Raw genomic sequence first — 72,089 nt, 5'->3', positions numbered from 1 at the left:
ATGAATGTTCATTATGTTATGATAATGAAGGGAACATTCATGATGAAAATGGAAAGAAAGCATGTATATCATTACTTTACTTTAATGCATGGCTGGTACCCGACTTCCAAGGTTGTCGTTAAAGAAATCCAGGTGACTAATACCAAGGTTTTGGGCCTAGTGAGACCACAGGTGACCATTTCCAAGGTGTTGGGCCTGGTAAGACCCCTTTTAGGCTGGTGGCTAGCTACCCCAGTGACTATTAGGGAGCGCGCTTAGGTACCAAGCCAGGGATCCCAAAGAATGATAATGATGATTATATTGATCTATTATGATTATACGTTTTAAAAAGGCATTACCAGCATTTGTATGTCATGATTGTAATGCTAAGGATGAAACTATATTCATATGTATGTATGCACGTTATGCCAATAAGAATGTTAAATGTTATGTTTATGAAAATGAAATGTTTATGTCCATACTATGCTTATGAAAATGACATGCTTATATGCTTTAAGGAACATTAATGTTTATGCATGTTCTGCGTTCAAATGTCTCCATGTTTATATGATTATATGTTTATATGACATGTGGATTTTGTGAGTAGGAAAGGAGCTTACTAAGCATACGTGCTTATAGTCTTACTTTCTTATGTTGCAGATCCATTTAGCAGTCACAGATTCGGAAGGAAGTAGCAGGAAAAGGCTAATGGTGATGTGTGTGATGGTGATTTGGCTGAGTCCCGGATAAATTATGAATTTTATATTTGTGTTCTAAATGTGTGAACTATCTTTATGTTGGATAATGTGATTAAGAGGTTTTATCAACTTAATAGCTAAACATTAGATGCATGCTATATGTTTAATTACCACATATGCAACCACTGCCATATTATGATTTATGTTTTTCCGCTGCGAAGTTTCGTGGTTTTCGTATGTGGTAAAAGTTTAAATGCTAAATGTTTAAGAGTAAACTGTAACGTCCGTCAAAGGCCTACGTAAGGGCGGGCGTTACATTTAAGAGAAAATGTCCTCACCTACTCCTTTCAGGAGATTTTACCTATTTCTCAAATATCTGATTCTCCAAACCTATTTGGACATCCTGCTCAACATCTGATCCTTTGACCCCAGGATTTTCCTTAGGCGTCTGATCCTAGTTGACCCATCAACTTGCTAGACATCCGGTCTATTGACCTGTCTAGACTCCCCGCCTAGTATCCTCAATTTTCCTTGTCTTCCTGTCCATTTCCATTGACCATGACTTCCTTTACCTAGCCTCTAACTAGGATTTGTCTTGCCTAGTCTCCAACTAGGACTTGCTTTACCTAGCCTTCAACTAGGACTTGTCTTGCCTAGCCATTAGCTAGGATTATACCTTGCCTAACCTTCAACTATGACATTTTTGGATCTACTACCTACACACTTTATCAAGCTCATTAGATCACAAACAAAATTTAATCTTAAATCTTTACTGACATCAAAATATAAGTTTAATTTTAGTGCACCCTACCCCCATAGATTAAAGATACAGTAGTCAAAAGACTAATTTAAAGTTTATCTAGATGAGTTGACTGAATCAAATTTTAATCAATTAGATATGAAATTGTCATTGTGGATAGGTTCCAAAAGTAACGTGTTAGTTGATTGATGAAGGAGGTTTTAGCTGACTAATTTTCCACAAATTGACTCTATAAATAGTGAGTGAGGGCACTTTGAACAACAAAAAAGATCACAACTATTACTCATTTTGCATATTTATTCGTATAGAACTATTATTTTAATGTGGTTAGCAACCTCAATCTTGTAAGAGAACTAATCTTTATGAGACTTCTCTATCTTTTTTGGAAAGGACAAAATTATTACAATTAACGGTGTTAGGGAGTTACTCACATAACGACTCATAAATCAAATAGTAAAAATTTATAGGTTCTAAACCATATTAAATATTTTTTTAGTGATGTCGGTCGTACCGCAAGTGTACGATGTTATCAAGTAATAAAATATCATCCACTGAGACTGTGTTATTGAGTACCAAAATACTCCTAAGTAGATTGTCTAGAAAATTGAGAAAAGTTATATTTGTGGTAAACAACCAAAAGTGTTTGAAAGAAAACAGTGAGGAAGCTAGTTTGGAAGGCAATTCTAGGGTTTTGATTTCACTATGATGAATGTTGACAAATGCAATTCCTCTTATCTCATATGATTATGAAGGGATTCATCCAAAGGTAATAAGATATATCTATGGAGTGAAGAAAAGTATGAAAATACCAATGTATTGATGTGCATAGGGTTCATATGCGTATTTATACTTTATTTGCACATCTTTCTGAGTTTATTGTTATATCTTGTGTGCATTGCATCCCTTATCCATGCATTTAGGCATATATCTTGCATTTCCTAGTTCGGAGATCTGCTCTTGTTTTTACTTGTTTCAAGATGGAATTTGGAGCAAAATCGGGCAAATCGGAGTTACCATTGAAGACAAGGCAAGACAGGGTCATGCCTCATAGGCACGGCTGTGCCAACATCCCCCATCAGCAGCAGAAGAGGCCGTGTCTACCAGACACAGTCGTGCTTCAAAACAGAAGCCAGCCGAGACGTGGCCGTGCCTCACAGGCACGACCGTGTTTCCAATCAGAGTGAAGCAACTGCTGTTGGCCGTGCCCATAAGGCACGACCGTGTGTCAAAATAGAGGAGCCCCTGCAGCTGGCCGTGCCTCAAAGACACGGCCGTATCCAGCAAAATGATAGGAGACAGGTTTGGGCCGTGCCTCAGAGGCACGGCCGTGCCTTCAAACAGAGTCACATCTCTCCTGGACCGTGCCTCAGAGGCACGGCCGTGCCCCTGAACAGAAGCCTGACTACAGTTGGCCGTGCCTGAGAGGCACGGCCGTGTCTCATCTAATGACTACGCCCACATTGGGCCGTGCCTCCAAAGCACGGCCGTGTGAGCGGGGGCGTGCTGACCACGGGGACTTCATATAAATAGGTCCTATTAGTGACCTAAAAAGGGGGGCTGAAGGTGCCTGAAATTTCGTCCTATTCAATTTCTGCCAGACAAAAATTTTACAGGGACGAAATCTTTCCAAGCAACTCATATGTTCAATCAGATATGTGCTTGATCGAAGTATAAGATCACTGGACTCTTGTGTTAGTATTCAGGATCCATACAAAGGAACACAAAAGAATAACTAACTACACAGTAGAATTAATAAATTAGTTACCTTGCTTCTTGAGATTGGATGAGAATTTGTACCTGAAAACCTCTTGATCTTCTGTTGTATTCCTTTCCTCTTCTTGGACGTCGTGTGGGCGACGATCTACCAAGATAATCACCACCCACCTTGCTTTCCTTTCTTCCTCTCTTCCTCTTCCTTTTCTCTCTTGCTTTCCTCTCCAAGCCGCCAGCTTCCTCTCTTCTTCTTCCTTCTTTGGGCACCGGCCCTAAGGGAGAATCAAGGAGGGGAAACTCTAGGTGGCGCCGGCCCTAGCAAGGAGAAGATCCTCTTGGGCACCGGCCCTAGCAAGGAGAAGATCCTCTTGGGCACCGGCCCTAGCAAGGATGAGAAAGGCTCAAGGTGGCACCGGCCCTAGCAAAGGAGGAGAAGCAATCAAGGTGGTGTCAGCCCTAGCAAAGGATAGGAGAATTATGTTATGCAATAACATTACCCCTTCTCCTCCTTTTATAGCCTTGCCGCCTTGCCTTAGGAAGTTTAGAAAAAAATTAACAGAATTAATAGAATTTTGTTGGATAACAAAATTAACAGAAATTCTGTTGGATAACAAAATTAATAAAATTTTAATGGATAACAAAATTAATAGAAATTCTGTTGGATGGATACGAGACTTTTTCTAGAGGCTACAACAGGGACCTAGAAGAGGAATTGATTTAGGCCTCCTGATGGGCTTGGGCTTCCTGTGTTTAACCTGAACACCTAACTCAAGTCCATCAATAATAACTCATACTACTAAAAAATTATTATTGAACTACCACACCAATCTCATATTACAATATGGGCTCCTTCTTATTATGAGTGCGCTAATCTCCCTGTGTTTAAGATATCGTATGTTCGTTAATTAAATGAGTTACTGATAACTCAATTAATTAACATCTAATTCCGAGAGTAGTACCACTCAACTTTATTATCATGCGGACTAAGTCCACCTGCAGGGTTTACATGATAATCCTTATGTGCTCCTCAAAAGAACATCATCAGCCTAAATAATTAGGACACAGATTCCTTCTATAATCAACAACACACCATATAATTAGGATGCGTGCACAAACGTGCCAAGGCGGAGGTAGATCGCCGGCAACCTGGTATTGGAGCTGTGGATCGTGGCGAGCTGAAAAGGAGTCATCCGCAGATTTGTGGCAGCTGCAATCGGCGTAAACTGAAGAGGGAAAGAAGAAGAAAGGTAAGTCTAATTGGAGCTTAGATTTCTTTGTTCTAGGGTTTAGAAGCCTAGATCTATGGTTTTCTGGATTTTCTAAACTTGGATTTGAAATAGGAGCTGCCTTTGGGTCTCGGTCTCAAGCAAGAAGAAGAGGGACTTCTGTTGATTTGCGGCAGCAAAGGAAGAAGGAGAAGTGAGCTTAGATCTAGAGGTAAGTTGATGTCGGTTAGGTCTTGTATGAGTTTGTTTCATTGGATTGCTGGTGAGAATGGGTTACTGTATTATTGATGTTTGTCCTGCTTTTGGAACAGAGTTGTGTGGGAAGCCATTGAAGTTCAGTCGTGAGCTAGGGCTTAATTTAGAACAGATCTGAGGTAAGTTTGTTGATCCGGTTAAGTATGACCCAATTAGCAATGGATTGTACTTGTTGGAGATATCTATATGATAATCTGATCTTGTTGGGTTGATTAGTTATATTGGAGAGGTTAATATGGAATGGATGTTGTTTTGGCTCATGTGAGGTTGAGCACAGGTATGATACCTTTGTTGGAGTGTTTGTTGGTTAGGTTTGACCTAGATTAGGAATTTATATTGGTTTGATCTAATGGGGTGTTAAATACGAATTGATTTGGTTATAAATGTTGGGTTAGGATTTATTATGTTGTAAATTTAATAGAATAATGTATTTAGTGTGGCAGTAAGTGTTGTATTGTCATTTATTGTAGGACCTTGATTTGATTGGTCCTATTACACGGAGTCTGGTTATTTTTCTGGGGTTTTATTGTCGACAATCGTCTAGATCAGGTGGGTACCCTGTACTTGGTCAATACAGGATTTCTTTTCCAGTGCATGAGTTGTTGTTGTTATTCTATTTATCCTGTTGATATCCATGATGTTTGAGTTAGTATCTAGTTGATACTTTTGAAAATCATTGCTTGATACCTGCTGTTGACCTTGTGATGATCTATTGATACCATGTGATACTCTTGTTATCTGTATCATTCATTCTGTTGATATTCGTATGAGTCGTTGCTTGATACATGTTGTATGATCTCTATCTGATCTATCCATGGTTAGAATAGTCTTAACTATGGTATCATTGACATATGTTGACCTCTGTTGATTCCTGTTGAGCATGCTAATTAATTTTAGCTATTACATGTTGGGATGATCTTCATTACATCCATATACTAGTTGTAGGGTTGATGACAGCATTGTTGGTTGTTCTTGTTGTTGGCTCTTGCCTGACACCGTGTTGAGGTGGCTCATGGGTGAGAGGTTGCACTATAGTTGGGTGCGACCAGGACTGGCTATATTGCCCTCCTGCTACACTGCCACTCCCCACTTATTATTAGTGGTCAGTTGTTGGAGTTTGTGCAGTATGTCCTGTTTGGCGCCTCAGTTCACTACCCTGGGGGGGTGACTGGGGGTGGCGAGTGCAGACAGTGACTTGCATTTGATTGCGTTGGTTGATGCATATTACATGCATTCGTTGGTAGGTTATTACATAGTTTACTTTATTCATATGGTTGTGACTGTTGCACTTGTTTGCTATGATTGTTGCACTGCGTGACATTACATACATGATTACATGCTATGATTCCTATACCTGTTGCACAGTATGGTTCTTCCTTTATTGTATCAGTTGATATACCATATTCTATTACCTTGATACATGATACCCTGTTGATACCTGCTACCATGTACATGTTATTTTCTTCTTCTATACATGTTTACTCTGGCTTGTACACTTTTGTTATTCCTGTTGATTACCTTTACATGCACTTCTTTCTGTACCCACTGAGTATCTAATGCTCACTACCCAGACCCTGGGGTTGCATTGTTTTCTCCCCAGGTAGCAGATAGGTTTACTTGGAGCTTGGAGATTCAGTCGGCTGGTTCCATCTCACATCGGAGGGTATTTGTATGTGTTGGTTTGTTTGGATTTTTATTTCGATATGGTTGTAGTGATTTTATCGTATTCGATATGGTTGTAGTTGTTAACTGATAAATTGTGTGTGAGTTTCGATGGTTTGGATTTTTGTTCGTGGTTGTATGTTTTAATTGGAGACGTTGCATTTTGTTTAATTTGGTTTTTGTGCATGTGATAGTAGTTGTCACGGCCGTGTAGGCCTTATTATCATCTGTATGCATTTGTGCTTGTGTTTATTGGACGTGTTGTCCATATTACGGCCGCATGTGGCTTGTATATCTGTATGTATTCAGGAAAGGTCATTGTTACAGGGGAGATGCTGTCGAAATTTTTCGGACGGCCTCCTGGGACGTAACATTCACGAAAATCAACTTCAGAATATATTTTTATGCTAGCCGATATGGGAGTTGTGTCTTGGAGAAGTGCAAAATAGACGTTGATTGCCACTTCCACTGTGGAGGCTAAGTTTGTATCTTATTTTGAGGTGACCTCGCATGGTGTTTGAATAAAGAGTTTCATTTCAGACTTACAATTGTGAATTCTATTTCTAGGTCATTGAAGCTATATTGTGATAATTCAACTGCTGTCTTTATGGCTAAAAACAATAAAAATGGAAGTTGAACTAAGTATATTGATATTAAGTATCTAGTCATAGAAGAACGTGTTAAAGATAAAATAGTGGTTATTGAATACACTAGTACTGAATTGATGATTGTTGATCATTTGACTAAACACATGCCACCGTTTAAATAAGGATTATATAGAAAGAATGTGACTTGGTTCCCTTATGTAATTTTGTTGTGAGAACAATTTGGTTATCAATGAAACTTAAAATATGATATTTTCTCATATTTATGTACACATCCATTCATTTAAGAAATATCACTAAAGTTTGACCTTCAATGAACATAAGGTTTATTCATTAAGATATATTAGTCGAGAAGCATAATACATTATGACATGAAAGTTAATACACGCATTTAGATGATTTATTGTCATGATTCATATATCTTGTTCACTAGTTTAGTAAATGATATGTGTCAAGTGAGAGAACATTAAAATATTTTATTTTATTATAAATCTTATCTTATTAAGTGCACATATTTGTTAAGATTTAATTATGTGTTGAAAAAAATTTTATTTTGATTACAAATTTTATTTTATTAAGTGATACATATTTGTTAAGATTTTAATTATGCATGATTTTTTATTTTAATTAAGTGATCATATATTATGAGATTTAAATATACATAATTAATCAAAATCTTACCTTAATATGTATTGAGTGCATGATTATCTTGTTATGATTTACCACTATCTTTGTATCATGACTCAATGATGATAATAAGACCCTCATAAATAGTGACTTCAGGGTCTCTAAATATACACATCTTCAATAATAATAACATTATCTAAAGATGTTTGAAGTGTTTAGAAGATTTTAAAGCATTAAGCAACTATAAAATGGTGTTCAAGGCGTTCTTCAAATATCAATGATTAGAAATAATAATCATTGATATTTACCTCCGGGACATATAGTTAAGTTGATTACAACGAAGCAAACTTGTTGAAGTAGACAAAGGTCGAATCTCAGCGAAGTCGAGGTAATGTCCTCCTCCGTCGTGGCTAACTACAACTTCTCGATTTATCTCCTCATAGACGGTCGTGGGGCCCACCGTGTGAGACTGCTGGAGTGACAGATTTCATCTTTTGTTGAAGATTTAAGTCATCCCTGATATCACGTATATACAATTTAATATCGCTGTATTGATCTCAATTCTCAATTAAGAGTTTTTCTTTGTTTGAAATAAAATAATTTGTGCGATAAACAAGAACAATACAGAGCTCCCTTTTCTTTGGGTTTACTTTTTTATTATATAAATTTAAATTTCGCTCTGAGGAACGCATGCTGGTGACTGGTAATGAACAACAGGATAGGAGTTTTATCACAGAAGACTCCTATGAGAGACTTAGCCAAGCAGGGCTAGAGTTCATTCACCTGGGAGTCCTCCAAGTACGATTTCAAATTCTACATAGACGCTTTACTGGTAATATGGCGCTATGTGTATTCAGGGATACCCGTTGATGAAGTTTTCACGACTTGTCCATATGAAATAGCTTTTTTTGCTGGAGGTAGATCAACCAAGTCCCACGTATCATTATCATCCAAGGCTTTCATTTCCTCTATCATTGCATCTCTCCAACCATGATGAGATAAGGCCTCACGGACAGTTTTAGGAATAGAAATAGAGTCAAGTGAAGCAATAAAAGAGCAGGAGGAGGATGACAAGCCATTATTAGAAACAAACGAAGAGATAGGATAAGTACACTGGCGTTTACCTTTTCGTAGTGCAATAGGAAGATCATCATTCGGAGTTGGATCTGATGACGAAGTAGTAGGTGCAGGACATGAGTCAAGAGGTTGACGTCTGGAGTATACTTCAATAATAGGAGGCTTGACAAGAGCTGATTTTGAGATAGGTGTGGAGGATATAACAGAATATACCAATAAATCATCATCTTCCTTTTGGGAAGTCGGGATATGTGAGGATGAGAAATAAGGCGTGTCCTCCATGAAAGTAACATCAATTGAAACAAGATATTTATTAATACTAGGACAATAACACCTATAGCCTTTTTGAAGACGAGAATAACCAAGGAAAATACATTTCAAAGATTTAGGATCTAGTTTAGTGATATGTGGACGAACATCCCGAACAAAACAAGTGCTACCAAATATCTTAGGGTTGATAGGAAATAATGATTTGTTAGGAAACAGAATTTTGTAAGGAATCTCACCATGAAAAACAGAGGATGGCATACGGTTAATGAGAAAACATGCAGTGGAAACCGCATCTGCCCAAAAAGACTTGGGAACATTCATTTGAAATAAAAGAGCTCGTGCTGTTTCAAGAAGATGTCTATTCTTACGTTCAGCCACACCATTCTGGGATGGAGTATCAACACAAGAGGTTTCATGAAGTATACCATTCTGACTCATATAAGATTGAAATATACTGGACGTATATTCCTTAGCATTATCACTTCGTAAAGTACGGATGGTCATATTGAACTGAGTTTTAATTTCCGCACAAAAAGCACAAAATAGAGAAAATAACTCAGAACGATTTTTCATTAAATATAACCAAGTTACACGAGAATAATCATCCACAAAAGTGACAAAATACCTAAATCCAGGTTCAGACAAAATAGGACAAGGACCCCAAATATCAGAATGAACTAACTCAAAAGGACTAATAGCACGTTTATTTATCCTTGGACTTGAACTCAGACGGTGATGTTTTGCAAACTGACATGACTCACAATTTAATGAAGGCACGCTACTATATTGTGGACAAAGTTTCTTGAGTAATGGAAGAGATGGATGTCCTAACCTACAATGAGCCTCAAAAAGAGAAGTGTCACTCGAGCAAGCAAGAGATCTTGGAACAGATGTATCAAGAATGTAGAGACCTCTATTTTCATGTCCTTTACCAATAGTCTTCTTCGTCAAAAGATCCTGAAATAAACAATGATCGGGAAAGAATGAGATGCAACAATTAAGATTGCGAGTTAACTGACTAACAGAGAGCAAATTAAAGGATAAATTGGGTAAATGTAAGATAGAGGATAAAGAAAGCAAAGGAGTGGGATTGACAGTTCCAGACCCACGAACGCAAGAAGAAGATCCATCAGCTAAGGTAACAATAGGAGTATTGGATTTTTGTGTAAAAGTAGAAAAGAGATTAGAATTACCTGTCATATGATCCGTGGCACCAGAATCAATGACCCACTTAGAGGATGAGGAAACAAGACATGTATTGTGGTTACCTGAATCAGCAATAGCAGTGATAGAGGAAGATGAAGACTTAAGTGATTCCTGATATTGAGAGAACTTGGCAAATTCTTCTGCAGAGACAAGCACTGATTTATCAGAGGTATCAGGAGTTGATGCAATATGAGCCTGATGTTTTTGCTGATTTTTATACTGAAGCTTTCTGCACTCAAACTTTGTATGACCCGGCTTGCGACAATAGTTACATGTAATACCACTAGAATTTGATGTCTGAGTTTCAGAAGTTTGCGAGTCTCCTCCTTTGTTTCTATTGTGAATAATTGATCTTTTTGATACATGATTATTATTGCGACTCACCAAAGCACCACTAGGTGGAATAGGTGTGGTATTTTCTGTACGGAGAATACGGCTAAACACTTCTTGTAGCGAGGAGACCTCAAAACTAGATAGAATTTGTGATTTAGCAGATTCGAAGTCAGGTGATAAGCCAGCAAGGAAACTCATGATAGTCATCTGCTCTCGTTGACGTTGTTGAACCTTCACATCAGGACTAAAAGGTAGTAGCATATTAAGCTCCTCATATGTCTTTTTGAACGTCATAAAATAATTAATTAGAGGTTGATCTTGTTTTTCTACACGATAAAAAGCTTTGCAAACCTCATACATACGGGTGAGATTTCCTTTTCCAGAGTACAAAAAATCTAGATAATCCATCAATTCTTTAACAAATTCACAGTGATTAATCAACCCAATTACCTCATTATCAATGCAATTCCGAATCTGAAGGAATAAGCGAGCATCTTCTCTAAGCCACGTCTGTTTCGAATCATCTTGTGGCGGATCATCAGTCAAATGTCCATCTTTATCAATACTTCTTAAATAAAGACGGACAGTTTTACTCCAATCCAAATAGTTTGAACCATTTAATTTATAATCAGTAATTTTGGATACCACGGGCACCATATCCATCACGATAGAAGGTTTCTTTTCAGCCATAAAATTTACTTGCAGAAGAAGCCAAATAACTCCGAAAAAAATCCAAAGATACGCAATACGACTGAACAGACTCACAGAGATTTACCTTGTGAGATAAAGAGGAATACCAATTTGAAGAAGTGCAAGCAAACTGCTGCAGCCAATGGGTTAGAAGACTCCGGTCTGTAGCAAACCAAATGCAGAAGGAGGAGGGGACCTTGTGCCTGGCGGAGGCGCAGGCCGGAGTTCAAGCTTCTGCTTGTGACGCTCGGGGAGAAGGGTTGCAGGCCGGAGTTCAAGCTTCTGCTCTACGATCCCAAGGGGCGAATCGTAAACAACCCTGACGTTAGAAGAAAGAACGTGACCAACCAGCACACCAGATCGGAGGCGAGAAGCGGAGGTGTGTGCGACGGCAAGGGAAAAGCTGCATCTTCTAGGGTTTTCGGGGCTTCTCAGGCGGACGGCCGGCGCTAGGAGAGGTCTCCAGAACAGCGGGGCGGCGGCGTTAGGTCGGACTGTTTATGCGCGACAGCGGAGGCGGCGACACAGCAGAGAGGCGTCACTGTCGTTCCGATTTCTACACCAGCAGCCATGCGTGGCGTCGAGGGAGAGAAGTCGGCGGAACAGAGATCGAAGAAATCTTCTTCTTCCACGCAGCCTAGCACCGGTAGCGACGGCCTCTGTTCGCGTGGCGTCGGGATCGCGAGATTGACTGGTGGCTGCGGCGAAAACAGAGATCGAAGACAGCGCTGGTGGCGGCGGCGAGGAGAAGCGGAGCCAATAATTCTCTGCTCGCGAGCAGAAGTCGACGCCAAAAGCCGAAGGAGGCGTGGGTGGCTCTGTTTCTCTCGCGGGAAGGAAGAGAAATCGGCGCCGAAAAAAAACTCCCGGAAATAAAACCCTAATGCTCTGATACCATGTTATCCAAATAAATCAGAAAATCTTCTTCCATTAAGAGATACAAGCCCCTCTTTATATAGGAGGTTTATGGACCTATTCTAGGAGATTTATTCTAATAAATATAACCAACTTCTAATAAATATAACCAACAATTATAATAAATCCTAAAAGTTAAACCGGTTTAACCCAAATCTTAAACCCGATTTAAAAATTACTATGCATTCCTCATTATAACTAAACTGCCCACAGCCCGCGCGACCTTTTCACGAGTCGGTTCGCCAACCGAAACCTTCGCCAGATTTCTCGCGTCGATGAGCGCTATAAGAGGAGGCCGAGACCCAAACCGTAGCCACCCTTCTCCCTCCCTCCTCCATCGCCGGCGATCTTCCCTCTGCCTACTGCATCCGCGAGCGCCGCCTTCAGTCGCACACCGTGTGAAGATGCCGCCGCCACCCTCCTCGTTCAGACGACGCCAAAGTTGCTGCCACCGCATGGAGACATTGCGCAATGCCGCACGCTGCCCCTTCGTCTCTGCCACTGTCCGCGATCGCCGCACCCTCCTACAGTCGCGATCGCCGCCGCCTCCCACAGCTGCGATGTCGCTCCCACTTCTGCTTCGCTGCCCGGGACGCCGTTACAGACGTCGCGATCACCGCCTACCAACGTCGCCGCTGCCACCTGCTGTCGCCGACCGCCACTAAGTAGTAAGGATTTATTAATTGGTGGATTAGATTAAGGTTGGGATTGGTTGATTAAACAAATTTGATTAATTAAGATAATTAGTCTAGTTTAAATTAGATTATTAATCAATTTAATAATTAGTTAATTAGTTAATAATTAATTGTTTAAATTGATAACGTGATTAGAAGTGATTAATGGTGATGGATTAGATTAGTTAATTGATATAGTAATTAGTATAGATTTATTAATTATTTAATTAGTTTATTAATCAATTTAATTAATGTAATTAAGTTATTACAGATTTAGTTATTAGTTAATTTGATTAACTAATTAATAATTGATTAAAATGTAATTAAAGAAGGATTAATTACATAGATTAATTTGATTAATTGTTGGATTCATAAAGGATGAGTTGATTTGGATTAGGGTTAACTCTTGATCCGGTTAATGTTAATTTGTGTTAATTGGACTTGGTTAGGTTAAATTTGGTTGAAATGTGAGATTCGATTGAGGTTTATTTTGGCATAGAATTTAATATGTATTGTTGTACTTATTGGGTATTATATGGTGTAATCTGCAGGACCTTGATTTACGGATCTTGACGTACGTCACACCAGATGGGTACTTTCTATCCTTGGACTCTTGATCTTCCCTGTGTATGAATAAATAAATATTAAATTGATATATATTTATATGTGTATAATTGTTTAAAAGGGGATTTAAAATGATCTTTAAACTATTGAAACGAGGTTAAAATAATTAAATTATTAACAGGTAAATAATTGATTTATTTTTCTGTTCACACATGGGATTCATCTGGGAGTAATTAAAATGGGAAAAGATACTTCTAAAATTTTAATAGATATTCTGACTTACTCTGTTGGTTGATACCTGTCATTACATTGTTTGATCTATTATATTCATTACTGTTGATATGTCTTTCTGTTGATACTTAGCCTTTACCTATTGATGCTTAGTCTTTACATGTATACTTTATGATGATACCTTAAGAAATAACAAGATTTAATTTGATTTGACTTGATCGTTTAATCGGGAAGATACAAACTAAGAATGTAACACTGATGATAATTGATCAAAAATATACAACGTGAAATGAGATAAAAGAAAATGATAAACATTAAAAGGGTGTTAACTATGAGCCTAATTTTTATACCAGAGTTTTACCAGAGTACTAGACCGTACACCTGAGGAGTGGTGGCGTGATGTAGTCCTTGGTCCAGGGACCGTACACCTAAGCAGTGCCGGCTTTAGGCATAGGCCATTAAGGCCTATGCCTAGGGCCCCAAATTTAGAGGGGACCATTTTTTTATATATTAATTATATATATATATATATATATTAAGAGAATAAAAAATTATTACAATATTTTTATTGGATTTTGAAAAGATTTTGCATGATCATTGGATTTTGTAGAGATTTAGTTTGATTCCAATATATTTAATATTATTTAATTTTCAAAACTCTAATTTATTAGTTTCTTTATATTCCTCTCCTTCCTTATTAGCCTAACAACCTATTTTGCTCAACTTCAAACATTTTATTTATTTGATAGCTTGTTTTCATTTCTCAAAACATTTCCGAGATCATCACAAGGGTGCAAGGAGAGGAACGATCAGAATAAAAAGTCTTTATTACAGATTTTTTTTTTGATGATCTTAAGACCTAAAGGTATCACCTTCCTCATTTCCCTCTCAAATTAAATTTTTTTCCTAATGCATGGATAGCTTATAGAATATTACTTACCATACCTATTAGTGTAGCTTCAACAGAAAGAAGTTTTTCAAAATTAAAATTAATAAAGTCTTATTTACGTTCAACTATGTCTCAAGAAAGATTAAATAATTTAGCAATGTTATCAATTGAAAAAAATTTATTATTAAAACTTGAATATGAAAATTTAATTAATAATTTTGCATCTCAAAAAGCTAAAAAATTTAATTTTATATAAAAAATTTATTTTTAAAATTATTATTTTAATTTATTTTAAAAAAATTTTAAACCCACCAATGTCGGTCTCAAGTAGTCCGAATAAAAAAGGGTGAGAGAAAAATTTTAAAATAATAACAATTATTTTTAAAAAAATTTCGCCTAAGGCCTTTAGGAGGCTTGAGCCGCCCCTGCACCTAAGGAGTGGTGGCGTGATGTAGCACTCGGTCCGGGATCGTAGACTTGGATAGTGGTGGCGTAATGTAGCCCTCGGTCCCGAGCACTTGACCACCCACATATTATTGTGGTAGAGCAGAGATCGCGGTCAGTGTTTATCTTACCTTCCACCGGTGAGTGCTCTTTAGCCCGTACATTAGATAATGTATGCGACAATAAATTATGAGGAGGTTATATGTTGTTAACTTATATATAAGTTATTATTATTCTCTAATAATGTTGGCTCTTGAGTGATTATATAAAATGCTGACACTGATTTTAATCATGTTGAGATTATATTGATGATGATACATATATAACTTGATTAAATTGATCAAAATTGAGTTGAGATAATCTATAATTTGATTAAACAACAAAGATTGAGATAATTTATCCCAACTGATGATAATAAATAATCAAGTTGAGAAACGAAATTCATACATAAAAATGTGATCTGATTTCAAACAATGATAATTGACGATAATGATACGTAAATTGTGATCTGCTCTATTTTTTTGGCTTCTTAAATAATATTAAGTTCATGCACATCTTTTTTGAGTACCCACTTAGCGTTTGGCTAACTATCTACATTCTTTAGCTTCCAGTTTCGCAAGCAAAGATTCGGTACTACCCTGGTTCAACGAGTTTCTTTAGAGTTGCTCAGAGACCTTGACGTGCTGCGTTTCGGTTTGATATACTTTTTGGATATGCTGTCTAATGATTGTGTCTCTTTTATTTTATTAGTTCCTTTATTATAATGTCACTGAGTGAGGTACCTCTCAATATACAAGAATGAAATCTCCGGAGCATCCTATTGGAGATTAGAGTAAAATAAAATTTTGAAAAATATCACACAGTTATGTTATTAAGAAAAATAAATTTAAAATTTAAAATATCACACTATTATTTTATTAAGAAATGATATTATTAGTAACGAGATTATAGAATAAAATTTTATATTGTACTAAAAAAATGAAGGGGTAGAAATAATAAAACAACTTTTATTTTTTTTTAAAGTGTCAAAAATAAATATATGATCCGTCAATCCGATCCGAATCTATTTGAAAAATATCATATTAGAGTTGGAGATTTTCGGATTTGGATTGAGTTCGGATTGAAGGTTTTGGATTGAATTGAGTTCGAGTCGAGTTTCAATTGATCCGAGTTGACTCAAATTTAGGATTTAGAGATTTTTTTATTTAAATCAAATTTTATTTAAAAATTAAGATATTTTAGTAGAATGTTAGTATAACAATAATAAAATATTAAGATAAAAATAAAAAATTATCATGAAAAATAATAAAAAAATAATTTTTTAGATTATTCATATTATGTGGGTTCGAGTTTAGGATTCGTTGGATTGAGTACGAATTCGGATGGAGTTCAAATTAAAATTTTTTATAATATTTTTACTTCAAGATTAATCCAAATTAACACCCTTAATTTTTTTTATCATTCATCTTAATTTTTCTTTCCAAATTATTATTTTTTTAAAGTTTTGATCCAAATTTAGTTCATACTCCAAGCTACTTTATATATTATTTTTTTAAAAGAAAAAATTACGACAATAGTGTTCAAATAATTTTATCTAATATTAGAGTAATTTAATCGATATTAATATAATTTTAATCAGCATTCAAGCACTTCTAACTAAACACAGTAATTTTGACAAATAAATCTATAATATAATAGTTTTAATTAAAATTATTATAATAATATTAAAATAATTTTCATCAAATTGGGTCAACTTTCATCAATGTTAAATTAATGTTTAGGCAATTTGAACCCGTGTTTGAGATAGTTTTGACTAGTATTAGTAATAAATATTAGAATAATTTTAATTAATATTAAAATATTTTTTACAACTAAAATTATTAAAATAGTTTATTGACTTTAAAACTTTGCGTGTTTGACTAGTGTTTGGAATAAAAGAGAATATTTTTGGACTAAGAAGAATTACGATCAGACGCCCTGAAAAAAATCCAATTTGAGATCTTGCTTCTCGCCAAAAAGGTGAACTTCGTGAGAACTCTATCTCCTCGTTTAGATCTGTCTCTGCTAAAGATCTCTCGTTGTTCTTGTTTTTGAACAGGAAGCTCGTTCGCCCTCTCTAAGAGATGGATTTCATAGTTAAAGTCTTATGCTGGTTCGCTGACCATTTCTTCGGGAGCTTGGTTGAGAAGGCGGCCGCTGCTATCGCAGTCCCACAGGTCGGGGTGCAGCATGGAGTTCAAGATGCCATCGAGAATCTGAAGAGTTCTTCGGAAAAATCCAGACTAATCATCAACCAAGTTGAGAAGCTGCGGATCCAAGATGAGGCTGTCAAAGCGAGATTGAAGGAATTGTTGATGCAACTCAGAGACGCAGCTTATGATGCTGATGATTTGCTCGATGAGTTTGAATATCAAGCTCTGAAGGAGCAGGTGGAGCAACAAGAAAATGAGTCAACTAACTTCTCGTTGCCATCTTCTTCTATTGCTCTGCCTGCAACGAAAAAGCCAAGAATCTCAGTCTCTACTATCGTGGATAGCAGAGATAGAGTGCAAAAAATCAATGAAAGGATAGAAAGCATCACTGGTGATATAAGTCAACTCGTTCCTTTGTTTCCTTTGTCGGATTTAGAAAACCAACAACAACTGATTTCATCGACCAGCCGAACTACAAGCTCCGTTCTGGTTGAAACCGAAGTATTTGGACGAGATAAAGATTTAAAAAAACTCAAGGATTTGTTGTTGGACGCCTCAGATGGAGCAGGATCTAGCAACAGCAGCATCCCTGTGTTAGCTATTGTTGGTATCGGAGGGATCGGCAAGACCACTCTTGCTCAACAAGTATACAATGATGAAGCCGTTCAAGAACATTTTCAGCTAAAGATTTGGGTCTGTGTATCTGAAAATTTCTCTGTCGAGAGACTCACCAAAGAGATTCTAGAGTCTGCAACCCGAAACAAATGTGAGCTCACAAATTTAGATGCTTTGCATGTGTTGCTTACGGAGGAAATAACATCAAAGAAGTTTTTGCTTGTGCTTGATGATATGTGGAACGAGGATAGCCGCAAATGGGAGAAATTTTATGCACCGCTGAAAATGGGAGTGCAAGGCAGTAAGATCTTAGTAACAACTCGTTCTACTAAAATTGCAGGCGTGGTTGGTGCTCTGGATCCAATCCATCTCGATTGTTTGGAGGATGAGAGCTTCTGGGCATTCTTCAAGAAATGTGTGTTTGGCTCGCAAAACAATGGTGACCATCCACCTGAACTGGAAGCCATAGCCAAGACAATTGCCAAAAGGTTGAATGGTTTGCCACTTGCAGCAAAGACGGTAGGAGGATTATTGAAGGTTAACATGGAAAAGAGCCACTGGGAAACTATTATGAACAGTGAAATCTGGCAACTTCCGCAAAATGAGAGTGACGTTCTGCCGGTCCTCCAGTTGAGCTATCAATGCCTTCCTGCGCATCTCAAACGCTGCTTCGCCTTTTGCTCACTTTTTTGCAAAGATTATCGATTTGACAAAGAAGAGTTGGTAGGGATTTGGATAGCAGAAGGCTTTATTATTCCTCAAGGAAAAGAGAGGATGGAGGATGCAGGGAGCAACTACTTTGAAGATCTAGTTAGTAGATCTTTCTTTCAGAAATTAAGAACAAACTATTGATACTATATGTGATGCATGATCTGATACATGATCTTTCACAGTTGGTATCAGAAGGTGAATGCCGTCGGCTAGAGAATGGCAATACACAAGCGACCTCTAGCCTGCAGGTTCGTCATCTATCAGTGTGGCCTCCTGCGAGTATGACTGCTGATGATACTCTGGAAAGAAAGTTACTAGCGCTCTGTCCTAATAACAAATGGCGGAGCCTAATTTGGTATGGCTTTCTCTGGCATTTTACCAACACTCCGACTAAGAAGTTCCCATGGAGAAGTTTAACATACATTCGTGTGTTGATTTTGCGGAGCACTGGAATTGTTGAATTGCCTGAGGATGTTGGCGAACTTAGACACCTTCGCTATCTTGACATATCCTATAACCATGACATGGAAAGATTACCTGACTCATTATGTCGTCTTCACAATCTGCAGGTATTGAGACTGTATGGTTGTCCAATACAGAGTTTTCCACAAGGGATGTGCAAGCTTACCAACTTGAGATACATTTATTTTGAAGAGGCTATGTTAATATCGAAAATATACAGGATAGGGAGGCTAACTTCCCTTCAACAACTACACAGATTCGAGGTGCAGGATCATCCAGGACACAAACTTGAGGAACTAGGTGGTTTGACACAGATCCATGGAAAACTGCGAATCTCTAATCTCGAAAATGTTGGGAGTAAAGAAGAAGCAAATGCGGGTAAACTGCACAACAAAGTGTTTATTGATGAATTGTCGTTAGAATGGATGCCCAACCAGGATATCAGCTCGGAGAGCAATCAATTACTCATCTTGGAGGAGCTGCTTAAAGATCTGAAATGGCATCCCACTCTGAAAAAATTGAAAATTTGTGGGTACTCTTGGGCAGCATGGGACGAGAGTTACAGTTGGGCCGAGGACATAAAGTTGTTTCCATCCGTCTTGCATGAACTTTGGGTCTCCGATTGTCCCAAACTTAAGAGGTTGCCTCCCCTCCCTCCTTCCCTTGTAAAGTTAGAGCTACGCCAATCTGGGTTGATGAAACTTCCAAATATATGGGAAGAAATCGATGGAAGTGGCAATTGCAAGGTTGCAACTCTTAAAAGTTTGTATATAAATTGCCCAAATCTTACGAGTTTGGAAGATGGGTTGCTGTCGCAGAATCTTCCGTACCTTGAGACCATCATATTAGAGGATTGTGAAGAACTGATGGGGCTTTCCATGGAGAAGCTTAAGGTATTTGCCTCCCTTAAGGAACTGGCAATAGTGAATTGCCCCAAGCTCCGAACCATGACGCGTGACATGAATTACTTCCGCATGCTCTTTCAATCAGTCAAGAAATTAAACTTGTCTAACTGTGGGGATCTTGGCAAATTGTTGCCTCGTTGCCTGCTCAACCTCACCTCGCTCACTCATTTGGAAATAGCCGAATGTCCTCACCTACGTTCTCTTCCAAAGAAACCTCTGCTTCGCTTGAAGCAACTGGAAATTGTGAAAATCGATGGTTGTGATCAGCTGAGATCAATTGAAGGATTAGGAGTTCTGAAATCCCTCAAGAATTTGAGAATTTGTAAATGCCCCAATCTTTTGATAAATGGAAGAGACAAGCATGGGAAGGAGGAGGAGGAAGGGGGTTTGTTATCGCTACGTGAATTATGCATTGATAACACTGCGTTGCTTAAAGTTCCCCCCTTAAGAAAAGCACTGCCATCCATCCATAGACTCCAAATCCAAAGCTCAGTTGAGGAGGTGATGTTTGAGGGGGAGGAGCAGGAATTATTGCGGAGGCTCACTGTTCTTAGAAGCCTAATATTTTCTGGGTGCACGAAACTACAATCTCTACCAAAGGAGTTGTATACTCTTCCCTCACTTGAGCTTTTATTCATTTCAGATTGTCCAGAGATTGAGTCACTGCCGGAGACAGGGCTGCCCACCTCCCTCACTGATTTAAGATGTCTGGTGTAAATACGATGCTAGAGCAACAAATTCAGGAGAAGGTGGAGGAATTGAGAAGCTCCGGTCGATATCGTTATGTAAATCCATGGGCAGCAGCACTTTGATTCATACGGTTTGCACATCCCAACATCACTACTCACCTGCATGGCTACTTTTCCTTCTTTTTTTTTTCTTTTTTCTTTTGCTTTCTTTCTTTATCATCTCTCTTTTACAATAATATATTATTTTTTGAAATCTTACAGAGAATTTTGGGTGCCTGTTGAAATGGTGCCATGTGGCCACAAGATTTCTTAGCTGCTGGAGATGTCAACTGTTTTGGAATTTTAGGTCCAGGCTCTGTTGTGCTGCTAAGCTGAAAATGTTCAACACTGTCGTTTCTGAAGCCTTTGGATTCAAGGTTAGCAGCCAAGTTCTATTGCTCTGAGGTGCAGACCTGTCCTCTCTATTATAGAGTTAGTTCCGTCTCAACCCTGAAGGCTGGACAGGTTGCATCAAGGGAGCTGGGGGGTTTCCTTTTTCCTTTTTTGTTTGGCACGATCTCACTGTGCCAAATTTTAGTTTCCTTGACACACCATGGCTGAAGTGCAGCAATTTCTTCCTTTGGATCGATAGTATAAATGTTTTGCTGTAGTAGGTTGTTTTGTGGTCTCTGGCATGATTCTGTCTGTTCTGTGCCAACCAAAATTTGAGTCTGCAGTTGCTATTGATGTAGCTAGACTTTGCTGTATATGTTACCGCTGAATTGCTAATACATATTCTGGTGGAGATTCACCAGTTATCGTTTTCTGAAAAGCATGATTATGTAGCATTTTGTTGAGCCAGTCTTGGTGTTTAGTTTTAGGCAATGTTATATGGATGGATATTATAACTTAATTTTATTGTGGTAAAAAAATAAAGCTATAAATAAGGAACAAGTTGACTATTAATCCCTCTTGCCAATCAGGAACCAAATCTGCAAATGCTCACGACACATCCAATAGAACACGCCAAACTTCCAAAAAATAGTTTAAGGCTGCTACAGACAAAAATGGATACCACACCAAATCCTTCAAAAGTCAAAACTCCTTGTTGCTGCTGCCAGTTTCTCTCTGCTTGGGATCTCTCTAATCTCCGTTTGGGAGCTGAGGCATCAGCCATTCAATGACGATGATGTTCACGCTTTCAGATTTGGGGCGGCTCGGGGTGACTCTCATCGACAGCTTAGTTGAAAAGCTCCGGAGGGTTGAAGTCCATAGGTTACAAATGATGCCTGAAGTTGGAGTTGTACTCAGAGACATGGAGACTTGTGTGATCCAAATTCGGCACATCATCTGCGCCTCCGAGAATTCTTTCACGATTGCTACTCACCGATTGATGAAGCTTGAATTGGACGCATCAGTATTGCTAATGCAACTTAAGGACACGGTTTATGATTGTGAAGATTTTGTGGAACAAATCGAGCACGATGTTCTGCATCATGGAGTGGATCAGCATCAATACGAGGCAAGTAGCCAATCATCATCCTCTTTCAATTCCTCTATAGCAAAAACGACAAGTGCCCCTTCTCCTGTTATACTTCTCGCTTTGGTTAAAGTTGGGGATGGCTGTATTTATAAACTGAGGAACATTTATTTAAGGTTGGGCAGAATTGCAACTGCAATTGCAAAGTTCATCCAAGTTACGAATTCAGTAGATGCAGATGACAGACAGAAAATACATACTGCAGATTCCATAGGCACTAATGCAACTTCCTTCTTGGTCGATGGTAAAGTGTATGGACGAGACGAAGAGTTCAATACACTCAGACAACTGTTGTTCAAACCTTCTGTTGGTTGGGGATCCAGCAACGGAAGCCTGTCTGTCATAACTATTTGCGGGGCTGGAGGAGTCGGAAAGACAACTCTTGCTCAGCGACTATACAACGATACAATCATAACGGAATATTTTCAGCTGAAGATCTGGGTCCATGTATCAGAAAACTTCAGTGTGGAAAGTCTCACCAAAGATATATTGCAGTCTTCAAATATCGACACTCCTGATCGTATGAATTTGGATATGCTTCTAGTTGTGGTTAAGAAGAAGATAGCATCAAAAAGATTTTTGCTTGTGCTTGATGACTATTTTGAGCACATAAACGTATGGGACACGCTTTGGGCATCACTAAGTTCTGGAGTGCCTGGCAGCAAGATTCTCCTGACAAGTCGATCTCTAGAGTTCTAAATTTATGGCTTCCAATGAATGTGCATTCCACCTAGATAGTATGGATGAAGAAGAGTTCTGGAATTTTTTCAAATTTTGTGCCTTTGGCTCTCAAAGCTCTCAAGAACATCCACCACTAATTGACATCGCAAAGAAGATGGTTAGCAGGCTGAATGGTTTGCCACTTGAAGCAAGGATGCTTGGAGGTTTGTTGAACACCGATATGGATGCGAACCACTGGAGCACTATAATGAATAGTGAAATATGGCAGATACCTGAGTATCGACCACTCCCAGTTTTACAAATTAGCTATCGTTATCTTCCTGCAACTCTTAAGCAGTGTTTTGCATTTTGTTCCTTGTTCCCTAAAGATTACTGGCATACCGAGGAAAAGTTAATCAGAATTTGGAATGCAGAAGGATTCATTGTACCTCAAGTAAATAGAAGGATGGAGGATGTAGGGAAAAGCTATTTTCAAGAGTTAGTTAATAGGTCTTTCTTTCAAAGACTACCACACAAATCTCATAAGGCAGCACAAAAAAAATTTTATGTGATACATGACCTCGTACATGATCTTGCACAACAGGTCTCGATAAGAGAGAGTTGCAGGCTATCTCTAGAGGTTCCCTACTTACAAGATGTCTGTCAAACACATCGTCATCTATCAGTATTTGGGGAGTTTGCTAAGCCAGAAAGGTTAATGGACAGTGTTGTCAATGAAAGATTGAGAACCTTGATTTTTTCAAGGATGAAAGAACCATGGTTTGGGACAAGATTATCGGCCAATCAGCTGTTTAACAGACTAAAATGTATCCGTGTGTTGATTTTGCACGACTGTGGAATGATTGAGTTGCCTCGGACCATCAGTCACTTAATACACCTCCGGTATCTTGACATATCTGACAACTTTGGCATTCAGCAACTTCCAGAGTCACTAAGTTATCTTCACAATTTGCAGTACTTCGACCTAAGCAACTGTCAAGTGCAGACTTTCCCAGCAGGTATCACTAATTTAATCAACCTGAGGCAACTCATTTTAGAAGATGTGATTATTTCTAAGATAAACAACATTGGGAAGTTAATCAATCTTCAAACATTGCCTACATTCAAAGTGTTGAAGCGTGATGGGCACAATCTCACAGAATTAAGCTCTTTGACACAGCTTCATGGAAGATTGCGAATTCTCAATCTTGAAAATGTTGAGGATAAAATGGAAGCTAGTGCAGCTAAACTATACGACAAAGTGCATCTTCATGAATTGGTGTTAGCTTGGACATCAAACCAGAATTCCAGCTTGGATGACACTGTGTTGCATGCCTCGGAACAGATACTTGAAGAACTGCAACCACATTCCAAACTCAGAAGTTTGACAATTAGAGGATACAGTGGTGCCAAAACTCCCAGTTGGTTACATACAGAAACGTTGGCCAGCTTGGAAACTCTTAGATTGGAGAATTGTGGAAGATGGGAGGATGCTTCATTTATTAGACAAATGTTGCATCTCAGATCCCTTTACTTGAAGGGGATTCCTGCAATGAAACAAACAACTCAAGAATTATTTGGTCCTCCTATAGAGAACAAGTTCTTCCAAGGGCTAAAAGAGCTGGTTTTGGAGGGCATGGACTTACTGGAGGAGCTCTCAAGTCTTGGAAATCTTCCATGTCTTAAGATTCTACACATAACAGGAATGCCTGCAATGAAAATTCTAGGCCTAGAATTCTATGGATTCACAGATCAGGGCAACCATTTCCCTTGTTTGGAAGAGCTCAAGTTCAATAACATGTCAGAATGGGAAGAGTGGTCTTGGACCAAAGACAGCGAGTTGTTTCCTTGCTTGCATGTTCTTAAGATTGAAGATTGCCCCAAGCTCAGGAGGTTGCCCCCACTCCCTCCTTCCCTTACAACACTAGAATTATGGCAAGGTGGACTATCTGAACTTCCAGGACTGTGGAATAAAATTAATGGAAGTAGCAGCAATATGACTGCATCTCTGTCAAAGTTGTATGTATCTGAATGTCCAAATCTGAGAATGCTGGAACAAGGGCTGCTATTTCACGACCTACCAAACATTGAATCCATTGAGATACATGAATGTCAGGAACTGCTGTGGCTCCCAGTGAAAAGGTTTAAAGAATTCACCTCCCTAAAGAATTTGTCAATAAAGAATTGCCCCATGCTTATGAGCTCCACAGAATACAAGAGCGACGAACTTCTCCTGCCACCGTCAATTCGGAAATTAACACTGCTAGACTGTGGAAGTCTCAGCGAAACTCTGCCACACTGCTTGCGCAATCTCCCTTCAATTTCTGATTTGGAAATCGGCCATCCTCCGAGCCAAGGATGATGTCTTCCAAACCTTTGCAAAGGTACTTCTCATCGACAATGTACTGTAAGATGAACTTGCTAGACGTGCCCTTCTGCATTAGTTTAGGTCATGCTTTCAGAAATTGTGTTTGTTCTCATTTATGATTTCAATATCATTCACCACGCAGATCATACCTTGTCATCTGCTAAATTTTGCTTTGTGATCTGTTTCTATAGTCTACCTGTTAGATTAGATGAAATCCATATATATCTTTAAAACGATATGAGATTATCCACTTTGTACTCACGCCATCATAGTTTTGTTTTTGGATTTTATCCAAAAAATCTCATACCAATATAACCCTAAGATCTTTTTGATGTATTTTTAACGTGGGACTTTGATTGTATCTCAACATTTTACTCCCCAAACAAAGGACCACTGGGAGCCCTTCTTTAATGGTCCAAATGGACCCCTTACTGGTTTAGATCCTAATGGATCTGCCCCTTAACAGTCCCGACAGACCTTTTACTGGTCCGGATCTTAACGGACTCTTTACTATGAGTTCCCAATCATTCCTTTGTGACCACATAGACCTGCTCTAATATCATTGTTAAAACAGATGAAATTCATATATATCTTTAAAATATTATGATATTATTCATTTTGGATCCACGCTCTCATGGTTTTATTTTTGAACTTTACTCAAAAAGTCTCATATCAATATAAATATCTTTATCTTATAACTTCAAAAAATTTTTGACTTCAAAAAATTTTCCATATATTTTCAATGTGAACAACTTCTTGATTGGACTATTTTTCATATATTTTCAATGTGAACAACTTCTTGATTGGACTATCAGTATCAATAAATCCCAAGTTCATTTCTAGAAAAATCATCTCTGCATCAATGATAAAAAAACAAAACAGGTGAATGCTTTAGAAGTTTTGCTAGAGTTTACCTTTAGTTTCTGAATTCTAGCTCTAATCAAGAAAGACCCGGCAATTTCTAATTTCTCTTTAAGAACGCGTACCTATGCCCTTGGTCAAGTCACGTTCAAGTGCGAGGAAGCATCATTCTCATGGGGCGGTGCCGTGGTCATACACCGCTATTTAACTGAATATTGTTGACCTCTTCCACAACACGAGAAGAATCATTCCACTAAGATTTTATGATTATCTTTATTTATGTTTTAATTCAATTCATTGCATTTGTTCTGGATCAATCATAAATTTATGAATCTTCAACCTTCAAAATTAATCATGCATACAAAATTTAAATACTTGAATTCAATGGCGTAGTCAAATTTTTTAATTAGAGAGGACGAGTTCAAATAAATTTTTTTAAAAGTCACAAATTTTATATTTTACTTTACAACTATACATAATAATTTTTAAAAATTATATTTCATAATTATAATATATCAACCATTCCAAAATTGAATTATCCAACTCTATAAATTTTAAAATACTTTAAAAATATAAATTAAAATTTTTAAAAATGTTAAATATTAGTGTAAATTGATTTTTAAAAATTATATTTCATAATTATAATATATCTACCCTTTCAAAATCGAATTATCCAACTCTAAAAATTTTAAAATACTTTTAAAATATAAATTAAAAATTTTAAAAATTTTAAATATTAGTGTAAATTGATTTTTACAATTTAAAAGTCTAAATTTTAAATTTAAAGAGTTGAAAACAAATTTAAATTCAAAAATTTCAACCTTAACTCATGATTCTAATTGAAATAACAATCCATCCATCCCAAAATTATTTTCTTCAACACCTGTTCAAGAATATAATATAATTCAATTAATCACTAAAAGCTCAAAAATTTTAAACCCTAAATGTCTAAAACTAGAACCAATAATTAAAAAGTGAAGTGATGTTCCACTTCTACTTGTTGCATATCACACGTCCCTGGGGCAATGGTCGGAGAAAAAAAAACACTCGCCGTCCCCAGCTACGGCGTATTTGTAGGAATTTTCCTCCAAATGAGGAACGCAATCAAAAGATGATGGGCATGAAATGCTTCTCGATTTACCCTGGTGGTCGGTGGTAAATATATGTTGCTAAGAGATTCGAGCCGAACCCCCAGAGATGTGGCTACTGGGATTATCATTTTTTGTTGCATATCACACCCTTCGAAATCACATTTTAGATATTAAAATCAAGACTAAACTTTCTCAAACCATAATTGTTGACAATAAGAATTTATGACTACAACAAGAAATGAGTTGTACAACTCTAACAAAATAAGAGGACTGACGAACTCGTTCTAAGTCAATGATATTTTCTCATAAAATTGTAATAATTGATAGCTTAGGTTGAGATTTTTTTAAATACATGATTAATTTTAATTTTTCGATGACGAATCTTCAATCAATCAGTCCAAGTGCCAAAAAGAGTTTGAGACTATTTTTAATGAAGAAAATGGAGAGTGAGATGAATATGAATTAGATATATTTTAATTTTAATTAGTATTAATTTTTTAGAATATATATTATATATATTTTTAAATCTTATGGGGTGACTGCCTCCTTCGTCCAAAAGAGAAAATGTTTATTTCAAAAAAGGTCTTTTGCATTTTATTATATTATATTTATCATTAAAAAAATTGTTCAAAAATATCTCTCATCAAATCACTCGGAATTTTGTAAGAGATCCCTTTTTTTTCTCTACACAATTTATCGGATTCGGATTTACAGTCTCAGGCGGATCCAATGTGTTACCAACCTGTTAGAAGTTACGATTTAAGAAGCGAAACCCAATCCAAATGAGAAGACGCGCAATTTAATAAAGGCTGGAAAGAGAGAGGTCGAAATCTCGCTTGCTCTCTTGCTTTCTTGCTCCCTTCCTTCGCTATGGTTGAATCCTACTGCCATCTCCTCGCTCTCCTCCTCCTCGTCTCCCCTGCCGCCTGCCTCGCACGCCTCCGATCCGCCGTGCAGCCGCTGTGTCCTCGATCGGAGCACGCCTTCCTCAGTCACCACGGATCTCAATGCCCTTCTTCAGTCGACCTGTCTCCGCCTGTGGAGGTACGCCGTCGCATGTTGCTTACTTCCTTGTACTTTCCGTTTTGCGTATTGCTGTCCAAGGTGGAAGCGGAAGTAGGTGGCGAGATTATTTACGGTTTGATTTTTCTCGGATTGTTAGGTCTCTAGAAGGATTCCTTATGACCATTTACCGGTTTCTTAAAATTTTAGTTACGTGTGTGGGTTTTGTACTGAAATCTGACAACTAGGCTTATTGTTTTGATTTTTTTTGCAGGAAGGACATGCCTTTTCATTATTATGTCTTTGATTTCCGTTTAAGCTTGATTAGGTAGGTTACATGCTGCCGATTAAGTGTAGAAAGGGCAAACTTTGATGCCTTTCATGAGTTTGAGACAGTTGTTTCGATGAGCACTGCATGATAAACTGCTTTTGATTTAATTCCTACTCTATAAGCAGAAAGGTGAAGAATGATAAGTATGTGTTTTATTTAGATACAAAGTGGGTTGCTGACCTCTTTTAGTTGTTTCGCAGATTTCTTTCCACCCCTCCCTTTTTTTCCTAATCTAATCTCATGCTTTAATTTCTCTTAAGCATGGCACTTGGTAGCTATCTGTTGATTGATCTCTTATACTTCTTGGGGTGTGTGGTGTGCTTCACCCACCCTAAGCTGAATCATCTGCGTGCCTTTGGGATAAAATCAATGAGACTTTTTTTTTTTGACATTTGGCTTCTTGTGGCGTTCACTTTGGACTTTTGCTACTATCTAGGTTAAGGCGTGCTATTGAAGGGAGCAATTTTTAATGTCCATTTTCCAACAATGGACAACCAGATAGTAGTTTAAGATATCTCCTGTCTATGCTGGTTTCTTTGTGGGTTAACAGGATAAAATTTATTATATTTAACTTTCTCGTTATTATGGACTAAAGTCCCACTATGTCAGCTGAAAGGGAAAAGTTGGATATTAGTGGACAAACTGGACGTGTCATTATTATTCTTAGCAAATACTCATTGTGTGGGCCTTTAGTGTTTAGATTAAAGTTAAAATTGTAAAAAAAAAATGTATTAGTGTAATATATACGTACAGTTGATGGTTTGATTCGTGATATTGCCTCAAAAACTGCTGTTTTAGAGAATCAGATATATATGGGCTGAATCTATGGAACCCTTTGACATTGTAATCATTATTGATTTGCAAAAGGAAATTATAAGCACAGATCTTAGCAACAGATTTAAAATTGCACCTGCTTACCAGTAACAAGGATCTTCTGACCATCACAAACTATCAATAGTGTTATACTAGGCATAGAGAATTCTAATTGGAGATATGAAAGAAGTTAATAGAGATTGGACTAAAAGGATTATAGCTTAGAAATAAGAGAGCAAAAGGAAAAATTTTCAATGCCTAGTAATTCAGAACAAGCCTTTTATCTCAACAACGATAGTTGGAAATTTGAGAGAATAAGGGAGTTGGAGGACTACATGACTTACGAAATTATTTAAGCCAATATTGAAAACATAATAGAGGGTAAGTATTCTAGTCCTCTGTGTAAAAACAAAGAAGACTTCTAAAATTGTACGGATTATAAAGACATTAAATTAATGAGTTATATCATGGAACTTTTGAAACAAGTAATGGAAAAAAGATCAAGGAAGGAGTCCAAGGTGACTGAAGATCAATTTAGATTTATGCCTAAAAGTCGACGATTGAAACTATATATCTTCTCAGTATAGGAAAAGAAGCAAGACTTACACATAATATTCATTGACTTAGAAAAAGAGTCCTAAAAGATATTATGTGGAGAATCCTAGAAAAGAAAGGTCCTAACATAGTATATATTGAAACAATTAAGAATATATTTGAGGATATAATGACAAGAGTGACAACTCCAAGTGGATTAACTGAAACGTTTCTTATAAAGATAGTATTACATATAGGATCAACTTTAAGATTAAATTTTTTTATACTAATTAGGGATGAACTCACTAGACACATCCAAGGTGTTGGTGCAATCGACGTCTAGGGTTTTGATGTTTGTTTGACAATATGTTAAATGAGAGGTTGGTCAAGGTTGACCAAGTTGGTGAGAGAATGCAAGCAAGTTAAGTTTGACTGGATGCTTGGAAACGAGTTGGTGAGAAGTCCAAGCAGATCAATGTTGACCAAATGCTTAACAATCTTGGAGGAATGAACTATAAACAAAAGGAAAAATTCTAAGGGTGCGAACCTTAAATAATGGGAATTTTGGAGCAGTGAACTCCAAGAAGGAAGAAAATCCTAAAGGAGTGAACCTTAGGTAGTGAGAAGTTTTAAAAGAGTGAGCTCTAAGTAAGACGGAAAATTCTAAGGAAGTGAACTTTAGGTAGTCAGAAATCTTGGAAGAGTGAACTCCAAGGAAAAGAAAAATCCGAAGCAAGTGAATCTTAAGTAATGAGAAATCTTGGAGTGAACTCCAAGCAACTGTGGCCGAAATAAAATGTCTGGTTGACCACGTGAAGCAAGTGAATCTTAAGTAATGAGAAATTTTGGAGTAAACTCCAAGCAACTATGGCCGAAATAAAATGTCTGATCGACCACACATGGTCGACCAGACTAGCGTATTTAGTCGACCAAAGTATAATATTGCTAGCGCTGTTTTACTTTACTATTATTGTTATTGTACTAATTTGGTATTGCAAGAAAGTCTTAGTGGATCAGGTCGGTCGGATACTAAGCAGAAGAAGTCCAAACAAGTCAGGTAGATCAGATGTTTGGCAGGTAAGCTCAAGTAAGCTCCAAGAGTGAAGTGGAAAGGACGAGTCCTTTTTATGGGGGCAGACTGAAGCAACGATCCGACTAAGCGTTCGACTTAGATTTCAAAGTCGAGATTAAATGTTTGGATGACTGTCAAATGATATTATATTATGTATGAGCTAACTCGATTTTGTAAGAATCTGGACGATCAGAGAGATTCCAGGCAACTAGACGTCTAGGCGACCGGATCGTTTCCAAGTGCTCGGAGAGCAGTTTTGGCAAGTCGGAAAGAATAAAGTTGCGCTAGGGGCGCCCAAAAGAAAACCCAGGTAATCTGATGTCCAGCCTGTAAGTGAATGCAGGTGACCGGAAGAACTGATTTTCCAAATTAGCAAGCAGAATTTTCAAATCGATGCGCTGAAGTGGAGTCACCTAGAAGGTTGTTCAAGTGACCGGAGTGGGCCTGTAAAAGTAGGCTCGAGTTTCAATGCTGATCATCAATCTCAAACTTTCAAATCCTCATTCTCTATGCTAAATTCGTTGTCCGAGCAAGTCGTGGAAGTCGCCGACAATTCACATCAACTCTTATCTTGTGTCGTTGGTATTATTTATTTATTGTATTTCTTTTATTAGGAGATTTGCATGGTTGTTACAATCTCCTATATCTTATAAACGCATCTTTCTTTCCGAAAGTTTTTCAGAAGAAGGCTTTTAATGATTTGCCCACCGAGGTAGTCCAATGCAGGATTACAGGCCTTGGAGTATCAATCCAGCAAGGATTGTGAATCAAGTAAAAATCTCGTGTGTCATTCTTATTTTTTCGCTGCAATCTCTGATTTTGAAAGGTTTTTAAAATAAAAGAGAAAAGATTTTAAATACGAGATTCATCCCCCCTCTCATCTTTTTTGATCCTACACAAGGTATGTTATTATGGTGCATGTTATTTATAAATAAACATTATTTTGATCAATGAAATACATAAAAGAGTAAATGTTAAGCTCGAATTTTGATAGGAAACATCAAAACTAAAAGATTTTAGGCTTAGTTGAGTAAAGACAGAATATATAAAATTTAAGTTTAGTAGTAGTAGTAGATATAGTAAGACAATTATTAAGATAGGAGATAACAACTGAGAACTTTAAGTATTTAGGATCATTTTTGTAAAAGGATGAAGTGATTGATATTGATGTTTTACATAGGATTCAAGCATAATTATTGAAATGGAGAAGGGCATTTAAGAGTTCTTTGTGATCGTAAAATACCTCTAAAGTTTAAAGAGAAGTTTTACAAAATAACGATTAAACCTACTATGTTATATGGAGCTAAATATTAGAATATGTATTGAGCACATGAGCAGTAGAGGATGTTAAAGTGGATATGCGGACATACGAGGATTAAGAGGATAAAAAATGAAAATATTAGAGAGAAAATGAGATTACACATATTAAAGAAAAACTCCGAGAGATGTATTTAAAATGGTATGGATATATGTTTAGGCGACCAATAAACGTGTTAGTAAAGCGATGTGATATCATGACAAATATACATATTAATCAAGAAAGAAAGAGACTAAAGAAGATTTGGTTAGCAACTATAAAATAACATTTAAATATAGACGAGGATATAGTAGGGGATCAAATCCAATGATATAGAAGGATTCATATAGTCAACCCCACACGATGGGATAAAAACTCGGTTGTTATTGTATTTGCAATTTGCGTCTCCCTGCCTTCTTTTTTTTTCTGACTTGAACATGCAGTAGTAGTGTTGTCTCATATTTATGCTTTCCCTTGCCATCTCTTCATTTGTTTTGGTTGTGAGCTACAAGTTTTGTCTAATTTGTATGATCATTTTTGAAGGTGAGTGGAGAGATACTCGAGAAAGTACTTGGCTCTGACAAGATAAGTACTTATTTTTCTGTTCTCTTCTATGCATCATGGTGCCCATTCTCACGCAGCAGTCGACCTACTTTTGATGCTCTTAGTTCCATGTTTCCTCAAATAAAACACTTCTTAGTGGAAGAATCATCAGTCATGCCCAGGTATGCTGCAGCAAGTTTACTAGTTGGTTTGCTCTAATCTTCATCAAATTGCCCATGTATTCTTTATGAAACTTGACATTTCATCTGTTAACTTTTTTTTGTTGCTGCTCAGTCTCCTCTCAAGATATGGCATTCACAGTTTTCCAGCTATAATTTTGATCAATGGGACAGCAAGGCTTCACTATCATGGGTCAAAGGATCTCACTTCCCTGGTCTATTTCTACAAGAAAAGTACAGGTACATTAGCTTCAGTTACATTTCTTTTCTCTGCAGAACTTCTGATTTGCACTATCCATATCATCCGTCAATGCTCATGACAACTTCTTCAACTCAACCTTTTGGTGTTAGGCTAAGCATGGCCTCTTGCAAACATAGCATGACTTACCTTGACTATATAATTGGTTTGGCTGTATAATATCAGTTCAAGCGCCATAATTTCAACTTTATAAACTAAAACTTCATTATTTTGTCTTTACATTTTCTCTGGTTCATTTAATTTTAATTTCCACATGTAAACTATTTATCTTAAACATGTAGTAAACATATCTTCCCTATTTTTATACAGGTTTTGACCCAGTCATACATCTGGAGATAGACCAGGCTGGTTCTGGAAATGTTGGGACCCAAACACTCTCGGTTGAATCTGCAAAGGAATTGATAACAAAGGAACCTTACTTCGCATTTAGTGTTCTTTTCATCTTTCTGAGGATGATCATATGCTTCATCCCTGCAATATACTCCCGTGTGAAAGCCTTTTGGGTCTCGCATGCCTGGCATCTGAACTTGATGTTTCTTTGCGAATTGAGCCATTTGTCGGAGCAGGTGCTGCATTTGGTCGATGTCAAAAAGTTATGGAGCAATCTTAGCGTTTGCAATCGGACTAGGAACCTCCGGAAAGGTGCGAATAATGCACGGGTCTGGGCTTCTTCTCTTGCTTCAGTCTCCCTAGGTGAGTCGTCTACTTCGAAACTACATCTTACTGACCCACAATAATCTCTTTTGACTCTGTGGTAATGTTCCCCATACTTTTATAGAGAGAGCTATGATAGATAGGGATGTGGGAGGCATATGAGAAGCAAAATCTCATGTCATTCTTTTTTTTTTTGGATATGTTATCATATCTATACTGTATCCAGTTTACTCTCTCTGTATTTTAACAAAATGCAATCTGTAGCTTTTCTGAGTTGTATCTTCTTGCTTTGTTTTTCGCTGCTCTGCTGGGTATTGTTTATGGATTTTGGCAAATTATTGTAATCTTAAATTGGAAGTTCATGCATCGCATTTCTCCGGTTACCCTGCTTTCACCTGCATCTGTGTTTACAAGTACAAATTAAAGCGGATTCTGGGTAATTGAACTTGCTTCGATGGGTCTTTTGAAGTCGAGAACCATGTTTGTAAAATTGTGATCCTGATCCGGAACACCGAATCAATCTTGGATGGTGTATGAACCACTAGGAGATGTCCTTATAGTAGTAGTAGTTCCCTAACTAAAACCTAAGGGGAGCCCTTACTATATATTGCGGTTATAAACTTATACAAGGGGAGTTCAACTGTCTCCCTCAACTCTAGGTCATCACCGAAGAGAGCCATAGGATTCAAACTGATATTCAAGTCAAGTGGAGAATTTATTATAGTATGGCAGTGGGTTCCCTTTCGATTGAATGAACTTACTTAGATTGGAGCCTATCGTTATAAATAAGTAAGTGCAGCAACAGAATTTACCTTTATATTAGGCTATAATAAATTCCCCTTACCATGAACTCTTACCCTTAACTGACTTTAGATTTAGAGCAAATTCTTCCCTTGGATAAAGCGTTTTCACATGAGCAAGAGCCCTTGCACTTAATAAGAGAGACCGGACGTGGGGGTAAGCAAAGTTTATTCGGTTATTGAAAACAAACTATCAATATTCGGAATTTCTATTTATTTTAGGTGGGTTTTAGCTTAGGTTCGGTTGGCTTTCAAGTACTAGATTAACTACTTTGCAGGCCCTACAAATATAGTCAATTCTTGCAGCAAATTACTGGTATTACGAACTTAATAATAGTAGGGGTGTACCATTGACATAATTACTTACTAGGTTTTTGGGCCTAACTATATATACTATACATCTTTCACTCTTTCCTAACATCTCAAGGTCGGAATGAAAGAGTATAACGACGGGTCCGGGCACGGGATCCAACTGCAACAACAGACTCGGGCTCTATCGGGAAACATTCAGCAGTTAGTCGTAAATAGCCAAAGGGGCTATTGTAGACTAATCCGGGAGCAAATCAAATATATAGCTATAATTTGTTGCATGTGTTAAGCATATAGCTTTTTTGATTCAAGAAGATAAATAGCCCCAAAGGCGTAGACTAACTGTATATAATATAAGATAAGTACCTCTGCTACGCAGAGGCATATAAATAGCCAAAGGGGCTATTTACGACTAAACGCCTCTAGATTTTAGGCCCCTGTATATATATATTTCTCTGTAGCGACCATTTATTCCAGTTAGGATTGTTCAAAGCTGCCGGATTGCCGACTCGGGCGGGTCTAGCACTACGTGCAGAGTGACCCATAGTGCCCAGCCTTATTGGGTCCCGCTCATATTAGATCCTGACTGTCTTTAATGATACTAAAGGGAAAGAAATTTGAATTTGCAAAATTTCAATGAGTCTGATTCTATTCTTTATACCACTCAGATTCAGATTCAGTGAATTTCACTATTAATTCGGATTAGTCGTAAATAGCCCCTTTGGCTATTTATATGCCTCAAGGAGATAAATAGCCCCGAGAAGATAAATAGCCCCAAAGGCGTAGACTAATCTGCCTTACTATAATATAAAGACCTCAGCTATGCTGAGTAGAAGAAATAGCCTTTGGGGCTATTTACGACTAAGTAGAATAAACCATCTTACTAAAATAGAAAGACCTCTGCTATGCCTCTTTGTGAGTCGAAAATAGACCCAAAGGCTATTTATATGCCCCAAAAATATAGTAAGTTGTGGCAGAGGTACTTATCTTATATTATATACAGTTAGTCTACTTAGTCGTAAATAGCCCCAAAGGCTATTTATATGCCTCTGCGTAGCCGAGGTACAACTCTTATATTATATACAGTTAGTCTACGCCAAAGGGGCTATTTATCTTCTTGGGGCTATTTATCTCCTTAGCCAAAGGGTCTATTTTCGACTCAAAGAGGCGTAGCAGAGGTACAACTCTTATATTATATACAGTTAGTCTACTTAGTCGTAAATAGCCCCAAAGGCTATTTATATGCCTCTGCGTAGCCGAGGTACTTATCTTATATTATATACAGGCTGATTAGTCTACTTAGTCGTAAATAGCCCCAAAGGCTATTTATATGCCTCTGCGTAGCCGAGGTACAACTCTTATATTATATACAGTTAGTCTACGCCTTTGGGGCTATTTATCTTCTTGGGGCCTAAAATAAATATAAATTCCGCTTACTCTGTGATTGGATCACCATTGTCACTTAAGCACCACGGTGTCTCCTTCTTTCCGACTCTCTGCCATCTACTCTTCCCGACTCATAGAATACTGAACTACCGCTCCGTGGGCTTCCTTCAATAGATTCGTGTCAATCAAACCTCTCTTCAAACCATTCCCTTTTACTGTATGTAGATCAGTGCCATACCACTAGCAACTCAATTACCAAGTTAGATACTAGAGCAAGAGCGGAGACGTCAAATTCACTATTAGGAGTCCCCCAAGACCAGGAGGGCATCCCCTGACTCATGGTAAGGCATATCTGAGCACTAAGATTCGACCCTCAGCCCTTCCCACACTGGTTGACATATCGGAGTTGCCTAACTCTACCCCTTACATAGCTCTATACTATAGAATAAGCTTCTCACACAAGTGTCGCTCACTGCCCAATCACCATCCAATTAGATGAGTATCGCATAGCTGTCCACACTACCCTGATTAGTCGTCCCACCAATTCTTACATGTGAGAACTCCTTCTCCTCGCAGATCAGGACAGTAAGGAAGCTGATGAGCTCCGAGTCATCTAAAGGAGTCCGGGAGGTGCATTGCTAGGGCATCGCAGGTCCGCCCAAGAGAAAGAGGGACGGCATTCTATAGCACTGCCTAATGGGCATAGGTCCTTGCACTATCTTGCCTCTAGTCCTGGACTCTAGGAACTGGGCAAGTTCCCTCTTGTGGAGTGCTTCCAATCATCTTTCTAGCGCTGCACTGCATATCTTAAGAAAGAAGTGCGCAGCTGTCAGGTAGGTGGACGGAAGGCTATTCGGCGTCTGCTTCGTCTGGCTATGGAGTCTGAGCTATCTTATAGATAGCTTCCTTCCGGAAGAGGTGCGAACGGGCGACACAACAACTACGTGCGCAGAGCAGTTTAGCCGACGCAGAACGGTGACCATTTTCTTATATCAATTATATGAGCGAGAACTGACCCGTTCCGCACCTCCTTTGAGTCGGCTTTCCTTTCTTCGCTCCTCGGTCCCCTAACAGAGAGCATCCCGTCTGAATTCGCTTGAGCACTCTTTGGTTCTCGCATAGGTTCGCGTCACTGTGGACCTTTGTTCGCTCCGGACCCCATCCCATGATCGACCGAACGGAAGTCCCCCCTCCTTGAATAGAACGGTAGATCTCTCCATTATGTATGATGAATCATCCGTTCGCTACTCTTATCTTCCTATCTCTTCTTACTTGGGAACTCAACAGCTATCTAACTCAATGACCAGGGCACCAGCACTCTATACCAGATGGATCTGAATTCGCCCAGCCATTGCCTCCCAGGTTCTCTTTGCCGGGCCGCTTCGACCGGTGAGCACTTCGACGGGGCCACGTAAGACGGGTCAGTTCTCGCTCCTCTACTTGACCACTCCAAAGAACACACAGAGCTATTCCGCAGGTCCACGTACAGAAGACTCCTGCCCCTATAGCCAGATCATAGAATTTCCATCATTGAAAGAAGTTCACAAGGCTCACTCCACCTATTGATAGAGCCTAGCCAGATCTTTAGCCGGATCCCATAGCTATTAGCCAGATCAAGAACCATAGCCCGCACGAGAACCAGCCCAAGAGAGGTGTTCCGAGACTAGGACCAAGAGAGCTAATCTTCCCTTCAATTTATATTATAGTAAGGGGCCCGGATCGAATAGTAGAGCTCCTTTCTCCAATTTATTATAGTATGGCACTTCGGACTCTAGCCGCCCATTCATCGACTTACGAGACTGAGCGCTCTAGCTTCTCCGCTACCTTCGATCTTTCATCCCATTCAGAGTGAAGCATAGAATAGACCGAGAAGGCGCCACTCTGACTAGTTATTTCATGCGAGACTAGAAGACTGAGGCACTCTCCGAGAACTTGAATCTCTTCCCGCCTCCTTGCACGATATCATCTGAGAATTCCAGCTAAGCGACCTCATTGGCCTTCCCACTTGCAGTTAGCCGCCTCTCGTTCTGGTCTCCTTCCTTTACTTGTAAAAGGACTCTGGTCTCTGGAAGAAATTGAAATGATTACTTTGTTCTTCTCCTTTCCTTTACTTGATGCATGGGGAGCTTTCTTTTTCTTGCTTTCCAATCCAATGGGAGTGGTGATCGCTTGCTTTTTCTTGCTTTCCAATTCCTATTGTCTAGTGGATGATTGTTCGAATTTTATCTTGCTGGATGATGCATGGGGAGCTTTCTTTTTCCTATGTTGATGGCTCGCTTGCTTTTTCTTTCGACTTCGCTTCCAATGGGGCCATACTATAATAAATACGTGGAGCTTGCCCTCTGGGGAAAGAGTGGAGCTTGCTTTGATGGCTCGCTTGCTTTTCTCTATGTCACATGGCTTTTCATTGCTTGCTTTCTTTCTCGGCCTTGCTTCCTTGCTTGATTGAATCTTTCTTTCTCGGTTTACTTGTTTTGTTCATTCTTTGGATTTAGCTTTCGCTCGGTTGCTTGGAGCACTTTCGGTTGCTTTTTTTCCTATCTTTCGTTTCGCTCGGTTTTTTCCTCTGTGGAAGAGAGCATAGGAGTGGGTGGTGAAGACTTGCTCAAGAGTGCCTCGGTTTACTTCTATTCTTGCTCAAGAGTGTGAAGTGGAATGCAATAAGGGCTCAAGAGTGCCGTGGAATGCAATAAGGGCTCAAGAGTGCCTCGGTTTACTTCGAGTCTTGCTTTCTCTTCTTTTCTCTTCTCGGTTTACGCGATAGCTGGTCCTGCACTGGAAAGAGGAATGCTCGAGCTCAACCACGTAGCACTCTTGACTCTTGATTCGATGGAATGCGCTACGTCCTTCTTGCTCCACGTCCTTCAGTCCTGCGCTCCCGTTGCACTGCTACAAGTTTATTATCCATAATTTAATCCTCTTGTATATATAACTCTTGTATATACTAAATTATGGCTACATCCAATAAACTAGGGATTTTGCTATGATATTCAAAATAAGAAATTTCATACAAATATATTCAATGATAAATGTCACTTTTATTTAAAAAAATAGTCCAATTACAATATTTTGAGGGCACTATCCCCAATACTACTATCGTGAAACTCTCCACGAGCTGGTCGTGAATCATTCTACCATGTATTTCCTCAAATTTGCATCTCTAAGCATTCTTCAATGCCAAGTTCTTCACTTCCTATCAATATAAAATGTAAAATTGCAGTCAATCTGAACTTAAAAGATGAAATGAATATAAATGTTAGAAGTTTACATAAAATATAATGTGATGTGCAATTTTTACAAGTACATGTCATCGTCAAATAATAAAATAATAAATCCCAGGATTTAGGGCATTTAATTATGCATTGGAGAATAATTCAAGGTTTCTTTCTATGATTTCTTCTAACTGATGGCTGGACATACTATTTCTCCTAGCTAGAATAGTATCTAATCATGATATTGTATTATTTTGTGGGTCCCTTAAACTTCTAGGGGAACCTGTAAAACTTTCTGTTTTGGTAGTTGACAACCCTAGATTTGCTATGCAATGTCACGAGTAGGGTTGCAAATTAGAATTTATATTAATATCGAAAACCCACGATAAATACAAATAAATGAAGTATAGGGGCCTCGAGTCGTGTTTTTCCAAGGACTAGTAGAAAATCGCCTAATTTGAGCTTATCGTGTCGTGTTTTTGGGTTTTCCGAATAAAAATGGGGTTTTGGTGTTTGTTGACGTTTTCAAATGAAATGCAATGCAAAATCAGTGAATAAATGGGGTATGTAAATCACTAACCTAAAATGCAAAGTATGAACTAAACCTTAATTCAAGCTTCATGATTTTCGAAATTGAGATAGGAATGGATGCAAGGAAACGAAATACTATGAATTTGTCAAAACTAATCAACTAAACTATGAAGTGTAACTAAAACATTCGAACTAAGCTCACGAATTCTACTTAACTTGAAATGGATTGGCACGCAACATTGAATTTGGCACGAAACAGTTGAATTAAAGTTAAGGACAAGAAGTTAAGCTAAAGAACACTAGAACCAATCCAAAACAAACTTATCTAGCAAAAGGAATTAACTACATGAAATGAATTCAAGTTTCTTAAGAACCGAAATTAACACAGCTTAAAAACAAGTTTGGCAAAAATCAGAATTTCAGAAACTCTAAATTGCAATCAGAAATGCAGGAAAACGAAACAAAACAACCACAGCCCTTCCCTTCTTCAAATCCTCTCATTTTGGTGTCAAACAAAAGCCAAATCGGATTATATCCTCTTTGAAAATCCCTTAAGAATCTCAAACTAACATCCGGGCTTGATCTGCTCGCGTGCACAGCACTTAAATCAGAAAAACCCTTCCTAAAACAGAGCCGCAACGCAAACAACGTTGAGTTGCAAATCTGGAATTCCACTCCTCTTCTTGTGCTGTTGAGTTCGTTGACGATTTGACAATGTTCAGCTCCCTTCAGAGAACCCCTCTTCCGGTTGCTGATCAACGAAAGCTACCTTGTTCTGCAATGCCATCAAAATTCGCCACAACAGAGGAGATTGCGCACCGTCGGAAAGACCCTCGCCGGCGGTGCTTCCAGCTGCCTAATGCCGTCCAGATGATCTCCCGGTCTTCCTCTAGGATCCAGAGACTCGAAGGAATGGAAAGGAGGTGGCTGGGGCTTGCCGTTTGCTACGTCGCGCAACAGGGGTAAGCTGCGCGGGACGAAGGTGAACAGTGCGGCCGGCGCTGTTCATCCCTAAGTTTTTGTTTTTATACTCTGATTAATCAACAAATCTGGGCCCTTGATTTCAGATTCAACGGTGCAGGCTTGATCTGGGCTTTAGGGCAGTATAGGGTTTCCAAAAAAATCAGAAATTTTGATCGGGCTCGATCTAAGTCATGCCCTCCATGTTGGCTTGATCAGTTTGGCAATTTTGACTTGAGTTGACCACGGTTTAGCTCGAGTCGGGTCCGATTTAGCCCTAAAATCAATAAAAATCCATTTAATGCTAAAAAATCACCATTAAATCACAAAAATTATATCAAACCTCAAATTATGCAATATGGGACAAATATGATTAAATCGATTCAATAAATGATCATTTTCATATAAAAGCCCAAGAATAAATCGATTTAAAATTAATAAAATCCCAATTCATCAGTAGTTCTTGTAAGATTCATTTTGTTGCTGGTGGAGTATAAGTAAGAAAAGAATATATTTTTGGTGTCTTTTAGAGATGATATTTCCTATAGATAATTTACTTAAATATTTTATTAAAATTTTTATACTGTCTTTCTACTCAGTTGTTTGATTTATCTTTTGAATTTGTATTTCTAAGTGTAATAAATTATTTTCTAATAAAGTTATCTTGTGATGAAGTGATGTTAAGAGTGCTATAATAGTGTTATTTTGTTGAGTTATTATTTAATCTCCTTTTCCTATAAAATCTAATATCTATCTTCTCTCATTTTTGAATATTATTAAGTATAATTCAGGGCTTCCTCATAGTATGTATTTTCAAATTGAGTTTTGTTCATTTATATTTAATTTCTTCTAATATTGCATGTAAAGTTTTAAATCATTTTCTAACTGATTTTTGTTTGTGTTTAATAATTCTTTTACTTGAATGAGTAAGCCTTTGGCTTGAAGTTCAAAATTTCTAATTTGTTTTCTTCAATAAGTTTGGCTAATGTTAGGATATCCTTTTTCCTAGGAATACTGATTAGATTTAGTTGACTAAATCTTCCATTTAAAGAGTCTTGGGAATCTTTGAGAAAATTAATGTTTCTCCTAAGATCCTTTAATCTTGATTTTGTTGGCCTACTATTTGTGTAAGCTATTTAAAGTTATGTTGACTTGATTTTGATAGATCTCTAAGATTTTTTCTAGACCTATTTGTAACTCTGTGATTATATTTAAATGTGAGGAACCATAGTGTAAGGAGTGATTAGGTGTTTTTGTTATGATATAACAATGATGTTTATAAAAGTCAATTGTGGTGATTGTTCTACTTGGATAAAGAGTTAAGTCTAAATAGTCCAAGCTAAGAGTTGGGGTTGAAGTCATTTATTTTTATGGTCTTAGGGCTCTGATACCAAACTTGGTCGATTTTTTTATTAAGACTATCCCTTTACTTTCTAATTGTAGTATGTAGGATCTTGGTGGCTGTCCCAGAATTATTGATTTCCTTGAATAGAAGCTCTCCATTGGTTCAATTGCTCTAAAAGTGTAGTTCTTGCAGTCCACTCTTTGTTAGAATCAGAGCCATAGTCTTCAAGTTCTAATTGGAGTCCATTGACTTCATAGATGTCCATTCAGATTAAATGTTTGGCCGGTTCTATCTTCATATCTATTCATTCTGGAGGAGTACTGTCAAAAGTGCAAATGACAAAGGTTTTTTGTTCTAACACATCTCTAAGTATCTGGATGACATAGAAACTCTTAAGTAGAATCTAAATCATGGACCCAAAGTTTATGTAATAAGCCATAATCCATAAAAGTAAATGGAGTTACTAATCGTCCTCTAAAATTTCTTGGGATAAATTTCTCATAATCTATGTTACCTTTGCGAATAGAGTAAGAAAGTAGGCAAGGACGACCAAACTACTCTGAATCTTTACAATGTGTGAAAAGTTTTTGGCACTTTAGTTTGAAACTAAATTCTGCTTCGTAAGTTACTGTAATGTCTTCTATTGGTTGTTGATGTATGAGTTTGAGTAACTCGTACAAGTCTTCAAACTATTGAAAGATGGAGGCTTCAACTATATTTCTCATGTAGGTAAACACATCTCGAGGCAGGCTGTTAGGTCTTCCAAAGGAGAATTTTTTTCTGATTGTATCCTTTCAGGTGTAAAGGATGCATGTGGTGTAGAGGTCACTACCTCTTTGTTTTTCAAGTCTACCGAAGTTTTATAGTTGGTTGGTTTATCCCAAATACTAAGTGTTCTTTTGTCTTTTTCTTTGTTTTGAGAGCTGGTTGTTGCCTGTAAGAAAGTGTTTTCTGTTTGAGCTATACCAGAAGTTTTGAGAGAGATACTAATGAAGAAATTAAGACCTACTCTAGCCCTTACTACAGAAATAGCTTCTTCTATGCAATAGTATCCTTTATAAAAGGGATTGTCACAATCATATATGGCTGTTTTAACTTCGTCCAAGTCTGGTAAACCCTTGATTGTGATCCCATAAAAATAACATAATACGAAAATCTCTTATTTTCTAATCTTTTATAGGAAGTAATTAGTGGTTGCATTTATGACTGCAATCTTATAGTTAGAACTCCCAAGTATGATAGGGATTTTCAAATATTATCTATCAAATGATTCTGTGAATTGTTAAGTTTGAATCTTGCTTCAAAGTGGAATCGATCTTCATGTCTAGTGTATTGTTGAAGTTCTTGATTACCAAATCTCAAAGTTTGCATGGAAAAAGTTTTTACTTTTCATTACCTGTCCATCTGTAAATGTGATCTTAAGTTAGTATAGAAGTCTGGATAAAGTATCTACTATGGAATTATTTATTCCTTTTATATGTTCTCAATGGATTTTTAATTCTTTATTAATTATTGTATCTGTGAACTTTATCTGTCTTTTCGTACTTAAACTCTTCCTAAGTTTTTTATTTGTTGATTATATTTTACAATAGCTTCACAATTTGTTCTGACTGTAATTCTTGTTTATTACAAATGAAGAGCATAAAAGCATCTAAGTAGTAAATGACAGCTAAAATTTCATAATCCAATGAGGTTAGATGACTTTTTTCTTTGTATTTTTTAGAGGCATATCTACATATTGTTTTAATTATCTTGGGTTCATATTTTGTTGCTTTTCTAAATAAAACTCATCACCATTCAATTTCACAACCAACTGTTTCAATTACTCAGTAGTCAATATCAAGTGGTAGTATTAATACTGAAATGGTTTTGACCATAGACTTAATTTGTTTGACTAGGTCTAAGTCTTGTTGATTAAAATATTTTTGTTTGGGATGTGGAAAGGTTTGGATTTGGATTTTGTGGAGGTTGTGGGAGAAAAGGGGTAAAGGGTTCACCACGCTTGTGCACTGTTGATGAGTAGTTAAAGATAATAGGAGAAATGATTGTTGAGAAGAAAAGAGCATAGTCTTTGGTAAGTAGGACAGCATGGACAGAGGCAATAAGAAAATTTAAACCTAAAATGAGATGGATATTCGGGTGATTTAAGGGTTTGCCCCAAAGTTTAGGTATGGATAGAGAAGGGTTATAAACATCACAATTAGTATAAAATCTTAGATGGATATTGATAATAAATTAAAAACATGGGAGTTTTTGACCATCAAATTGAGTGTTGACCAAGGGTTGAGCTGAGGTTTTTATAAGTTCCTTAGGTAAAATAGACCTAATAGTTGGTTCATCAATAGTGGAGTTAGTGGTTCCATTATCAAGAAAGGCAAGTAGGGTAAATTCATGGTCATGTATGTTGGCTAAACATTTAACATGTATATCTACGATTCTTCCTGTATTACAGATACTAGAAGTTTTGATAAAAACCATGTCAATATCCAAAGGTTTACTATCCTCTTGGTCATGTATAACGATCCCTTTTCCTTTAGGATCTTTGCTAGAATGTTTCTGAAGATGGCTTACTTCAGCTTCTAATTGGTTAAGTCTTGTTTCTAATACATAGACTCTTGTTTCCAATAGAGTATTTCTAGTATTTCCTTGGATGGTATGAGTGGTTATACGTTTGTTGCAGACAAAGATTACATATTTATTTTCTGCATAATTTACAAGTCGCTCTTTTGTCTATAGCTGGATAAAATCCACATATATAACAAGGAACATTGTCCGTTCTTGTTTTAATATTCCAATCATGCTAGTAGTCTCTTAAATTAGCTTGTAGGTCTAGTAAAATAATGGGAGGAAATTGAGGGAACATAAGATTCCAATTTTGAGTTAGGTCATCTACTTGTTTTATTATGTTGTCTAAGTTTAATTGTAAGTTAGTAACCAATATTTTTCTGAGATCCTATAAGAGTTATCAAGAAAAGAGTTGACTAAAATATAATTAGAGGAAGATGAGACTTCTTCAAGATCATCGACAGATATAATAGAGTATATAAAAGAAGCTGTGAAAATATCTCATTAAACTTGTACAAGATCTAAATTAGTACAAGATATATATATATATATATATATATATATATGTGGAGTAATTTTGATACTAATTTTTGGGGGAGTAATTTTTGGGAGATTTTTTTTAAGTCTGAAAAATTTTAAAGGTAGCTAGCAGATGAGTAAATGAGTGTTTTCTGAAAAGATCTAGGTTAAGAAAGTAGGAATAGTCTTAGTTTCTTTCCTGTTTATCTTCCAGTGAGCCTCACTTATGAAGAGCTAGTGTTGGTACTATGCCCCGGCTATCTTCAAGTTTTATGGCTTCCAGTCGTGCCTTACTTAGTCAGCACAGGTCTTATTAGACCAATAAATTCTAGATCTTATAACAGTTACTGTTCATCTCCTCTGGAGATTACTTGGATAAGGACTGAGGATAGAGATAGGAAACATTAAAATCAGAGTCTTTTTTCTTAACCTAGAAGAAGTGTTCTACTCAGTCATCATTGAAAAATACTCTTGATTAATTCACATAATACATAGTACATAAACTAGAAAATTACACTAGAAAATTACAACAGCAAACTTAAATAGAAAATTACAAACTTACAATAGTGAAACACACTTAAATACAAGCGGAAGAAAGGAGGATGCTAAGGTTGCAAGAGGAATGGAGGACTTCTGGTATGACTTCTTGGATGCCTGACTTAGATAGAGAAGGGGGGTTTTTATAGAGCCTCTTTGCTTAAAGCTTAAGGTGCTTCTGCTTGAAGAGGCTTGAGTAGAGGAGTGAGTGGAGCACTACTTGCAGTAGTGAAGTCTTGTAGTAATCTGGTGGAGTCTTATCTTGTCTGTCCTTGTTCTTATCTTCTACTTCTGGTGGAAGATGATGTCATCCTTCCATCATGTTGTCTAGATTGTTCTCTCCAATAAGATCCAGAGAGGGTATGGATCTTGGGCTAGTAGGCCTGTAAGGAGGAGTAGGCAGCCTAGTGGGAGTAGTATGGATTGAATTTGCTAATTTTCTAGAAGCCCAATGATCATGTTTCTTTTTATATTTTTGAAGAACAACTTCATGTTTAGTATTAATAGGAAAAGGAAAAAATTTTGTTCCCATTTCTCTGGGCCAATAAATTTTCTCCGTGAATGATTCTCTAATGAAAATATAGTCAGCAGGAGTATAATGTCTATCCCAAAACCATTCACTGCCCTGGACAACAGCTCGCCATTCGATTAATTATTCTGGTAAAGTTGTTTTGACATTTCAGTCAGTATCTGGATCAGAAGTATAATCCTCTTGTTCTTGGTGCATACCATTAACATCATGTATATCTAGTCTGATTAGATGTTTTGCTGGCTTAATTTTCATTTCTAATCATTCCGGGGGAGTACTGTCTAATGTAAGGATTACAAATATCTCATGCTCTAAGATATGTTGTAGAATCTATCTGAGCTTGTAAGGATCCTACAAAGCCTGTCATCATTTATGTAACAACCCGTAGTTATGAGAAGTATGTTACTAGTCTTCCTATGAACTTTATGGGGATTGAACTTTTCATAGTCAATATTGGCTCTTCTAATAGTAAGGAAAGTTTGAGTTTGGACACTAAAGAGAAGTTTTCTGACATTTTAATTTAAAGCCTTCAGTTCATATGTAACCGAAATGTCGCTAACCAGGGTCTTTATGCAATATTTCTAATAATTCCATGCCTAAGTCGTAGTTCATGAAAGTCAATCTTTCTGTAAGCATTTTTTCTATTTGTAGTCTTTCAGGTGTAAATGTTGTAATTAGAGGATTCCTAAAAGGAACTTTGTTTTGTTGTTGTAGTTCAGCTAAAGTTGTATATTTGCTTGGTTTGTTCCAGACTATAAGTGATTTCTTTTCTTATTGTTCCATGGCCAAAATTGCCTGTGAGTACATCTTTCCAGTTTGGATAGAGCTAGAACTAGAAGTTTTGAGAGATGCACTAATAAAGAAATTAGATCCTGAAGTAGTTTGTACTGTTGTCAAGGCATCCTCAATAGAGTAATATCCTTTATAAAAAGGATTTTCTAAGTCTTGTATGGTTGTTATTACTTTAGCTCATGTTTGATAAACCCATGTTTGATAAACATGAGATCCAGGAAATACTGCATAGCATGTGAATCTTTTGTTTTCTTTTTTGTGTAAGAAATAATGTGTAAGAGCATTAATGATAGCAATTTTGTAACTAGAACTACTTGGTGTACTGGGTATGTTCCAAATATTATCTATGAAGCAAGCTTGTTGTATGTCTAATTTTTCTCTTGTTTCAAAGTGGAATTGCTCTTCATATCTATGGAATTATTATAATGCCTGTAAACCAAACCGCAAATTGGTATCAGACCCTTAAGAATTTGGACCATGACAATATATGACTTCAATTCCTACTCCTAGTTTGGACTACTTAGACTTAGCTCTTTATCCAAATAAAATAATTACTACATCTGACTTTTACAAGCATCATTGTTATATCAATATAAATCACCTAGTCATTCTTTGCACTCAGGTTTGCACATCTAAACACACTCACAGATCTACAAATAGGTCTAGGAAAAACTGTAGAAACCTATCAAACCTAGAATAACATAACTTTAAAATAACTTATACAAACAGTAGGCCAACAAAATCAAGACTTAAAAGATCTTAAGAGAAACATAGATTTTCTCAAAGATGCCCAGGACTCTCTAAATAGAAGATTTAGTTAACTTAATTTACTTACAATTCCAAAGAAAAAGGATTTTCTTATACTAGCCAAACTTATCAAAGAAAACAAACCTAGAAATTTTGAACTACAATCAAAAGATCTCCTCTTATAAGTAAAAGCTTTATTGGAGAAATCTAAAATACAATTAGAAGAAGACTTTAAGACATTACATATCATCTTGGAAGAGTTAAAATATAAATGAACAAACTTCAATATGGAAATACATACTACGAAGAAGCTTTGAACTTTCCACAATAATATTCCAAAATCAAAGAAGACGACTATTATAAGGTAGACTTCCCAGGAAAAGGAGCTTAAATACTAACACAATAAAATAATACAATAATAGCACTATTAACATAATTACATCACCATATAACTTTATTAGAAAATAAGCTATTACAAATAGAAATACAAGTACAATAGAATAATCAAATAACTGAGTGGAAAAATAGTATAGAACTCTTAATAAAAGATTTAAGTAAACTATCCACAGAAAATATTATTCCTAAAAGACAACCCAAGACATATTCTTTTTTACTTATACACCAACTGAAACAAAATGAGCCTTACAAGACTGACTCAAACAGAAACATTTACTGGTCCCTCTAGAACCATAAGAGATCTTCAACAAAATACAACATCCTGGTTAGATAACTTGTTAGCTAGAAGAGCTAGTACTTCTAGTCATCAGTTAGAAGAGATAATAGATATAGAAAGAAATTTGAAACTCTTCTCAAACACACAGTTGAATGCTCTAAACCCTAGACGTTTATACAGTCATGGGGCTTTATCATTCACCACCTCTGTTTTTAGACACCATAGAACAGAAGCACTACACCTCCCAGATGGAGTCGAAGAACAACTCAATCTTATGACAGAAGAATCTGTCAGAGCACTCACTACAAGAAGACATAATTACATACACCTAGGCTTAATTGTCTTAGGACTAAGAGGCTTAACAAGAAAAAGGGTAGGCGGTAAGGTTTTAATAGTACTATATGACTCCAGATTCTCAGATAAAGAAAAGGCAATAATTGGATTAATCGAAGTGGACATGAACAACAATGTAGGAATAATATACATCTATCCTAATTTTAACATGACAATAGCAAACTTTATTAAACATATCAAAATTATGATATAAGCCAAAGGCTATGGGGACTTTCAAAGAAATAATATTCAGTTAGACATTATTTTTTTAGAAAAAATAATGAATAATATCAACAACAATTTTAAAATCAATATACAAGGAATGATTGAAACCCTAACAACAAAAGGAATTTACTTCCTCAAACCTAGAGAATTTGACTCCGAAACATTAGCAGGATTAGAATGGACAGTCAATTTAGAACCTCAGAATTCTACACTTGAAACCTAATGATTCCATTATGTATAAAGATAGACATGAAAACTTAACAGTAAGGTTTAGTGGCTACAATCCTTCTACTTCTCAACAGATAGAAGAAGAAGAGGACACTTTGAATATGATGAATATAGAAGAAATAGATACAACCAACTTTTTCGACGATCTAAATGAATACATATACATGCCAGTAGAAGCTGCTAAGTATCTGACTTTAGATGACCTAGCAGAACTAGAACAATTTGAAAAAAAAAACACTCAAGACTAGAAGCAGATTGGGAATTCTATTTTGATGAAGAACAAAACATAGTCGCTAGAAAATAAAAAGTTAATTTAATGAATCCAACAGAATCAATAGCTACTTCAAGACTACCATTTGAAGTACAATATCCAGAAAGTTCTATGAGAACTATGGATTATGGGCAGGGATATCCTCCTAGAACTAGTATAGCTCCCTACACAAACAACAACCCCTTACTAAAGATTATAGGAAAAAGAAGGCCACTAGAGATTACGTTCTTTGGACGTAATTCTGTACTCTTAAACATAATAGAATGCGACCCACAATTATATGACACATACTTAGAACAATGGATTGTCTTGGTAAAAAGAGACTATCAAGCAAAACATGAATTAGACATAGAAACAGGAGAAGCCATGATGAGAGTTAGAGAAAATTACTTAGGAGATGTAATTAGAGCTGCATGGGAAGCTTACAAAGAAAAATTTCAAAAGAGATAGCTAGAATAGAATCTCAAGGAAATAACATACTAAACTTCTGTTACACTATCCATAGACTTCTTACAGCCAGAGATGCTAATACTGGTTTAGATATTAGACAAAGAGAAGTTATGCGAGACTTAGAACAATTACAACTATTTAGCTGAAATTGGATTAAACCATTTTGTAATGATTTTATAGCACTTACAGCAGTCTCGAGTAATTATTGTAATCCTGAATTAGGAGAAAGACTTTTTAGTAAATTACCTGGAGACTTAGAAAAAGAAATTCATAAGGCATAGACAGATATGAAAGTAGCACCACAATATGACAACATAGGAGTCAAAGTACAACATATAATTTCAATTCTAAAAGAAAAATATACATACATACAAATACAAAAATAACTGAAAAATCAACAATATGATTTTTATAGTCAAATATACACTCCACAGCAATATGACTTAACTACACATCAACCCTACCGCAGGAGACCAAGACCTGCAATACAAACAAAATAAAAAATGAAACCTAGACAAACATATTACTTAAGAAAGAGTAAAATTAGAAAACCATATTTAAACAAAACAAAACATGTAAGAAGATATAAACCACAAAAAAATATATGTTAATACTAGTACTTGTTTCGCCTGTAATAAACCTGGACACCTATCTTCTGCTTGTCCAAATAGGAAGAATTTATATACAAAAGAAGCCAAATTAGTATCATGTACTAACTTAGACTTGGTAGAAGTACAATCAGACGTATTTACAACATCTTCTATCTATTCTATTATATCTGTTAAAGATCTAGAAGAAGTTTCCTCCTCTTCTGATTATACCTTAATCAACTCCTTTTTAGAAAACTCATATGACTTTCTGGAGAACTATAACAACACAACTCTACAGTTAGAATTAGATCAAGTAACTGACCAACTAGAAGACTTAAACCAAAATTGGGATCTCATGTTCTCTCAATTTCCCCCTATTACTCTATTAGACCTACAGGCTGGTTTAAGAGATTGTGAGTATGATTGAAACTTAAAAACAGGCACAGATAATGTTCCCTGTTATTTATATAGATTTTATCCTACCATTGATAAAAGAGCAACCTGTAAACTATATAGAAAATAAATCTATAATCTATGTTTTTAACAAACTTATCACATCAAAATCCCAACCACTCATACCATTAGAGGAAGTACAAGAAACACACTTTTAGAAACAAGGGTTTTAGCACTAGAAACTAGACTTAATCAGCTAGAAGTTGAGATAACACGTCTACAGAAACAAACCTAAACCGACCCCTAAGGGAAAAGGTATCTTAATCCAATCACAGGAAGAAAATGACTCATCAGATACAGACATGGTATTTATTAAAACACTGAGTATCACTATAAGATAGTAAACCCTAAGTAGAAGTTTTAGAGAAGTGAATTTCGAACAAAGAAAAACCCCTAGGGGAGTGAACCCTAGGTAGAAGTTTTAGAGAAGTGAATTTTGAACAAAGGGAAAATCCTAGGAGAGTGAGCCCTAGGTAGAAGTCTTGGAGGAGTGAAATCCAAGCAAGAGGTAAGCCTATAGGTCAAGTAGACTAAGGCTTGTTTGTTTGTGTTTTGTATGATTATTTTGCATAACCTGATACTGGAAGAAAACAAGAGCAAACAAATGCAATCGGACAAAGCTGGACCAAGTTTGGAGTGAACCAAACTTGACTCAGGTCGAATTGGACTCAAACCGATCTGGTTAACTAGAAGACTGATCTGATCAATCGAAAAATCACTCTCGTCAATCAGATGAACTCGGGTCAGGTTCATGCCTTGGATGTCTTGATTCGGGTGACTGAAAGGTTCAATCGATAGATAAGAGGTTCAGTCGACCGAAAAACCTGATAACAATGAGATTGTGTGACTCATTCCAGATCGTGAAGGACTCTGTTGTGAGATTAGGTTTGATTAGATTCAGTCAATCAAATGGAGTTTATAGATTAATTGAAAAAACCTATAAAAGAACCTCGAGCTCCACATTCAGAAACATCAATTCCTACTTCTCAATCATCTTCTTTTGTGCTCGGGAAAGCTTTCAAAGTTTCGTTCGTGCGACCATGGAAGCACCAGGAAGAGTACAAGACACTCAAGGCTTGGAGACTGATCATCAGCTTGTTTGGTTTGCTTTTATTAATATATGTTTATGCTTTAAATTCCATACTTGTGCTTGTAATCAAACCTTGAAAGAGGTTTCTCCGCCTCCAAAAAAGTTCTGAAAAGGAGAAAACTTAGTGGATAGATGCCTGCTATATATAGTCCTTGGAGTACTAACTTTAGAGAGTTAATAACCAAGTATAACCTAGTGTGTTCTCTTCTTAAGTTATATTGTTATTTCCGCTACTACTAAGTTGATAGAAAAGAATAAACTCAATGAATCAAGTATGAAAGCGAGACGCGCTATTTACCCCCTTTAGCATGCCCAACGGTCCTATAACATGTCCTTGACCCGATCAATATAGATTCCATGTAGCATGTCCTTGACACACTCAACATGGATCCAAACCAATTAGGAGACCCAACTTTACTTGATTGGGGTCATGTTGCCCTCGAAAGAGCTTGATAATACTTATAGGGAGCTTGACATTATCTATAGGGAGATTGATAGTGCTTATGGGGAGCTCGATAGTACTTAAAATAACTTTGTCGAGTTCAGCAAAGTTGAAGCCAAGTTAACGAAGGTTTTGTTGAGGATCGGTGCGTTCGCTAGAGGGGGTGAATAGCGTTTTTCGATATTTCTTGATCTTTCTCTGCACAGAGATTAGCGGAAGCAAAATAATAAAAGAGATAAAAGATCACAACGCTAACCCGGTTTGATTTACTTGGTCTCCACCTCCGCAGAGGTGACTAATCCAAGGATCCACATAGCCCACACACCCTTTTCACTATGAAAAGATCTCCTTCTCAAGAACTCTTGAAGGCGGAGAAACCTTTACACTTGATCTCTTCCTCTTATGAATAGAAAATAGCTTTGGGAGGAAGAGTAGAAAAGTAAAAGACAGAGCGTTGAAGATCTCACAAAAATGTACTCGAAAAGAAGAAGTTCTCTCTTCAATCTCGCAGCTGTCTTTTATGCTTTTCGTGACATCAGTTGACTGCTCCCATGGCCAGTCGACTGATGGGCTTCAACGGCTACAGAATCTGTATTAATTGCTGCATTAATTAGCCCAACGTTTGAATTCCAGTTGACTGCTCCTAGGCCAGTCGACTGGTGCCAGTCGACTGTCTTCTTCTGGCTCGACTGATCTTTCTGTGTATGACTTATTCAGCCATCAGTCGACTGAAATTACAGTCTAGTCGACTGATACTCTGATCAGTCGACTGAAAATACAGTCCAGTCGACTGATACTCTGATCAGTCAACTGAATCACCATTCCAGTTGACTGACCAAGCTGTAACTCCCTTTTCAGCTTCTTCTTCAGCCTTTAGCCTTGACGCAAACCTTCAAACGCCTTCCACAAGCCTCATGCCCTTCCTTGCACTAGCTTGAGACGTTTCCCTCAGCTTCGTCGTGCTAAGTCTTCCTTTGCCAAGAGGCCGCGCCTCCGGGACTTCATCTTTGTCAAGAGGCTGCGCCTCCGGGACTTCACCTTTTGCCAAGTCTTCTAACCTGGACTTTCCTGTGAACTCAATTCACACGCGTTAGATCACCAACATTGCCTAACTTAGACATGTTTTAGTCAAACATTAAAACTCAATAATGCTTGGGGCAAAATTGCACCAACAGATTTTACTTAGTAAATGAACAAGGTTGAACTAGAGTGGATTAAGGAAAGAGGTGCATCAGTTATGAAACAATGTCAGGTCAAGAATTTCAATAATTATCTTGTTAATAGTAATGAGCAGTGTCGATTATAAGCATAGGAAAGAAGACATCAGTTACAAATGCAAGAAAGCTACTATAGTTACAATCATCAGAATTATACAATCGCTTGGAGTAAAGACACTGAATAAAGAAGGGGTGCAACTGTTAAGGAGCAAAACACATTTTCTCCCTTTTTCTATTATATAAGGTAGCCATTTCAGCAAGTAAGACATGCACAATTGACTCAAAAACTACTATTCTCTATTCTTTTCTCCAACTTTGACTTAAGCGTTGGAGAGGTTACACCAAGATGCGCCTTGGCCCTCTTTTGACCTCTTGTTGGTCTTTTTCAACCAGGCAGAGAGGAGCCAATCCTTTGAGATTTTGTTCAACCAACCTCCATCTACCAAGCGCGAACTCAATCCGCAAAGGTTGACCTAGTTGAGGAAACAAATTCAATAGCAACTAACACTACACAAGTCAACAAAAAGATGACCTGATGGGAGTTGACCCATCCCTCAATCTCAGTCTGGATCATTTTGGCATTATTTGATCCAAGTTAAGACACAGAGATGGGAGACTTAGAAAGAGGAAGCCAAGGAGGATCTTCTTTAGAAGAAAGGAATCAAATTCTCTAGCTCAAGGGAGTGACGTTGAACTTCACAATAGAAGATATAAATCAGCTTATAGAGACCTTAGTTCAAGAATTCCAACAATTATCTTATCAACAGTAATGAACAAAAGTTACAAGCATAGGAAAGAAGGCGTCGGTTACAGACACAAGACATCAGTTACAAATGCAAGAAGGCTACAATAGTTACAGTCGTCGAAATTATACAATCACCTAGAGTAAAGACACCGAATAAAGAAGGAACACAATTGTTGAAGGATCAAAACACTTTTTCTTCCTTCTCTCTATATAAAGTAGCCATTTAAGTAAGGAAAGTATACACAATTGGCTCAAAACTATTGCGCATCGGAGGGGTCAAGCTAAGATTGTTTTAGCCTCCTTTGACCTCTTGTTGGTATTTTTCAGCCAAGCAGAGAGGAGCTAATCCATCAGGATTTTGTCCGACCAACCTTCACCCACTAAGCACGAATCCAATTCGCTAAGGTCGACCAAGTTAAGGAAATAAATCCATTAGCCGTTGACATGACACAAGTTTCTTGATCTCATTCCTTTAAGTCAATAGAAGATGATCCAATAGAAATTGACTCATTCTTTAATCTTAGATCGGATCATCTTTGATTGTTCTTAGATCGGATCATCTTTGATTGTTCGATCTAACATCATCAATATAAGGAGAAGAAATACCTCCTTGGGTATTAAGTTTTCATTTATTATATAGAAACAAGTTAAACTACGTTGCAGGAGCTTGTTTGATTTTGTATAAAGTACACAAATGTTTTTTTACCAGAAATTTATATAACACATGTGAAAAAGAGACACTTTTATGCTTTTTACCCAAATAAATTTTATTTACAATTTGAAAAAGACTTGATAGTTGGTAAAAAGTAATTATACCCAAGCCTGTTGAATTTCTATAACAGATGCACGTTGCATTTATCCAACTGTATTGTGTTTAAAAATGCATTTTAATAAAAATTAAGTTATAAGATGATTTATAAATTAATTCATGCCTATTTTTACTAATTACTCGGTGCAACTTAATTCATGCCTATTATAAACTTTTTGACATCATCTAAATATTGATATCCATGTTTTCATTTTAATTAAAAATTCAGCTGTAAAATAATCGATGAGTTATTTACTTTGGTGGATTGTCCAGAAACATTCTTTTGATTTTCGGTCAACAAGAATTCTTCTTCGCACGTGACATGTGGGTCCATCGTCTGGAGCATCTATCTGTGCATGATATGAATCGACTGGTCCAACTGTTGACCTGCCTGCCTCTCCAATCTCACTCCTATTTGGACATCTCGCCCGGCATCAGCAGCACCCGCTCCGAGGAATCCAACTCGATCCCACTCCCTACTCTTACCCTACACTACTCACCCACGTCCCCACCCATCCACCCCCAACCAGCCAACTTGGACGCCCGCTCCTCCGCCAACCTCATCCACAAGCACGACGACATGGTGGGGAGGTTAACTCTACCGATCGGTGACCCGAACGCGGTGTGCACGGGCAGCACAGGACTTGACTGCGCCCCATGACCGGACCCACCCACCCTTTTCCGCCCACGTGATCCGGACCCACCACCGCCGCGACACTTCCTGGCTTCCTGCTGCGGCCATCCCCCACTCCGTGCTTCGGTAACGTCACCGCGCGTACAGCAACCCGCCCCTTCGCGAATCCGACACGCGGACACGGTGGGCCAGCTCGGCAGCGGTGAGCCCCAGTCGCGTCCGCATACGAGCGCCGTGCTCGCACGTCCGTTTCCGCAGAGTCGGGGGCATTCGGGGGATTCCGAAAGTGAAGCGGAGCCTCCTCGGGACGTGGTGTGCCCGTGCGGAGACCTGACTGCCCCCGGATAAGAACTGGCGCGCTGCGTGCACGTTGAGATGCTACGGGTACGGATTACGGGCAGACCGAAAGCGTGACGAACGTCCCGTCACAGCACAGTTCGAGTTCCCGCGCCCCTTCTGCAGCGCCGACGGAGATATGGTGGGTACAGCCGCCTTCAGTACGCCAAAAAAGTGGTAGGCCAATCGCCGGAATCGCACAGGAACGGTCCGGATCAATTGACACCCGCTTTGACGGTAGGGGATTGCTGCTGTGAAATTTAGAGCTGAAGTGGGGTCCGCTCCTTCCTCACGTCGACATCCAACGACGAGTAGGGTAAGATCAAGCGGACGCGAAAACGATGTGCGAAGAGCTACCAAAATAAAGAGCTAAATGAAATGAAATACGAGCCGTTCGATTTGGCTTCGGGATAATCCGACGTTGAGTATAATGTCACGCATATATATTTGGTGAGGTGGAAGGCATATTTTTTTTATTAATTTGAATTTTGCGGGCGAGGGTAATCATGAAATTTCGCAAGCTTACTTGATTTGATGTTATCGTCGTCCATCCGTCGCTGCCCACTCTGTTGCTTTACTGCGTTGGGTTCAGAGATTCTTGGAGGGCTCGGGCGAGGTGGATTCCCATGGCGACCTCGAAGAACGAGAGCTTCTCCGAGCTCGGATGAGCCCCCCTCCCTACCCCGCCAACGAATGCGCGTCCACGGCGTCACCCTGTTCAGCGCCGTGATGGTTGTCGCTTGCTCGCGTCACTCCTTTCTTATGGGGAATGCGTCGCTCTAAGTTATTTTAGGCATGTCAACCCAGCCTTCGCCTTGCCTCTGCGATGCTTGTCTTTACTAGTCGCCACTTCTCGGAGTTAGGGCTGCAATGACGTTGTTTTGGCAGTTTGAAGAACTTTTGAAACCCTAGGTTGGTTCATGATTTATTCTTTGGAGCTTGACTTCTAGACATTGAGTTCTGTGGTCCATGAAGTGGCAGGTGAGGTATTGATTAAAGTGGTCCGTAAAAGATGAAGCTTTCGACCGTAGGTATTGGCGAGCAAGCACAGGAAGGTATTTTTTAAAAATCGCTTTTATCTTGTGTATTCGTTTAGTCGTCGTGCTAACATACGTGACTTTGGTCTTCGTGGTGTTTTATTAGCTGAGGAGAAGAGATGCTTGAATTCGGAGCTCTGGCATGCCTGCGCCGGACCACTTGTATGTTTGCCGACAGCCGGTACTAGGGTGGTCTACTTTCCTCAGGGTCATAGCGAGCAGGTAAAATTGTGTAAATGTGTGTTTTTTATTTTTAAAAATGTTTTTACCACCGGCGAATAGTAGATGCTGACATACTATTATTTTTTTATTCAATGTCGTTTTTCATTAAGGTCGCGGTGTCCACAAACAAGGAAGTTGAGGGACATATTCCTAATTATCCAAGTTTGCCTCCTCAGTTGTTTTGCCAACTTCACAATGTAACAATGCATGTGAGTTCATGAATTTATTATCTAGTCACACGTCAATATTCATTTCAGAATGAACAATCTATGTAACTAATGGATATTACAAATTATAGGCAGATGCTGAAACTGACGAAGTTTATGCTCAGATGACTCTGCAACCTTTAAGCCTGGTAAATTAGTTGAGATAAGCAGTTCCTATGGTCAATTTAGTTTAATGTTGGAAAAATTGTACATTGTATTATCTGCAGCAAGAACAGAAAGATGCATATTTTCCAATTGAGATGGGTGTTCTGAGCAAGCAGCCAACAAACTATTTCTGCAAAACATTAACTGCAAGTGATACCAGCACTCATGGAGGATTTTCTGTGCCTCGCCGTGCAGCTGAGAAAGTGTTTCCACCACTGGTGCGTTGGTTAGACATAGAAGCAATTGCATTGTCCCTATGGCAATTTATTGGAATCAGCAGAGAAATTAAGTTATTCATTGTTGCAACTTCACTGTATTATAGGATTTCTCCCAACAGCCACCAGCTCAGGAACTTATTGCACGTGATCTTCATGATGTTGAGTGGAAGTTCAGGCACATTTACCGAGGTAAGTGGAATGAAGTTCTAATCTCAGTTTATTTGCGGTAAATTAACCAGAAATACTACTCAAATCAGCAACATATGTTCTGTTGTTAAGGCAATTTCTGCCGTCAGAAAATGGATATATAATTCTTGTGGCTTTATGTTGCACTGATAAAATGTGCTTTATTTGCCTGTGAAAAATGATCATACAAAGCCTGAATACTATTTCAGCATAATTGATGTTCCCTTGATGTTACATGATTACCACTTCCCTTATTATTACCATTCAAAAAGGCAAGACAAACAATGCTTTTCTTGTCAAAGAAATGATGTATTAGGACCTCTGACATAAAAGGAGACCTCCTTTCGAAGTTTCATATTGGGAAATGAATAAGTTACAATCTTTTCTGATCCATATGATCATATGAATACCAATTTTTTGTTGATTCCATCGACCATGTTGGAGAAGAATGAGATTGTAAGCTACTGAGTTGATGCAGCTCTGACATCCTCATGATAAAGAAACTTTTGCTTTGGAGAAGTATGTGCTCCAACTGTATTATTGTTATCTATATTGACATTCTTTATTAATCTTACTTTGATATATCTGCTTCTTATTAATTTAAGACATGGAAACTCAGTATTCTCTCACTTCCACGTATCCTCTTATCTGCGTTGTCATATTTATTAATATAATCTTCCGTCCTAATTATGCATTATGATGAAGCATGTGATGATCTTGCCTCTGAAGCTTAGAGAGAAACTTAATCAATTAGACATACTTGATACTAGATGATTTACAAATCTTCATAGGCAATTTCTTCAAAATTGAGAAATTGATTGTTGTTTGTTAAAGATCCTTTTGAGTTTTGCTCCCCACTGAGTTCCTGGAATAATTAGAACTGAGTCATTAATTTCTTAACAACTTATTGTTTTACAGGCCTTTAATTTAATTTTGGAGATATAACTATTAGACCCCTCAAATTCAGCTGCAACTATGGCAACAATCTAGTCTCTCTGTTTAGCTTCTGAATAAGTTGTTCTATTACATCAAACTAATTTTTTACCTGATGATTGCAGGTCAACCAAAAAGGCATCTTCTAACAACAGGTTGGAGTGTGTTCATTAGTGCTAAGAGATTAATTGCCGGCGATTCTGTTCTTTTTATCTGGTCTGCTTAATTTTTCTTCTCCTTTCTGTGAGGTTTCAGATAAAATTTTCTCTACTTCTTTCAATAAAAATTGTTTTTCTTCCACATAGGAATGAGAAGAATCAGCTTTTGTTGGGAATAAGGCGTGCAAGTCGACCACAAACTGTGATGCCATCTTCAGTTTTATCAAGTGACAGCATGCACATAGGGCTCCTTGCTGCTGCAGCTCATGCTGCCTCTACGAACAGTCATTTTACTGTATTCTATAACCCAAGGTAGCTACAATAGTTTGTACATATCACTTTTCTGTATCAGGGTGCTCACTAAAATAATTTCCCTATTTTTTTTATACAGGGCAAGTCCGTCTGAGTTTATGATACCACTTTCCAAGTACATCAAGGCTGTTTTCCATATGCGTGTTTCTGTTGGTATGCGATTCCGAATGCTTTTTGAGACAGAAGAATGCAGTGTTCGCAGGTGAAATATTATGTTTCTTTGCATTTGATTGTAATACACTAGGATAATTCTGAAGTCTAGCCAAGTTGATTCCCTTGCATAAACAGCTTTTCTTATTTCAATTTGTACTAAGCGAAGGTACATGGGAACAATTACTAGCATAAGTGATTTGGATCCTGTACGTTGGCCAAATTCTCATTGGAGGTCAGTGAAGGTAAATCTTATACTCTGGTTACTGTTTATTATGTTAAATTTTTTGAATTGTTTGATGATTGTCAATTGGGAGATGGTGAGGTCTATTTATGAATTTATTGTTTGTGTTGTCTTTCTAGAAGTTTATTAGCAATCTCCTTAATGCACACAAGGAATCAAAGAAAAAAGTGATCAATTTTAAATTTGAATTGATTGGCAATTGTTCTATTTTGGTATGATATTTTTAATTTGGTAGAAGTTTAATGGGAAGGTTGTATTTTTAATATTTATTTCTTTGAGTTTGAGTCTATAAAAATAGTGCCACCTTAATATACAAGGTTGAGTCCATAAAAGAAGTATCATGTTAATAAACTGATGATGATCTTTCAGTAAAAATTTTAGTTTAATTAATCTTTGTATTAGATTCTTTTTCTTCTTTTCTCTGTGAGATGGTTATTCTTGCTAAAGATATTCATTCGTACAAATGGTCTGTGAGTTTTGATTTGAGATCAGGTGTTACATCACTCTTGGTTTTCTAAACTTACATGCTTCTGTTCTTTATCACTGTACATCATTCTTTTGAAGCATTAAGTTTCTCTAAGTTATTCTTGCAATGACATGTGACTTTGCTTGTTCTAGCTGCACCGTTATGCACTAGTATGCAAGCAGGTATATATAGTTTAATATGCCCTCTAACATGTGTCCTAAATTTGGATCTTTGTCCTGACAAGTTCCTGTGCTCCCACTTCGAAGAAATCATATCTAACACTAGGATACATTTCCATTTTGAAAAAATCACTGTTATTTTGACCTTCTTATATAATATTTGAGAAACTAATGTTAATTTGCTATCTTCAATTCAAATTCCTGAGCCTGCCATTGTAAACTGGACATGTGAACTGACCAGCATGGTGCCATATGGAGTCAGGCTTTCTTGTGGAGTACACATTTGATTGTTGATGGAGAATGATGTGAGTGCTCTTATGTATGGAACCTGGATGAGAAACATTCATGAGCATTATCATACTTAATAGTACAAACATGAACATCAAATTGGATTTTGATTCTCAACCCAAAATAGGAGATACTTTAAACAATTAGGTCAATGCTTTAGAATAATCTTTCATAATAAAAATCTACTTTGCACATTTACAATCATCCTTGTACTTTTGGGACAACTAACTTCAAACCCATCATTCGAGCTGTTTCCTTGATGTGTTTTGCAGTTGCTTCTGCAACATCAATATAACTAATAAAATAGTTTGTTTACTTTGACAGAACTCTACTAGACCTCATGTGAAAATGAGGTAACCAAAAAAGTGAACCACCTTCTATTGTCAGTAGGTTACGTGCTGTGACCATTACTGAAATGACTGAAACTCAACTACTCAAGTACAATTTAACTACTTGGAGTGGCTACCATTTCTTTCAAATTTATTCGAGATGGATCACCTAGACTATTGTGAATCTGTAATGGAGATGCAATACCTTTGCAAGGAGTATGCATATGTATGAGTTGAGAGGTATAGGGATGCTCATAATTCTGTTGATCATTGAAGTTAATTTAATTAACTAACAAAAACAATGATGAAGTGAAAATTTGGAATACGTAGAAGGGATAAATAAGGCGAAATGAAAGGCTACTCATTCCTTTGCCATCTACGGTTGCACCGAATTCATTAAGTTTAGCTTGATGTAAAGAAGTCATATGGAAAAAAGACTGATCATGATAATTGAGGCATGTGATCTAGATTTCAAGAAGCCAAGGATCTATTGAAAGATGCAGGCTGAGGAAGACATACTTCAAGTTTATTCATTGTTGAAGAGAGAAACTATCATCTATGAGGTCTTTATCTACCTGGAACTGAATTAGCTAGGTATACACCCTTGTTTAGATGCTCTACCTTTGACTGTTAATGGTCCAGGCCTTCAGGGATAATTCCAATGATGAATTCTCTGTAAGGATGACCAACATGATCGCAGTGGGTACATCTAACTGAATTATATTTTTCTCCACCATGACTTCCATTGCATCTGTATGATGTGTCCCTTGTATTTAAAATAAATGAAATAGCTTAGCAAACATAGCACTGAATACTGACAAATGCTTAACTTCACTTGTTATTGCTTCATGTCTTTGCCTAGCATTTGTATTCTTTGTAACTCAGTGTATAGGGAATCATGTAGGATTAGTTATTTGTTACTTTGGTATGGATTTTCATAGTTCACAAGCAGAGTCTTCTTTGCCTCCAAACACCTACTTAGAGCACACATATGAGTTATCCCTAATTCCCATCGGAGTAAAAAGCATATACCAAGCTAGAAATGCTCATTTTTAATGCCCTACATTTTCTTCTTCTTCTTCAGGTTCATGTTTCTGCATAAGGGATCTCTACATATCTTGACAAAGTTAGAGCAATTAAGGATTAACTTTAACCTACCATCATCTTAGAAGCTCGAACTTTAGTACTATTGTGGTTTCTATCATGAATTGCTTATGAAAGGGGAGATTCATTGGACTAAATTTTCCTCTTTAAGCTTTCAGGCAAGCAAGGAAACTATAACTAAGACTCCTTTTGTCAGGCATCCTGCACCTTTCAAAACTATTCAAGATAGCTTGCTATAGCTCTAGCTTTGGTTTCAAAATTGGAGGTACTCTAATCCAAGAAGGGCACCTTATTATTTCCTTCTTTAACAAGAAATTCAATGAGACAATAAGACTTCAACAATACTCATGCATGATAAATATTTCTACCCTATTAGCTAAGCCTTTAGATGAGATGGTGATATGCTATATAAATTCATTCTGCACTAACTACAAGACACTTCAACAACAACAACAACCAACTCTTATCCCACTAGGTAGGAATAATTTAATGGATCTATTCATTGAGTATTTGCCTTAGTTTAACGTTGACTGACAACCTAACGCAACCTTCCTCCTTTATCCGTGTTTGGGATTGGTCATGACGAGGTTAATTCGTCATAGGCGGAGTTCATAAAAAGTTAGGTGCCAAACATGAATATGTTAGGTGAGTTGAATGTCTCCTAGAGATAAAGCACTGACCTTTGCAAGATTTTGAATCCTGTAACTAGGCTAATGCACTGAGCCTAGTTATAACTATCCTACATAGAATGAAAATAATTAGCTTTAAACACTTTAAGGATGAGGATGCCACATGTGTTGATTTTGGGGGATGATTTTTTGAGATATCTAAGATAGAAGCTTTGCGATTGTGTTGGTTGTACAGTATGGTTAAGGACAACTACCTACCTATTCAAGGGCACTTAAGAACTTTTTAGTATGGGTCTCAAAGGACATTTTACTAGAGTCTTGTTTTCGATTTATTAGCCATCCATGAGAGGAGATGTAGTTAGGCTTATATCATAGTGTCATACATGTTAAACACCTAAGTAACTATGCTAAATTTCTCAATTCTTTTGAAAGATCCTATGTAAGTTGTGTGGGACCTAATTTATTGGTATTTCATCCATGGTTTAAAATCTTGAGCCGTGCCGAGGTTTCGGTTCCGAATCAGAATAATACAGTTTCAATATTATATCATGTCGTGTCGATATAGTTTCGATATTTTTTAAATATAAAATATATTAACTAAAAAAATTTAATCTAAATATTTAAAAATAAAAAACATATTTTTTACATATATATATATATATATTAAATTAATAGGATACTTTTATTAGGATTTAATTAAGTCTATTTATTATCTCAATCATAGCTAGCAGTTGATTGACATTATTAACCTAAGTTATTTAATTAAATCTAAGTTAAAAATCTTACCTTGTTTTTTGCTACCATGACGTTGGGCACGCGCTGCCTTCGCAATGCATCCAAACTCTTCGTCGGGCTCGGGCAATGCATCTGAACTCATTGTTAGGCTTGATTGGACGCGTCCCCGGTCCCACACGATGCTCTGAACGCGTCGTTGGGCCCAGGCGACACGTTTGGATGCATCGCTTGTGTCGGTGTTGGTTTGCGGGTGGAATGAGATGTTTCACCTGTATCTGACAAAATGGCTAGAGATTTTAATCTATGATTTCATCTAACATTGATTGATGAAGTAATGTTATTAATTATAGGTTAGGAAATCTCCTTAGATGTCTCATAGGAGAAAACTTTTGTTTTTGGGATTTTATCTTGCACACTATCAAATTTACTTACAATAATTCTATAACCAATCCATAGGTAAGAGTCTGGTAATCACCTGATTGTTACTTGCCAGTTTCCTCTCTTTTGAGTTTGTTTAGAGCTTTATTAAGTGCATGCAAGAGATACATGCATATTAGGAGGAAAGTTACACTTAGTAGTGAACTATAAAATACATGTAGATGCAGATGATAGATAGAAAGAGTGCAATATAGGATAATATGCTTATTTGTATGCTCTTTAATCTCTTTCCTAAAAAGTGTGACTAGAAATTTTGTGTCTAGTTGGCCCTTTTCACACCATTGGAAAAATAAATCCCTAATGCTAAATAAATCCCTAATGCTTATACTTCTCGTCTGAATAAAAAAAAATCAATCTTTAATATCAAGAATCTATACCATTTCGAGGGAATTCAAGCCTTCTTTTTTGTTTCATGATGGTAGGTCATATTTCTGTTATTTTGGCGCAAATTCTTTCTCCTTTGTTGCAATTGACTCCTAAAATTAGGAGAGCTACTGTTGCACAAGTAATCATAAATTCCACCAAAAAGGACTCCCTAATATAGATGCTTGGATCATTGAAAAACTATGACCAATGGTTGTCAACTTTCATGTTGAAATTCAACATGCTCAAGAACTTCTTTAGAGGCGCCAGTGATTGTTGTTTGCTTGACACTTACATGTGGCACTGGAAAGTTTGATGAATCATTACTCTTTTAGATGGAGTCGAGATCTTTTAGTAGGAAAGAATAATGTAGATGGGTTTTCTTATGTAAATTTTGTTTAAAATTTTTTAGTGTCTTTAAATTTTTAAAGTTGAATATTTTTTGAATCAAATAAGTTGTTATTTTACAAAAAATTGCCTCATGGTCCCTTTAATCTAAAGGTTTAACATCCCATGTAATCTGTATCTATTGATTAATAATATTTTTTTTCTTCTTTTTGTGAGTTTTGAGTGTTGAGGGTAGCTTGGTGTTATATCACATTGCCATCTAGCCATGCCAGTTCCATCTACTCATAGTGAAATCCATATTACCCTTTTATTGAACTTTTTGTAGGCTTATATCACTCTTGAATCACTTCTATCATGGATTTATATCTTGCTTTATTGTGGTTAGCATGGGGGAAACCTAACCTAGTCAGCACAAGGAAAACATAATGAGTGAAAAAAGCTTTCATTCCACTTATATCAAGTGAGACAAATTACAACAGTGGTTGAAAGGCAAGTGAGCACTGAGTATTTTCTATTTCTCATTCATCTTCTTATTTCCCTCCATCATACCTTTATCATCCTTGTTATGTTCCATTTGTGGATGCGTCATAGTTAGGATTTCGTTAAAACCTTGTTTAGATTATTTGGAAGTCTATCTAAATTTACGTGGTGTTTGTTAGAGGTTTTAGGTTTATTTGTAAATTTATTATAATTTTTGGTAACCAAATTGTATTCTTACAAAGAATTCAATCTATAAAAGGCGTTATGATTCCATGTAGTTCAAGACATCCTCCAATTAATAGTATTTTCTCTCTTTCAGTGAGTTTTAAACTTTTTAGACATTGAAAATGGTTGATAGGTGGAGAATGTGCATTGACATCTTTGCCATAAAAAAACACCATCAAGTATAATTTCTCATATGTAAATTCGTGACATGCTCAACTTGATAGCTGAAGCCAAATGGTCCAATATTAATTGGCACAGTGGGCATGATCAGATTCGAATTAGGGCAGGGGATGAGTGAAAAACCACCTTTAAAATACAAGATGGAGTATATGAGTAGTTAGTTATGCCCCTTTGGCTTTTAAATGACCTAAGCACTGTTAAATGCCCTTTTGGTAGTCTATTTTAATGACATCCTAATTTATAGCAACCAGCATGAGACCTATCTAGAAGGCATCTGCCAAGTCCTTCCCTTTAGATTGAGAAGTTATTTGACAATTGGAGACATGTTCTTTACAATCCAGTTTTGTTTCTTTTCGTTATGTTTATTATCTCCATAAAAGGCATTTGAGCAAACTTAGACAATCAAGGATTGGCCCGAACTTCACACCCTTCAGGAGGCTTGAAGCTTCCATAGTTTGTAACCTATAGACTTTTCATTAATTGTGGTACTTATCATAAATTGCTTTAAGAAATGAGAGTTTCACTAGACTAAATCTGCCTCTCCAACCTTTCAGAAAATCAAAGAAAGGAAGACTAAGGCCTTATGACCCTGATTTTGGACATCTTGACCTTTCTAAACTATTTTGGGTAGCTTGTGATGTGTTTAAGGTAGGAATTGGAAGTATCCTAAGCCAAGAAGGATACCAATTTCCTTTTAGCGAAAAACTTAATGAGAGGCTCATTATTGCTATCCCACATATGATAAATAGGTTTATTCTATTATCTAAACCCTAAGGTAATGGTGATACTATTTGCCAAATGAATTGAACCAACATTTAGCTACATCCAGCCACAAACAAAGTTGAGCACCAAACAAGTTAATTGGGTTAAGCTTCTCCAAGAATGCACCTTTGTTCTAAAACACTGACTAACGAAGGTAACAAACTTGCTAACACATTTAGTTGAGTCATAGTTACCCTACATAGGATAGACTATGGGATTTGAGCACCTAAAGGTATCCTAGATGCTCTAACTTTGGAATAATTTTTCAAGACATCTAAGATAGGAACTGTCATCATTTGTCATAATTTGTTTGACTTTATAATTAAGGACTATTATTTATTTAAAGACACTGTATCCTTTGAACATCACTTAGAAACTTCTTATGTACGGAGGAGGGCTCATAAGACATTTTGAGAAGACAAACAATATCCCCTATTTTAGATAGGTTCTATTAGCCATCTTCAAGACAAGAAGTTGCAAGGGTCATATCCTAGTGTCACACGTGTTAAAAAAGTAGGGCAACTAAGTAAAACACATTCCTTTGCGCATCCCTACCAATCTCTCGTGAGCCATGGAAATGACATTCTTGCAATTAGATGAATGATGTGCCACATCCCACATGAACTAGGCTTGCCGTGATGTTAGCTTCGCTTGCCGTGCTCGAATTGTAATAATGTCAGAGTAAAATATAGAGAAAAATTAAACAACCTGACTATATGCATACCTCTGAAATAACTTTACTAGTGTTATGTATATATCTCAACAATTAACCTAGAAGTTAAAGAAAAGGGAGAGTAAGCATAAAGTGCAAAGTGGAGATAAAAGAAATGTGCACGAAACTATAATAAAAAAGGACAACAATATAATTTGCAATTTATGTTTCCTTGACATTCATCTTTTATTGTCTTCTTAATTGTATTCATTAGTTCTCTTTAATTTTTCATTCTCCAACATTACTCACATTATAATCTTATTTTATTAAACACTCAACATAACATATTGAGTAGATGAACAACATGTAATATCCTCAATAAGAATGTGTCATATAAGTAAAGGTGAACGACCTGCATTCCACCTAATACGAACACATCATGTATAAAATGAAAATCTCAAAGTGAGCGATCTGCAATCCACTCGAGAAGGATGCATATGCGTCTATGAGAGTAAATGATCTGCAATTCACTCGTAATGAAATGCATCGTATGTATGCACATATACATATATAGATCGGGTGAACGACCTGCAATCTAACCGAAAGAGATGCATCGTATGTCCATGGGGTAAACGACCTGTAATCCACCTAATATGAAATACATCAAGTGCCTCACATAAAAATAAGGTGGATGACTTACAAGCTACCTTGTGAGGAAAAATCATCTCAACTTAGCCAAGGCCCATGAACACGTGAAAAGACTCAAGAGTTCTCTTTGACACAGAGTCCACTGCTTTATATTACAAAATCACGCAAACTCTTAAAGAGCAAAATCGAAGCTCAAGACTATAAGTAATCACACAATTCTTAGAGGGTGGAGCTGAAGCTCTATAACCTAAGTGCTACATTTATTATTTTGATAATTTAATGTCAAATGATAATGCATCTCTTTTAAAATGCAGAGTCCAAAACTCTAATTATAAGTGTTGCATCTATTATTTTGTTACTTAATAACCATGTTAGAGTAACTTCTAAAGCGCGGAGCTCGACTATTGCTATAATTAGTTTCTTACTTTATTAATTTGCATAATTATGTAATCTAATTTATTGTAGATCTCAAATAAGAAACAAACAAGATAAAAATCAACTTAAGATTAAAAAGGCAAGCAATATGATAAGGAATAATCAAACTGGAAGATTAGAGATAAGATTAAAATTAATTATATTTTCCATAACATCTACTTCATAAATTTAAAAAATGCACAAGGTAAGTGTAGCGAAACAAGCAAGAAAACTCCACCTAGACGAATGCTTATTGAATCCCACATGCACCTTTAAGCTTAACCATAACTCACCCTACATTATATGAAATCAAAGAAACTCCTTAAACATGCAATACAAAAATGAGGGAAAAAATTCAATGTCGTTAAAGCTTCATACCATCAAGTGATAAGATTTAGTAAAGTTATTTAGGATTCGAAGATGAAATAAAATTTTCTCTAAGCCTTATCAATTCCATCCATCCTAACTTGCCCCTCAAGAACTAACATAGCACACCAACTAGCATGAGAAGAAAATCTGAATTTGATTTGTTGGAATGATTAAGAGAAGGTTGCCATTTTTGCTTTATTCGCTTGTAGCAACCACAAGTACAATCCAACGATGACAACAACAATAATTGGCGACGACGAAGAATAACAACAGCGGAGGGCAATAAGTCAACGATCAAAGTAGCGATGACAAGAATTAAGATCACGCATGAGAAAGATATTATGTGTGGGAAGCAATGAGATGAAGTTTTGATTTTGTAATAATGAAAAGGACGAGACAACTTCTTTGGCGTGCAATGATGGCGACGGCGAGAGGAGAGGAGATTAGGGTGATGAGATGAGGCGGTCGCGTTTATAATAACTATATCAGAATGTCATGCACGGAGTGGGAGGAAGAAAAAAAGAAGCTAGGTTAATAAGTTGTGCTTTTGGAAAAAAAAGTCCTTACATCTATAAAAATTACAAATGAGTACTTTGAAAATTTCAATAATATAACATGATGTGTCATCTCACATAGCTAAGTTGTTATTTATGGAGGTTGTTAGATTGTATAGATTGCCCACATTGATTGTGCCATGTAGGGATTGCCAAATTTATTAATTATTTTTGAAAGATCCTATGGAAACTATCTGAGTTCCAATGCAAATTTTCATCGTATTTTAGCCATAGATAAATGGTTAAATTGAGTTAATTAATCATGGTTTAGAAAATTTATTTAGGTGTCTAGCAGGGGGAAAATTTATGCATTTGAGATTCTATCTTACCCATTGCTAAGTTTGCATATGATAATTCTAAAATTTATTCTACAGGTTAAAGTTTATTGATTGTCTATGGTGTAAAGATCATCACCTAGTCTATTTGCTTATTACTAGTTGTTCCTTTTCCTATAACCTTCTACCTAAGTATTTTCCAAGTGTATTCAGGAGCATGCATGTTTATACAACAACAATCACACCTTATCCCACTAGGTGCATGTTGATACTCCATCGGACTTTATCCTCTACTATATCATCATCTATATTAAAATAAATTTTATCTTATTTTATAATTACTAATCAAGTCTTTTTTGGTCTTTCTTTTCCTTATTTAATGTACGTATTTGCCATAGTGTTACATTGCCTAAGTGAAATATTTATTGGTTGTCTAAGTACATATTCGTGCTATCTTAAATGTGTCTTACGGAGTTTTCCTTCAATAAGTGCAACCTCAACTTTTGCTCTAATGGTCTCATTTCGTATCTTGTCTATCCTCATATGTTCACATATCCATCTTAACATTCGCATCTCTGCGACTCATATTCTGTTCGTGTGTTCGAGTCATAGTTTAACATTTAGTTTTATATAGTATAGCAGATTTAATCGCCGTTTTGTAGAAAATTTTCATTGAGTATAAAATTTTGTAAAATTTATATTGATCCACATCGTAGATAAAATAAATATAGTATAGGAGATTATGACCGTCGTAGTGATTTTCTAAAAACTACAACAACAAAAAACTTTATGTCCTCCCCACTAATACTTTTTTGCATTGTGAGAAAAATATATCCTAACGATCATATTGTTGATTTATTACCTGAATTAAATGTTAGTCCAATTTTCAAAATAGAGGATCTAATATCTTATCAAAGACATTCAAACTTCTTTCTTTGTCTATTAATTTGCCAAGTTGTAGTCTGCGACTTTGGTTCTAGCTCTTCCTCCCTTGGCACAACCAACTCATGGTTAAGAAGGTCACTGATATGCAGATAATGCTAGTTCCTATGAAAGTACTAAAAGATACTAATCTATTGGAAGAACTCAACATATAACACCTACCTGATTTGCTAAAATCAGCAAGAGGCACTAGAGCTCTCATTGTTGGCTTATAAGAGTGCTTAAGATCCCTTTGTATTGTGACATCTTTCAATCAATAATATTTTCCTCTTTTATTGTTTTGCGTTATTCTTGGTGCTACATTAGGTTGCCCCTCGTTTAATCTTGCACGCTTGTTGAACCAATGTGACTTTGTATTGTGATTGTCCGTGCAATCTAATTATTTCTGATGACATCTCACACTGATGAGAATTATATTGACTAGTAGTGTACTTATGTTATTACTATGTAATGTTAATTCAATTGATTATGAGATCTATATGTTTATTGTTTCTATTGTAAATATGCCTTGTGGGAGATGATCACAAGTGAAATTGGCTTACAATTTGGACGGGATGGTCTGTCTTGTGTTGACCTATTTGTGGGTATGGATCAACACCAACACCATATTTTTTCAACTAGAGGTTGAAATAGGTGTTGATATCAAAATTTTAGACCTTGCTTTTAGTCATCAATTGGAGTTTTCTTTTGCTTTCTGTGTATCCCTCACTCTTCTAATCAATTCAACTTGCCTAATTATAAAATCTAATTATTATTTTTTGAACGAAGGGGAGCCTTGGCGCAACAGTAAAGTTGTTGCCATATGAATTGGAGGTCACGTGTTCGAGTCTCGAAAATAATCTCTTGCAAAGAAGAGCAAGATTGTGTACAATAGACCCTTCTCCGAGATCCCACATTGACGGCTTGTCTTTTTTTTAATTATTTTTGAACATGGTCATTCCATTGTTGCTCTATTATAGAAGTATTTATTTTATTTTATTTTTTAGTAATCACTCACATTTCACGAGAATGGATGTTTGAGGGTCTAAAAAAAATTAAAATCAAGAATTTTATGATGTAATTTCTGATATTCTCTGATATTTGCTAGTAATACACTTGAAAAGGCTATGATTTATTTTATTGGACGTTACTTAGATATTGATTAGGGAAAATTTTTGGTTTCTATATTGTTCATTTGCTGCTATTGAACTGATATACCATTCTAGTAACTGCAGGTTGGATGGGATGAATCTACGACAGGTGAGAGACAGATGAGGGTCTCATTGTGGGAAATTGAGCCACTAACAACCTTCCCTATGTATCCATCTTTGTTTCCACTCAGGCTCAAGCGTCCTTGGCATCTTGGTGTCCCCTTTCCTCATGGTAAATATTTGAACTCCACTAGTACATGTAATCCATTCAAAGAATGTTTAACCGTGTTCATTGTCTGGAATTTATCATCTTGCACTAATCTTTCTCAAATGGAAAGTATTTAACAGTGTGCTGAATGCTAGATGAGATCCATGTTTTAGCGACTAATCATTGAAAATAGTGTGCATTATCAGTAAATTTGACAGTGCATCAAAAATAAGTTAGA

General features: G+C 36.9%; 4 protein-coding genes across 4 annotated transcripts in view; all 4 read left to right on the top strand.

The window, feature by feature from the left end:
• Positions 1-16,799: 16,799 nt before the first annotated feature.
• Positions 16,800-21,041, top strand: LOC141812533 (putative disease resistance protein RGA3). The gene is given in 5 exon segments (XM_074700522.1): positions 16,800-16,837; positions 16,917-18,459; positions 18,462-20,409; positions 20,412-20,523; positions 20,654-21,041. Coding segments are annotated over 3 exon segments (3,570 nt in total). The 5' UTR covers positions 16,800-16,837; positions 16,917-16,941; the 3' UTR covers positions 20,516-20,523; positions 20,654-21,041.
• Positions 21,042-21,421: 380 nt separating this feature from the next.
• On the top strand, positions 21,422-24,990 carry LOC141812752 (putative disease resistance protein RGA1). The gene is made up of 2 exons (XM_074700748.1): positions 21,422-22,526; positions 22,603-24,990. The coding sequence occupies exons 1-2, from the start codon at positions 21,552-21,554 to the stop codon at positions 24,931-24,933; spliced, it is 3,306 nt and encodes a 1,101-aa protein (XP_074556849.1). The 5' UTR covers positions 21,422-21,551; the 3' UTR covers positions 24,934-24,990.
• Positions 24,991-27,698: 2,708 nt separating this feature from the next.
• LOC141812611 (5'-adenylylsulfate reductase-like 5) lies at positions 27,699-33,901 on the top strand. The gene is made up of 4 exons (XM_074700625.1): positions 27,699-27,935; positions 32,484-32,665; positions 32,778-32,902; positions 33,231-33,901. The coding sequence occupies exons 1-4, from the start codon at positions 27,762-27,764 to the stop codon at positions 33,656-33,658; spliced, it is 909 nt and encodes a 302-aa protein (XP_074556726.1). The 5' UTR covers positions 27,699-27,761; the 3' UTR covers positions 33,659-33,901.
• A 23,172-nt stretch (positions 33,902-57,073) lies between these two features.
• LOC141812507 (auxin response factor 12-like) overlaps positions 57,074-72,089 on the top strand; it is a 17,698-nt gene continuing 2,682 nt past the window's right edge. The window contains exons 1-12 of the mRNA XM_074700497.1: positions 57,074-57,214; positions 57,284-57,357; positions 57,446-57,561; positions 57,672-57,770; positions 57,860-57,916; positions 57,995-58,150; positions 58,255-58,339; positions 59,395-59,485; positions 59,575-59,739; positions 59,819-59,941; positions 60,059-60,134; positions 71,728-71,875. Of these exons, the coding sequence (XP_074556598.1) occupies positions 57,315-57,357; positions 57,446-57,561; positions 57,672-57,770; positions 57,860-57,916; positions 57,995-58,150; positions 58,255-58,339; positions 59,395-59,485; positions 59,575-59,739; positions 59,819-59,941; positions 60,059-60,134; positions 71,728-71,875 (1,159 nt within the window). The 5' untranslated portion in view covers positions 57,074-57,214; positions 57,284-57,314. The remainder of the gene's footprint in view (positions 57,215-57,283; positions 57,358-57,445; positions 57,562-57,671; positions 57,771-57,859; positions 57,917-57,994; positions 58,151-58,254; positions 58,340-59,394; positions 59,486-59,574; positions 59,740-59,818; positions 59,942-60,058; positions 60,135-71,727; positions 71,876-72,089) is intronic.

Source organism: Curcuma longa, chromosome 19 (genome assembly GCF_044706935.1).
Source record: "Curcuma longa cultivar G26 ecotype Majalengka, Jawa Barat chromosome 19, ITB_CL_G26_1.1, whole genome shotgun sequence".
In the NCBI taxonomy this organism is placed as follows: domain Eukaryota; kingdom Viridiplantae; phylum Streptophyta; class Magnoliopsida; order Zingiberales; family Zingiberaceae; genus Curcuma; species Curcuma longa.
The sequence above is the reverse complement of the archived record's forward strand: the minus strand, read 5'-3'. Positions and strand labels throughout refer to the sequence as shown.

Excerpts from the sequence above, each read along its gene's own strand:
- LOC141812752 (XM_074700748.1), top strand. The coding sequence starts at position 21,552 with ATGACGATGATGTTCACGCTTTCAGATTTGGGGCGGCTCGGGGTGACT. Across the intron at positions 22,527-22,602 it reads ACTATTTTGAGCACATAAAC|AGTTCTAAATTTATGGCTTC; the intron begins GTATGGGACACG and ends GTCGATCTCTAG.
- LOC141812611 (XM_074700625.1), top strand. The coding sequence starts at position 27,762 with ATGGTTGAATCCTACTGCCATCTCCTCGCTCTCCTCCTCCTCGTCTCC. Across the intron at positions 27,936-32,483 it reads ACCTGTCTCCGCCTGTGGAG|GTGAGTGGAGAGATACTCGA; the intron begins GTACGCCGTCGC and ends TCATTTTTGAAG. Across the intron at positions 32,903-33,230 it reads TTTCTACAAGAAAAGTACAG|GTTTTGACCCAGTCATACAT; the intron begins GTACATTAGCTT and ends ATTTTTATACAG.